This window comes from Haliotis asinina, chromosome 15 (genome assembly GCF_037392515.1).
Source record: "Haliotis asinina isolate JCU_RB_2024 chromosome 15, JCU_Hal_asi_v2, whole genome shotgun sequence".
Taxonomy (NCBI): Eukaryota; Metazoa; Mollusca; class Gastropoda; order Lepetellida; family Haliotidae; genus Haliotis; species Haliotis asinina.
In genome coordinates this window covers 34,500,402-34,568,393 of record NC_090294.1, presented here as the reverse complement: position 1 = coordinate 34,568,393, position 67,992 = coordinate 34,500,402, and the positions used below count along the sequence as shown (strand labels likewise).

The window sequence follows — 67,992 nt, the reverse complement described above, 5'->3', positions numbered from 1 at the left end:
CAAAGTTAAACTTTTGCGGAAAAAGGGGAAAGGTAAGTGAAGTAATTTCATCAAACAAAATGTACCTTTAGAAAATAATTAAAGACAATGTTATAAGCAAATTGAATGCAGTTTACACACTGATGTGAAGATACATATCGTGAATTCCGATGAAAGTTTTTGGAAACGGCTAGGTCTATACACGGCAAGTGCAACCTCGATGAACCATGGGTAGGGGTGTACAATAATGATATAAATGGAAAAACAAAGTCGTCATTGGTATGTTTCATTACACGTGTCTGAAAAGGCACCAAGAAGACCTAATGGTGTTCTCAACCGGTATTGGTAAATGTTCCCTTGTGTAGAGGCATCATTACTTCACTGTTTCACTTCTGTCGCGGAATGTTCATCCTTGGTTCTGTAAAAATCGAACAATGCTTGTCCCAAAATGGTGATTTGAGTGATACGCCATATCGCGTGTATGAATTCACAATACAAAGTATTTCAGGGTGTATTACCGATCATGTGTCATGATATGCTCTAATGAAAGTAAGTGCGTGGAGCCCAAAAGGAGTCAGGAAAGGATCTAGAGACTGCAGAAAACGATCATTGAAGAGGCAAAAAAGTGCTCTCGTAATCACTCAATGAGTTCGACAGGCTTTAAGAAACTCCCAGCATTCTAAACCTCACGAGTTGATTTTGAGGTCACCAGAACGTATTGACTACCCAGATCGATTACTTGTTTTACTGTAACCACTGCTGGCAAACTCAGCTTGAGGCGGTGACCTTAGGGTCCTTTCCCATTAGAAGAGGAATATTTCAGGGCTAGTCTTTTTGTTGGTACTTTCGTACTTATTACAAACTTCGTTAAACTTTCCGTTTACCAAAGTTGATGATTATCACACAGGACTTCCTTCCTCAGCATAGATTAATTACAACTTTTCCTGCACTTCATGGCACTTCAGACTAGACACTCTTCTTTTTTCCATGACATTAGGGTGTCCTTCGAGAGCGACAAATCCAACACTCCTCATCTTACTTTGTCGATACAAAAAGAAACAAGATCGGAACGATTACTTCGGTTACTGACCATTTCGGGGAAGGCCAGATCTATACGTTTGGATGGAAGCAGGTTAAAGACACGCTGAATGGTGGCCCGTACATTCTCTTTCGTGATAAATGTACGTGAAAGCATGGTTAGAGACACACTCGGAATGCCGATATAGAGGATAAGCTTCCCATCAGACTGAAAACGTGGCTTTAAGAAATCTGGAGCTGAACGCTCGTATTAAAGTCAGACTACAAATACGTATGATGTGTCTGTTGTTTCATATTCTTTTGCCGTTGGTAATTGGATGAAACCAGAAGTTCAAAGTCTTGACACCTTACACGAAGAATCATGACAAACAATAGAGCAGCAGGGCCCTCCACTCTTCCTTCAACCGATGTACCCAAGTCAGTACACCAGACCTAATCGTGTTCTATACAAGCAGTAAAAGTATCATAGAGAATTCATGTCCCTTTTGACAGCAGTAACTGACAAGACACAGGAAAACATGGAAAATATTCGGACACCGATTATGAAGTTTCACGCTTGCTTTCCAAATACCAAGTTGTTCATATTCTCAATTATTCTTGGTGTCTATGAATCGGTACCTTTCAATCTCTTAAATGACAACGCAAGAGTACCCTTAATTGCCGTCAGTAATATCAGTAAAACCTGACGTCCATCATCTTAGTGAATATATCCCTGTTTCACAAGTAAAGTGTCGATGACGCATACTGTCCAGTTTATCGGGTTTAGGCGTGAAAAGGTAAGTGTTGGTTAGAACGTTGTTAGTAGTTAGACAACAGAAAGTAATTACGTTAGTACACCTCATGCGATACACGTCGCAATCTCTTACACAACAAACGTTGTGGAAATTGATTCGAAGAGAGGAAGTCCGCACATACGTCGGTGTAAGAATATTTTCAATGGTAATAAAAATACGTAATGTAAACGAATTGATACACGTAGGAAATGAATGTAAAATGAATTGGTATATCTGTTTCGTGTCATGTTTGGTTACAGAGGTCGCGTAGTTTAAGGTTGAAAGGATGCGTGCGTTTTGAAAAATACCGACACACGTTTCATATTCCTGGCATTGTTGTAATGCAGACAGAAGTGGAAACAATCCTTTCGTTAAGAGATATAATGCACACTGACGGGTATGAGGACAAATGCAGCGTTAAGAGCTATCGGAGCTAACTATAGGTAATAAGAATATGGGTTAATTTTCTATTGCACTGAAGGAAATTTTCGCCTTGGTGAACTTTGGTGAGGGTATAGTTACACCATCCTTTCTTTTCTGAGAACGCATATAGCATTACTATTCCTGTGTACGTCATAAATATTTTCCTCAGCAAATTGCAAAATAATATCAGAGATTGTGCCCATACGTACAAGTGTATATATACATCAGACTATGTATTTGGACATGTAAGATAGGATACACAGGTCCATTTAATCTTATCAACATATTTACTCTCCTTCTTTGTCATCAATACAGATGTCGCGTTTTTGTTTGCTTATATCCTCTGTTTCAGCATGGTTTCAGCACGGAGAAAATGTATGTTTCATGTGTGTAAATGCAACCTTCATGTCTTCCTTCCTTCCCTTATTTTACATCTATATTACACTTGTAATAAATATATTTTCTATTCCGTCTGCATATTCGATGGTGCTCAATGCAACATACAGATAATGTAAATACTTAATAATTATAGATAAAGTCAAATGAACTATAATACACCGCACAGGCTCCGTACGAATGGGAAAATAAAATAAAACGGATGCATCCAATATATCACTGATTTTATTTCATTGTCGACTTTAAAACACAACTTTGTCCCAACATGAATTAGAAAGTCTCCTGGGGACCAAAGGAAATAAAAGCCTCAATGAGTATACGCCAAATATGTTTGCCGTGCTCAAGTCAAATACTCAAATTGCTGTCAACGGCAATTAAGAAGTTTTTAATTCCCCTAATTCCCAACAATTTTCTCGTCACAATCGCGTGCAACTTGACAAACTTTTAATCAGAACAAACAATCTCAGTTCCGCAGTGAAGAAAACTCGATACGGCCGCAGCAAATATGATAGCTCCGGAGTAAACTTGATAGCTCCGCAGCAAATATAATAGTCCATTGGGATTGGTCCATTTCGGTCCAAGTCACAATAAGTGCTGGTGCGATGTGTCTTCCGGCAAACTATCACAGCGTAACCTCAATTAATTTGAACTTAGCGAATCGTGAACACAGTTCAGCCCCTCTGGGGAAGCATCAGATTTGAAAAGGGCGAACAATGCTTCGCCTGATGCGACAAGGTTCAAAAAGAGATCGAGCGAATCAAATTCGATATTAGATTTCCAATTTGAATCAAACGATGCATATTCTGTGCATCTCCTCTGTGCGATAATGCGTTGAATATCTTAATGATGCCGAGCGGATGCCGTGCCCGCCCCTCTCTAATAGCTTAAATGAGACCTAATCTTGAACATGATTCTTATTTCGTTTGAGGAAATATCCCCCTCATTTGCCATGTCATTGTAGAAATGGGCTAAGGGCATTAAGGAGCATAAATTGATAAAGGAAACCCTAAATACCCACGTACATTACTTGACATAAAATGTTTGGCATTTCATAGTAACGGCGAAGCACGGCAAACATGCAAATACCGAGTCTCATAAACCGTTAGCATATTGACTAAATATTCACACGTGAATGATCGTATGGACGGGTCGCCAGATCGGAATTGGTTGATTGTAAGTATTTTACGAGCAACTGTCATTTGTCAAGAATTCAGCAATAGAGAGGCTTCTAAACATGAAATGCGAGTGACGCTATAGCTTATGGCACTGGGAATACTTAATGAATCTCCATTTACATAGATTCACAGTCCAACAACGACATGACTGACAGATGACAGCTCCTGATCCATGGTACTACAGGATAACACAGGGATTCGGGATCGTCCACTGGCGCACATCCTGGGGCCATTTCACCACTCGCATACCTAACCTCACACACAAAGCTAGCAGATGCACATGATCTTTTAATCCGTTTAAAAGTCAACACCAATTCCAAGATTTCATGTCTTTTAGAATAGGACTTTAAAACCTTGTAGGGGACTGTCGTTTTCGATGGCCAATCTTCATTAACTTAGCCCACGGTTTGTGAATCTTCCGCCGGTGGGAATCTTTCGCTGTGCAAGCTTTGCAGTGAAACCTTATCCAGTCGCCAATGCCTTTAATCAACCCGGCGTTGAAAAGAAAGGATATGAAATTAAACAAATTAATTGGCCCCGCACTGAGCGAGAGGACTGCGTGTCCTCTAATGTAATTATAGCGATTGTCGCCCGCGCTTGGCGACACTGAAAGTAATGACATATCGTCTTTCACATTTATCGATACCAACGTGAATTCGATTATCGCCGGAGGGAGGAAGATTTAGAAACTGAATCTAAAGAAATGAGGATACATCAAAACAGCTACACATACTTAGAACCCTGACTCACCTTTTTAAAAAGGGCATGCATGCAAAGACATATATCAGTTAAAGTGTTTTTGTTTGCTTTTAAAATCTTAGCGCGATTTAATTTTCATTCTGTCTTGATATGACCGCCAATGACAATGATTGATGTCACGAAATACGATATCTTGACTGAGGTTTTGCGCTAATTTAACTTCTAAGCGTTTTTAGCTACACGAATGGCGGTTTTTGGATCTTCTCAAAGTCGTTTTCAAATTTAACCAGATTTCGATTTTTGCAATTTCGGAAATTGAATGAGAAAAACGGAAAAGAAGTCACAATTAAGTATAAAGAGAAACTTAAAATCTTTATCCTTTTGACGTTTTTTTAAGTCTAGGAAAGAAATTGAATTGGAAACTGGAAATATGGCACGAACGATTCTTGACTTGCTACTTCTGTAAGTGATAGTGATATAGACTGGTTGGAGAGTGACGGTTTGTCTTCCAGGTTGGTTTAAGACTAACGCTGCAAATCCCCACTTGACTATGTCTTGAAAGGTTTACTATACCCGGCTTTGACTTAATCATACATGCATACATGCATCCATCCATCCATCCATGCATACATACATACATACATACATACATACATACATACATACATACATACATACATACATACATACATACATACATACATACATACATACATACATACATACAAGAAGAAGCTAAATATTGTATTGCTAAATGTAGTCGCTAATAGTGTCAAAATTGGTGTAGGTATGAACTTAATAAAAGCGACAAAGCTGTTTGGGTTCTATTCGTTGTAGAAGTCTCTTATAACCTAACGGGTGTTTTCTATACTTTCAAATTTCACCAAGATGTTTGAATCGTATGACGATGTACAGAATGTGAGACTTAAATAATGTTTTCAAGATTTTAATTAACCTGATTCTCTATTCACAGTTAATACGTCACGACATAGCTGATGTCAAGAACGTGACTAAATAGAATCACTATCTACAATTAGTCACGACATAGCTGATGTTAAGAACGTGACTGAATAGAATCACTATCTACACTACGTCACGACAAAGCTGATGTTAAGAACGTGACTTAATAGAATCACTATCTACACTACGTCACGACACAGCTGATGTTAAGAACGTGACTAAATAGAATCACTATCTACAATTAGTCACGACAAAGCTGATGTTAAGAACGTGACTAAATAGAATCACTATCTACAATTAGTCACGACACAGCTGATGTTAAGAACGTGACTAAATAGAATCACTATCTACAATTAGTCACGACACAGCTGATGTTAAGAACGTGACTGAATAGAATCACTATCTACACTACGTCACGACACAGCTGATGTTAAGAACGTGACTTAATAGAATCACTATCTACCCTACGTCACGACACAGCTGATGTTAAGAACGTGACTGAATAGAATCACTATCTACACTACATCACGACATTGTGGACTACATGATGTAGTTACGTGTTAATACAAGTTTACCATTAGATTAATAGTAAACGCCACATCACGGCGTATGGACGGACGCCTGAGGGGGAATTAAGTAATGGCTAAAGACTCTAATCTCGAAGCAATAACAAATCACCGGAAAATGTAAAACACGAGTTCCTTGCTCATTTGGCGCATTGCCATGACCGGATATTCCATATCAGGATAAAAGAATGCATTCATTAATCCAATCGTCATATTAACATTTTGTGCTTTATTTATCTTTCTGTAATCCACAATAAATGCTGCACTCTCTAATCATTTTATTCAGACATGCGCATCACAACAACATGTACAGTTCTTGTCCACTGAATATGTTTCACGCGATAACACATGAACATTCAGCATTCAATACTGTGTACTTATATATATATATATATATATATATATATATATATATATATATATATATATATATATATATATATATATATATATATATATATATATATATATATATTACCTTATTTTGTAATGGGTAAACGAAATGTTACTCTTTTCTCCTGTTTGTACAAAGAAAACAATAGCGTTTTTGGTTGATAGATCATGGGAAAATATGTATGCCGTCAAAAATAAGATTGTTCTCTTGCACATTGTCCTGCCTCCTATGACTTCCACTTAGACACAAAATAGTCTTAAGGAGTTTATTACAGCTGTGTCTGCCTATACTGTTCTCAAACGAGTGGCGAGGGAAATATATCGTCTGTAAAAGTACAGACGCGCTTAGCTAGTAATTCCCAGCTACACTGCCACAACACCTATCACGAAAAGCCCGAGATAATAGTGGTTAAGGTTGACACTCCAACCCCCGCTTCATACAACATCTTCTAAACCCGTTAACGATGTCCCCAAATTTGGGTGTACGCATCCTTGGATATAATCTAATACCCTGATATAGAAAACCTCTTTATCCAACGAATTACTGTATGATTTATTAGCCGAGCCATCTACACAAGACCAGGTGAGGTCGGCTTATCGCTTTGATCTCAGTATGGAAAGGTGAGACATGAATACTAACACGGCACACTTGACTTTTGTCTCTAGATATGGGGGGACGAGCGTGGGTAATTAAGGGTTATACATGTACATTATTCCAGAAGAAGAGTGGGGTAGCGATCGAGATGGGGTTAGGGGGAGGTGTGGAGACAGTCCACGTGCCAGTAATGCTGGGTTTTGGGTAGTGATAACGAGGAGGGGGTGAGACGGGGTGGCGATATCGGACTATTGTTGTGTGTACACAGAGAACTGCAGATCGTCTTACACGCGCTGTTCTACTGGCGACCTGATCGATCTCGCGACAACGGCATCGTATCGATCAGATATTAGGAAAGGTATATACAATATGTTAGGCTATTATGTACACTCGCGACATATTATACAGATTGCTATCAGGACGCGTATATGCAAGGCCTTTAGCCTCTTCGCAATTATTGGGTAATTCGTGGGTATATCTTTGCCCACAAAGGTCAGTTCGTCTTTCAAATATGGCCATTAGATGTATGTTTTTAAGACGTGTCACAGACGTGATACAACGATGTCTCCGTATGGCGACATTGCCACACCCTTTCATGCTCAGAGAGTTTAAATTAGTAAGTCGCTTATCGGTGAAATATCATGAGAGGAATCATGATGTATTTCATCAAGTATGAAGTTGTGCAAGTGAGTTAAGTGTTGTTGTTAGGAATTAAATCACAAAAGAAAATAATGCTCAGCAAACTCTGAAGTATCCTGTATATATTTTATTAGATGAGAAACATGAAAATGTACATCGCTGCATGTACATGTATTGTAAGATTTTTTTTGAAAAGACATAATTAGAAACAATTTATGCAGTTGATAATTATTTTTGTTAAAAAAGCTCAGTTCTCTTTCTACTCAATCCTGTGAAATTGTAAAACTTAAAAATGCATAGTAGTTAAAAATACAACGGATACATCGCCTACACATGTGCGTTTATACGGAGAATTTCATCAATCACTACGACATAGAGATTCCATGGATATGTGTTTCTGTAATATGAGTCAGACCAAAATAACATTTACATTACCCTGTTTCTGAGTTACCAAGACTTGGAAACACGAATAGAGGCAAAACACCTTTTTAGTTATATGCAAAATGTGTTGTAAATTTGAGGGTTTGGGCTGGTACTGCAGGATATAGCCAGATATGAGTTGGGAAATAATCGTCTGGCAACTGCATCGACTCACAGCAATCACATATCTTTACTTTACACGGAGTTAAGCACAGTTCCTCGCACACATATGACAATTAAGCGTTGTAAAATATATCCACACTAAAATATCATAGCCACATCTTATTACTTCAATGCCTAGTTAGCCCAAAGCGTTCCATGTATTATCACATTAATTGTTCGGCAAAAACGCACTGGCATGATATTGTATTGACACATCCAATACATGACGTTGTAGAGACATTTTGCATCAAACGAATATAGAACTAGATCCATTGTCGAAACACTCAGTTTGAACGGTAGATACTCACATGTAAATATAGCATGTACAACCATTAATAATTAATCATCAGATTAACACTGTTACAATAATTGGAATCAGAAAAAATCCTCTATGCTGTGTGTAATGCTGCGCTGTAAGAAACAACCCATTCTCCCATCACATGCGACATCAAACAAAGGCAATTGGAGCAATCGGAAAAGAAATTCGGCAAAGCTAATTTTTCAATACTCTGTTACTTTTCAATGAGTTGGTTAGCTTAGATTAGTGCAAAAAGTGGCAACAGTCATATGCCTTTCACAAACATGTACATATATTTACCATGTCTCAAAGGCTAAACAAAATGTAAACACCCACAAAACTGGTATTACGAAAAACATCGCGTCAGTGTTGTGATATTATTGTAAAGAGCTATTGAGGTACGCGTGCTCAATAATGAGTCACAACAAATTCTTTAAAATAAACAAAACCTCCTTACTGCTGTTACACATGAAAATAATTGATTTATCGGCCTAAACATTTGGAATGCTTGTAGTGTGAACAGGTAAAACTGACGTCGTTTTTCAATTCTGATGTTTATTAATTATTTAATTAGGCAAGTGATAATAATATTTGAACAGCGAAAAAACACTTGTTAATGAATGAACTTACATTTATGTTTTTATTAGACTGTTCAAGATGGTTCAGGGACAGTAATTAAATAATTAACGAATCAGAATAGATGGTGGAAGCACAATGATCCATTTTCATTATACATATATATATATATATATATATATATGGCACTGGTTGCTACATCCGTGATACGCTGACGTGTACAACGTCATGCAGGCAAGCACGCTCGTTACTTTGCAAACAGGTGCATAAACACTGTTTTCCCCGATTGAACCTTCTGTATATTATCCATGAACAGCTGACAGTTCAAGAAGTTTCATCCATGTATCTCTCCCCTTGGATCTCGTATGAAAATAAAGCTCATGTCACTCCTTAGTTGAGGTCACAAAGAGCATTGATGGTGATTCGACCAAAGAGTAAAGTGAAAATAATGATTTCAATCCTCATTTTCACATTTCGTACAGATCCATGGACATTCTGACATATATAACGTTACCACCGTCTTGCATAGTTCAGACGGCTACAGTGCTATTTATTATGTCTTATTATATGTGTTTATTGTAACCATTAAATTCACTCCAAAGATGTGCAATCGTATTGTACAACAAAATAATAAATGACTGAACGGATTAAGTATAATTTTTATATTGAATGTATATTTTTTGTGTACGAGTGCTTGTGGAACACGAACAAGCGGTATACAGTGGATACTTTTCGTGAGTAATTTGACCCTGACATACCTCGTGGACAGATGCTTGTTGAGGAGGTCATTAACAGGATCGGCTGGTTAGGCTCGATGACTTGGTTGATGAATGTTATCGTATCCCAAATGCGACGATCGATGCTCATGATATGAATCACTGGATAGTGTGATTCAGATTACCTGATTTAAAGAGCGCCGTCATGCAGGTTTTACAGCCATAAACAAGCAAGAAAACATTACTCACATACGTGTATATCATTGTCCACAGTTACATGATGCGTTCGCAATTGAAGGAATAAATAGTGTCCGTTCTATGTCAACAATCATCTTCTTTGCATGTGAAATATACTTACTTCCATCTCCGATTCATCACATCATACGAATTACAGTGTGATGTCATCATTATAAAATATAGTTATTTGTCTGGCATGGTCCAGACTGACGTATATATTTGAACATACACTTTGAAGGTAGTTGAAATATGAGATACATAATATGAAATATACTCTTAAACACAAAACAACGTACCTGTGAAAATATTATCGCAGAAGTAAATTGGGGTTATTACAGCTATTGTGAAATGAACAAATAGTGTCGTACCACTACAGGATCTGCGACAATGACCGAGCGTGTAATGACTTGGCTTTTTGTGCGCCTCGGCGGAGAGTAAACAAACCGTAAAAATATTGTATAGGGATTTTCCCATGTCTGCTTGTCCCCGTAACCGAAGACTCTAAATCCCGTGTCACAGCCGCACCCCCGGGGTCTAGACACCCCCTCCTTCTGTGGTCCGACAGTGGTAGGCGGACAAGCTCCAGAATTACATAGATAAGTTCTTATAAGTGCAATGATAAGCTCATCCTAATTGACTCGTATACAAAGAACGTCATGCAATTATATTAACACTGCTATGATTGCTTTCGTGCCAAGAAACAGCCGAAGACACTTTCATAAACATGTAAAATAACAATGCTTAATTCGTATGAAATGAGGTACGTGTTAACAAAGTGTGTATGAAAAATAACCAGCTTCAGAATCATAGCAACAGTGTTTGGGTTTTTTTAAAATAAAAAGCAATTTAAAATTTCCTGGCATAGTAAAGATGTCGGCAAAGGCTGACGTAATAATGTTGCCACCTGTTTATGAAACAAATCTTTAAAATGTTTTATCAGATCTGAGCGTTTTAAATTATACGATAAATCCAAATAAAATCTGATATCCATACATACAAAAGAGAAAAAAAACTGATTTCTGAATAATGTAATTTCACTCAAATCAAACTTGGTATCGACGGGCAAAACACCTTTACGCCGCGTCATATCTGAACATTGCCTTCAGCTTTAGGTAGTTTGTACAATGCTCTTTTCTCGTGTTTCCTGCCAGTTTATGAACACATATGAGCGCGTGTCATTTAGGCACATTACACGGTGTATCGCATTTACTAATGCGGGCTTTTCACAAGGGAAAGTGGGTTAAGTCAAGCAGAAAGTGATATAGGGACAGACAGGCAAATTTCCCTCTGTCTCATCAAGTTGCTCTTGCAAACATGACGTCCTTATTCCTGCTACTCTAATTGATCTCAACTACCCGAGTCTCGCAGCGTAGCCAATCCCCGATGCCTATCTGGCTAATCTTCTACCCCTCTTGAGTTTATCTCCTAAAGAAAACTGCTATTGTTGACAGGGATCACATACTGTTTTCTTCACTGAAGCGAATCTTGACGTTTAACTCTATTGTTATACACCGCCATATTGGAAACCTTCGCTCCTCCGTGTTATTCTAATTGTCCCGATTTGTGCCGACCAATGAGAGACTCGCTTCTATCGCATACACGATCGACGATGATTGGAGAGGCGTGGTGTACTAGAGAATTCCTCTTTCATTAATCCGATTAGCTTTTGTGTTTGGCCAATCAGTGATTTTGCTTGAAGTTGTCACTCGTTTAATCCAGGGACACTTATTATTTTGTGATTATCACCGCAAATGGTAGATGAAGTCAGCCATTGACGAAACCACTAAGGTGCGCTCATGTTGATTTAGATACACACCTTTCATCCTGCATCGAGCACACTCTCGAATTTCACGTGGCTCGCCATTAGTTTGTGTCACCCATTTTGAAGAAAGGACGTGAGTTTAGAGAGTACTGACCAGCATATATTTATCCTCTCTACTGCATTCTTTGCTAGTCGTTTGTCCGCTGGGAAACAGAACAATCGACATTAAGCAGACGACACTTAATATAACAACTATACATTTGAAATATTTTTTTCAATGAAATTATTTCATTGAAAGTTCTCCTGGTGTCGGGGAGGCCTTCTTGGAATTCCTAGTGTGAAACAAGAAAACTTCAAACATGTCCGAGGAACAGCCAAGGCCAAAAAGTCCAGTGTCTGTTCCGCCAAAGTCATCATTTTCTATCAGCAGTATCCTCGGGAATGATAGCGACAAAAAAGAGGACAAGCCATTGGAAGCAGAAGACAAAACCAAAGAAACAAAGGATGCTGTGATTTCTAGTATATCCGACATTTATGCCAAATATCAAGCTTATTCGGACGCCGCCCTCACTGCACGTGCAAGTTCCTTCAACTTCTGGTATCCGTGGTATTCGTCATTCGTCCATTCACAAGCAGACGTCAATGGTACGTATAATAAATAACATCTTAAATATCACTAACCGGTGAATTGGAATAATGTACTTGCCTAAATATGTGTTGTTGTGTACGTACAAACCGTGTTCAGGTTTATTATGAGGTCTGTCTAAATCATGAATAACAGTTTGATTGGAGACAAAAAGCAGTTGATCAATTAATTTCCAAGATGAGAGGGTTTTCACCCAGTGTATTTCCCCACTGATGGTAGAAGCAGTCGGAGGTCTTCACCTGAACTCAAGACCTTTAATATCATAAAATCTATTTACACTAACACCATCAGAAAAACTTCCATGAATATAGTTTTGAACAATGTGTATTTTGTCAAGGTTTCCTCACATTTTAAAATAAATAAATAAATAAATAAATAAATAAATAAATAAATAAATAAATAAATAAATAAATAAATAAATAAATAAATAAATAAATAAATAAATGCAATTGTCGCGGTAAAAATTAGTGAAAAATTGATAAAATTTTGATCTAAAACTTGCATCAGTTTATAAATCTCAACATAACATTTTTTCAGTAAGACGAGCATGTACACTTATTCTTTTCAGTAGCAAAATACTTATAAAAATGTTTTTGAAATGACTTACATTTTGAAAACCTTAGCATTTCCTAATATAAAAACGAGATAAGATAAAAGGTATGTCAACTGAACGAAAGAGAACCTAATATATTCAATGACTATAATATGAACTTTTTGGAATGTAATTCCCGATGCTAATTGTATTTGTACTGGGTAAATCTTCATGGGGCTATGGTTAAATTGATTGATAATTATCACTTTTTCTGTAATAATATATACCACTGTCGACACTCGATCAAAATAGAAATATCAAAAAATTATTATTTTGTTTAAAACTGGTATATGTTCAGCTATTCATAAAACTATTATATCAAAACTATTTAATTATAGTAATCACTCCGCAATAAATGTTTGTGGCTATGTCAACGTGATTTTAGTCCCAGGTTTAAAGTAATGTACCGGTAGATTTTGTCCAAAGTGCTCTGAAGAAACAGCGTCTTGTCCTAAAAAGACGATATACTTGTCACGTTAAATCATGCTGATGCTAGTTTCTTCGCGCAATATTCACTCCTAAACTAACACCTGAGGCTTCCGTTCTGAAAGGCCAAACGAGCCTTGAAAAAATATCAGGAATGTTTTAGTTAGATTTTTAAAAATAAAAACGGCCTTGTGTTTTCGAACCTTTTTCTCGAAAAAAGCTGAATAATAAATAGTAAAAGAGACACGAAGCCCGTGATGATCGCTAGATAAATCTACAAACACAATGAAGAGGGAAACTGAAAACAGGACGGGTGTAAAACTTGTCAAATAATGTAAACAGTTATATATCATTTATGTAAGCCTTTTCTGTGATCATAATCTTGAACTCAAAAAAGGTTGCATGAGGCAATGCAAAATATTATTTTACGATACGCAATAAGTAAATATTTAAAACATATTTGTCACACAAAATACCCCATCTAAAACATAGACGTTCACCCCACAAAATTTTATAAGTAGTATTACCACTAGTTTTTCCTTTGAAATTCGTCAAGTACACATTAAAATGAAATTTACACATAGTTCCCTATATTCCTTATTTTATTTTATGCGAATATATCTGTTTTGTTCATATTGTCTAACCACATATAACTGAATGATAAATAAAAAACCCGATGTATCATGAAAAATAGAATTATTCCAATAAATAATCAGCAGTGTAAATTAGCCTTTCTAACTAATTTTAATTTGTGTTCGTGTAGAAAAACGAGATATGTTCGCGACTGACCACGTGTTCTGGTGATAAATAATGATTCACGACAAGCTTATAATGCGATTAATCAATATTATGTGGGTATGAAATTATGAGATCTTTAACGGAAACTTTCATTTCGTTAACAAAATCTTGCTTTAGTTGAAACACCTCGCCTACTTCTGTCGCTTGACTTTTTTCAGTTTGAGGGTTAAATAAAATCAGTTTAATTTTCTCTTTTCACCATGATATGATTTTACGCACAGATCATTAATTATGTGTGGAATAGTTGGGTAAATATTTTATAATCTCCTGAAATCGGGATATCTATACCTTTACAACACAAATGTTCTGTCTATAATAAATATCAACTCCTAGTTCACAGTCTTGACGAGCAGGCTGTCTTAGAGTGAGAAGTGGGGAAAAAATGCGAATCGTATGAATTATTCCAAATTTAAAAAATTCTAAAGACTCAATAATCATAGAAAAATTGAATTCAGAAATTTGGCCAATTAAATCAAATTTGAAAAAAAGATTTTAAGTATCATGTGATGCAATGAATCGATCTTAAATAGATTTTACGAGTTTCAGTTTAAAAAAAGATCTTTTCCATGACTCATTTCAGTTTGGGAAAAGGTTGGAAGGTGTTGTTAATATCCCTGACTTTTCAGCTTGAATGGAAATAGAACATAAAACAACACATACTTGGGCGTCATTGATATATTGAAAAAGCAACACTTTAATCAGTGACGTTGAAGGGAAAAACTATAAATGTATGCTAAAATTCTTAGATAGTACTATCTCATATAAAAGTGAATTTAAACAACGAAATAATCAGTTATAACACATTTATTGTTGGGGTTATTAAACCCAACACTTAAACATTTCTTGTAGTGTGATCACTGTTTAAAATGTAATGAAAACAATGGGTGATTGATAAGAAAATGCTACAGTGTAGCTCATGAAAATTAAACCAAAATTTTTGCTTTTGAAATCATTGATGTATTTAAACGCAGATGCTATTTTCTGACAACAAATGGTGATAGTAAGGGTCGCTGCACGGTGTGCGATACTTGGTGTGATATAACACTAAGTAAGTGGTGACACAGGATCCGGCATGTAGGCAGTATACGCATCGGATCAGAGTATCGAACTCGTTTCGGTTTTATTCCCATATTTGATGAAAGATACTATGGCGCACCTGTTCATTTGCTCATTGTCTTTTTTTTTATTAATGACGAATTAGACCACACGGGTAATAAAGTATGTATCAAAATTAATTGTTATTCTCATCAAGAGTCAGTGTCCCTGGTGATGAGTTTATCTGATTCTTGAGGTAGATCGGGAAGTTCGATGTGTTCTTATTAGTTCACAAGAAGATTGATTGATTCAGTGTGTTGGTAGTATTAAATGATAGGGGAGATTGTGGATGATATACAACACGAATTCAGTAATAAGTACTTCCTGATTAATGCTATTTGGTGCATATGTTCAACGTTTATCGACAGTGAGATACCTGTCCCAGGAAAGGCTCGGTAGTCATAGTGACACCACGAACCTTCAAACTTCCAAATCTGCACACCCAAAAATAACCTAAATTAGATTCTCACTAGACTAAAGAGGGTATTTCACGATACAGTTCGTAACAATGTACCTTACATAATTTTGCGATATCACCATTTTACTTACCATTTAGTGAATGATCGAATCTTCAAGAATTCATTTTATTTCTTAAATTCAATTTGCAGCTAGTGCCGCAGCTAAACTGAGAGCAGCTTCCCCTAGATGTCGCTCTCCCTTGCCCTCCCCAACAGGGATGAAACCACTGCCCCTCAGGAAGAGTAGTGAGGGGTGTCCATCAGAGGACCCACCTTCTCCGGGACGGACATTGAAAGATGATGATTCTGAGGACGACGACGAAGAGAGGCCTATGAAAGAAGGTGAAAGTCAAAACAGCGAGGATGACGAAAAACGAAAACAGAGGAAGAAGAAAACAAGGACTGTTTTTTCTCGCAGCCAGGTTTTTCAATTGGAATCAACATTTGACATGAAACGTTATCTCTCAAGTTCAGAGCGTGCTGGCCTAGCCGCATCGCTACATTTAACTGAAACCCAGGTGAAAATATGGTTCCAGAATAGGAGGAATAAGTGGAAACGGCAACTGGCAGCGGAAATGGAAGCAGCGAACATATCCCAGCGTGCCTCTCACCGGATGGTGCGTGTGCCAGTGCTCTATCATGACAGTAACTTCTCAGGGAGTAGGGCGGACAGTCTGCATAGTGGCTCACCCCCTCTATCCTCCTCCCTGAATCCTTTGTGCTACCCCCACCCATATCCCTCAATCTCATCTCTCCGCTCTCTACACAGCGCGGTATGAAATCAGCATGCCTGATCCTCTATCCCCTTACGTCACGTGACGAAAGTGCTGGACGTTAAATGACGCCAGGGTCAATCTTCAATTTGATGGAGATTTTACGCAATTAACAAATTTATGACCAAAATACACCTTGACTTTGAACTCAGGCGCCCGCGCTGCATGACTACATCTGAAACATGGTTGCAAGTGAGGAAACGGATGGTCACCATAGGAAATTATTTACAGTTTATCGTGGGTGAAAATAACAAACTGTTAATCTGTTTTAAACCCCGCATAACGTCCCCCGTCGGTAGCTTCTGTGAACTGAAATCGGAAGCTTAATTGAAACCTTGGTGACACAATGCGGTAACGCAATACACGGTTGTAGTATACGACATTTATTTATTGTATTAGTACCCAGACACGTGTCTGTCTTCACCCGATGGAGGCTACCACACAGGCTCACTTGAAGCTCATGGTGTGTTGCAAACACGGAGACGTTAGGGAAACAGTGTCTGTATGATGAAATTATTCGTAAGGAAAGTACTGTTGTTGTAAATTTTCATGGGATTGTTGTATATTAAATGTCAAAGTATAATAAAACATGCTTTGTACAATGAATGGTGCTTGTAGCTTTGATTTTGTGTCTAATTTCTGTCTGTCTCCCAGGTGTATGCAAGTTGTGATTTGAATCCTCGAATTGAAAAGTTATTTCACATTCATGTTCACAAACACATATCGAAAAGCACACCTTCCCCATCTCTAATCCGCCTGAGTACTATACCTCCATTACTGAAGTAATTTTCTCAACATCTTGATCGCGATTTATGACCAAGAATATCAGGATGGACATATGATGTGAGTGCGTACGTACGTGCGTGTGCACGTGCGTGTGCATGTGCGTGTGCGTGTGCGTGTGCGTGTGCTAGTGCGTGTGCGTTGGGAATGTGTGTATGTGCAAGTGCTAAGAGTGTGTACACGTTGGGACGTTCTACATACTTTCACAGGTATATGGACATTGGGTGTTAGCACTGCACGGAAAGAAATGTAAAGACAATCCTGTGTGGTACATTTAGTACTTTACATACGTGTACATGGTTGTAAGGACAATTGTTTGTGGTGTATGTATGTTATTTCATAATTCTTGGCTATAAAGCTCAAAAAAATCCGCACAAAGACAGATATGGAGCTGTGTCCAGAAAATGTGAAACCAAATATTATCAGCAACCTTAAAGCAACAACTAGAGAGTAGAAACTGTATTAAACAAGTGGAATTAGGGTTTTGTCGAATCTACAAAATTCCAAGAATGTCCTGGAATGTATGAATGGGTTGTCATTCACATGGTTACGTGTCTTCTCCCCGTTCTGCAGGTCAATTACGTATTATGCTCGGATTGAAAAAAAACCCATATCTTTACATGCCACATTACCTAGAATACTAGTTGGTTCGACCTTTGGTTTCCAAAATGGTATATGATCAGATATATCTAGAGATAACAAATACTGCAATTCTTCACCACTGATTTGTCCACCAGATCAGTTTTAAATCAGAACAAATTATAACACACAAGACTGACACAGAAGACGATGTCAATATTTTAATTTGCTAACAATATTACATGGGTAACAATACCTGCAGCCACATTTCACATGTTTGGAGTTTCAGTCGAACATATGCTGAGAGATGAAATAGAATCTCGGAGTAGCCTTATGGCTAACCATTCATCTCGTCAGTAGAAGACCAGTGTTCTGTTGCCGAAACAGGTATATTGCTTTAGGCCCACCGTCCCCGTCATGATATTTCTGAATATTGCTAAAATACATGCTCACTCGCTCTCTTTCTCAAACAGCAACATTCAACATTGATCAGATTACAACATTCAGTGACTCAGCAGAACTTTAAAAAAGGTTTTGGGAAGACGTAGCGAGTATACTGTGTTAGCGTTTCTTATATGAATTTATACCATGTGTTCAGGTGAACAGTTCACATCCTACTGCAACTGCTTGTGACGGATGCCTCCAGTGATGCAGGTTATGACCCGCTATCATCTCTATTCCATATTGATTCCGAAACACAATCTATGATGTAGCGAATCGTACAATAGACAGTGCCTCAAGCACAGGTAGGTAGCTAGGTAGGTATTACCTGTTCGTAAAGTCCGTGTGGCCATAGAGTTGTTTTATATGTAGGATTTCCTCGAAGTAAACACAAAAGGTAATTTCATAGTAACTTGGTTATTTAGTGCTGCTGTACATTCCAGAAGACAGTTTTGACCACGGGTGGACAATTTTGCTAACAATATTACATGGGTCATATGTTGCTAACATAGCGACAAGTGATAGCTGTAGGCACTCCCAATGCGTCCATTATTCATAAGAACTGAACAATATTGATATATGATCCACTATTACCGTCAGTATGACGGACAACACGTCCTTTGCGCCAGACTTATCTGTTTTTAGCAAAGGCAGTATTAAACAAAGGTAATAAACTGGCAGATCTTTTGCTACGTGAAATAAACCTAAACATGTTTGTGTAATCTGTGAATTAAATACATTAGTTGGAAAAGGCGGCGTCCTCCCAAACAAACCCATAAGTACTATACTGTGAGAAATGATTCAATTCGATGTCGTTACTATAAAGTTTTAAATGTTTCTTCTGTTCGAAACCATTACAAAACTGTCACAGTATACATCTTTAAAATCTATTCGAAAGGATTCCATATGAAAGAAAACGGAGAAACATTATTTCTAAACATTTGTTGAGTTATATCGATCGATTATGCAGGTTTCTGACATGACACCAGCTCGGACGAAGACGACGTTGCACGGGGAGAAACACCACAAAACCAGTGTAATACACAACTTGTAGAACACGAAGCAGTGCTCCAAGATTCAAACTGAAACTTTCCCCTACGTATTGCACATGAATTCTCGGGTAACATTTAGATTTGTTTAATAGCTGTTATACGGTAGTCCAAGCCACAGGGTGAATGAGTTCAAATATATGACCTGTACTAAGACAGACATTATTGATAGGTCTAACCATGAACGTATGACCTGTATAACCATGACCTGTCCCAGTCAGAGAATGGCCAGCCAAGTACATGTCCTGTAGGACGTTATCTCAGTCTGCAATAATATGACTCTGAAATCATTCTGTTTGTCCCGAAAGCGCTAGACCCACAGATGACCTCTTCTCAGTGATGTTAACCCACCCCAAAGATGATTTGTCCAATTTGACTTTATGTGACGCCGAAATATATGGCCTGTGGGACATTATTTCACCCTGCACTATGAACTTGTAGGATGTTATCTCACTCTGCACTGACATGACCTATTGGACGTTATCTCAGTCTGCACTGACATGACCTGTTCTACACTATCTCACTCTGCACTGACATGACCTGTTGGACGTTATCCCACTCTGCACTGACAAGACCTGTCATGTTATCTCAGTCTGTACTGACATGACCTGTTAGACACTATCTCAGTCTGTACTGACATGGCCTATTGGACGTTATCTCAGTCTGCACTGTTATGTTATCTCACTCTGTACTCACATGACCTGTTGGACACTATCTCAGTCTGCACTGACATGACCTGTTGGACACTATCTCATTCTGCACTGACATGACCTGCAATGTTATCTCACTCTGTACTTACATGACCTATTGGACACTATCTCCCTCTGCATTGCCATGACCTGTTATGTTATCTCACTCCGTACTGCAATAATATGACTCTGAAATCATTCTGTTTGTCCCGAAAGCGCTAGACCCACAAATGACCTCTTCTCAGTGATGTTAACCCACCCCAAAGATGATTTGTCCAATTTGACTTTATGTGACGCCGAAAAAATATGGCCTGTGGGACATTATTTCACCCTGCACTATAAACTTGTAGGATGTTATCTCACTCTGCATTGACATGACCTGTTGGACGTTATCTCAGTCTGCACTGACATGACCTCTTGGACATTATCTCAGTCTGCACTGACATGATCTATTGGACACTGTCTCACTCTGCATTGACATGCCCTGTTGGACGTTATGTCAGTCTACACAGACATGACCTGTTATGTTATCTCACTCTGTACTGACATGACCTGTTGGACACTATCTCAGTCTGCACTGACATGACCTGTTGGACATTATCTCAGTCTGCAATGACATGACTTTTTGGACATTATCTCACTCTGCACTGACATGACCTGTTGGACACTATCTCAGTCTGCACTGACATGACCTATTGGACACTGTCTCACTCTGCATTGACATGACCTGTTGGACGTTATCTCACTCTGCACTGACATGACCTGTTATGTTATCTCAGTCTGCACTGACATGGGCTGTTGGACACTATCTCAATCTGCACTGACATGACCTGTTGGACGTTATCTCACTCTGCACTGACATGACCTATCTCACCCTGCACCGACATGACCTATCTCAGTCTGCACTGACATGACCTATTTGACATTATCTCAGTCTGCACTGACATGACCTATCTCACCCTGCACTGACATGATCTATCTCACCCTGCACTGACATGACCTATCTCACCCTGCACTGACATGACCTGTTTGACACTATCTCAGTTTGCACTGACATGACATTTTGGACATTATCTCAGTCTGCACTGACATAACCTGTTTGACAATATCTAACTCTGCATTGACGTAGATACAGTATTGCGTTTTGTTAGAGAGTATGGAGTTCAAGAAGAGACCATGTCGTTTGTTGCAAATAAGTGAAAAGTGTCAGATCAAGCCAAGTACAACAATGTCATGATAGAGAACGTGTATCGTGATCGATTCATTGTGAGGACATTGCCAAATTCATCATGTGCATGTATATGTAGTCCCATTATCAGTCTGGATCATTCTGTTACGACTGGTTCGGGCGGGCGTTTTCGGTTCTCTGTTTATGTAAAAACCTTTGTTTGATGTTTTTCTACCAAATGCCAGATATCTAACTTCCTGACGTCACACAGGCGTAAGAAACAGCTGACAATAGCTACACCTTTCACGCTTTTAACATTTTACAATATCATTTTCACATCAAGTCGAAGTTGTGTGTTGTTTTAAACAGTTACATAACCACACAGTCTGTCTGAGATGAACAAGGGTCACTTGTACTTGATCTATCATTACGGAGAAACATGATGTTCACACACATGAGAGACATACAAATACGCATCTGAGAAAAACACTATTTACTGAACTCAAATCGAAAGGTGTCGGATCGTCAATGCCTGAAAAGGCTTCAATATCAGTGTTTTAGAATTTACAGTTATAGTCTGCATATCAGAGGCTGTTAGGTAATATAGTCAGCAAAATATGATTGATCTATTTAGCCTGTGATAAATAAAGGCACTATTTCCATAATTCCAACACAGTTCTTCTTAATGTATTCTTGCGGAATAAGTCAATTTGTATGCAGCCATACAGGCAACCATTTAAATTTAAATCAAAAGTCATGCACATCAATTGTTTATAACTGCTTTTGTGGTGGTCATTTGTGTTGCATGACCACAATACATGTTTCCCACAAACACGTAATTAATACAGACGCACTAATATGTCTCACTAGCATACAGTTATCTTTGCCATCAGGATGTGATCTGGTTTCACAGCCTCAGGTAATCACAGGTTGTGAAATAGTCTCTCTCTTCACAGCCTCAAGTAACAACAGGATGTGATCTGGACTCTCCCTTTGCAGCCCCAAGTAGCCACAGGATGTGATCTTGACTCTCCCTTTGCAGCCCCAAGTAGCCACAGGATGTGATCTGGACTCTCCCTTGACAGCTTCAAGTAACCACAGGATGTGATCTGGACTCTCCCTTAACACCTCAGGTAACCACAGGATATGATCTGGTCTCTCAGTCTCATGTAACCACAGGATGTGACCTGGTCTCTCCCTTCATAGGATCAGGTAACCATAGGATGTGATCTGGACTCTCCCTTAACACCTCAGGTAACCACAGGATATGATCTGGTCTCTCAGTCTCATGTAACCACGGGATGTGACCTGGTCTCTCCCTTCATAGGATCAGGTAACCACAGGGTGTGATCTGGACTATTTCTTCACAGCCTCACGTAACCACAGGATGTGACCTGGCCTCTCCTCACAGTCTCGGATCACTACAGGATGTGATCTCATGTCCTACTTCACAGTCTCGGGTAACCACAGGGTAGTGTCTAGTGTTTCTGCGTGTCCTTTTCATGCTTTTCGTGTGACATAACTGTCATTATTAATTGTGACATGTTGAGGTTTCATGGTTGTGACCTCCCTCGTGCCACATCTGACAGATTATTATTAGTCCTTTGGTTGTGGAAGTATTCTAGGTGTCGCCCCGAGGCCCTACTTGCTGTTGGCGGCGACATGTAACCGACTGACCTATCGTCTCCACCAGTAGCACATTGTGGTTGAGCAACTTCTCACGACAACATACGCAGATTCGTTACTGGGAATGTAATAAACCGCACCCCTCGTTCCTGAAGAAGACGACAAGAGAACAGATGTTAGCAAGTACAAATCATAACAGTAAATCGCTTGGTGGCATATTTGTTACAAAAGGATTATGCAATTGGTTCACACACGTTTCGTTTACAAATTTATCATTTTCCATCCATATCGATATTACGTATCCGGTTTATTCATTGCTCCATTCAGTGGTATTCCTTTCTTCTTGGCTTCATTTTGTCCAAAGCAACAAGGGCAGCAGGTGCATCACCGCCAGCAGAGGAAGCATTGGTGATGAGTTGTTGATGAGTTCCTTCACCCTAACACAAATGGGGACGGTGTGTGCGTGCGTATCTCTGTGCGTGTGTATATGTATGTGCGCGTGTGTATGTGTGCGGGCGTGTGTGTGCTTGCGTGAGTGCGTGTGTGTGTGCGAGCGCTTGCGTGTGTCCTAACGTCTTGTGCGGGGGATATAGTCACCGCCCTAAAAACGAAAAGGAAAGCGAACAGAGTGATGGTGTTCAAAAACGAGTTCTGAACACTCGTTTGCTGACTGCACACTGCATAAGTCAATACACAAACAATTCATTTTATCATTTAGACAATAGCCTAGTTTCTAGTTCATGATTTTGCTGAGGGGGCAGGACAGTACATTCAGTTGTATCACGTTACTGTTAAGTATGTATATAAGTCTTCATGCTCATGTAGACTGCCGCTCTACACGCCACTCACCGGCCGAATGACAATTATTTGTGCAACTTTAGCATTATAATCAGTTAGCTGATATTTGCCAACTGCGGATTTAATTGTAGGTAAACTTTCCTAACCTGACTATATGAGGTGTTACTCCTTCGTAAATTACGGTATTACAGCATCTGCGTTGATAACACTTTCCTATCACGAAGTGATTGACAAAGTGAAGGTGGTTACAATACGTCTTGTAGGGTGTGTTATGACTAATGTGAGGCCTATGTTTTTGTACATATCTTCATAGAGTTGGTGAATGAAACTGTCCTATTCACATAGATCACCTTCATGTACGTGCGGGTATCATCTGACAAAACGGGTGACAAGACTGACAGGGCATCACTGATGTGGAGATATGAACCAACTGACTGATCCTGACAAGGTATATGTCACTCACATGTACATTACGCTTTAATGAGTGCTGATTGCTTTCAATGCGGGTTGTATTTCATGTGAAATAGACGCTTCAACAAATCAAAATATGAATCTGACAACCTGAAATGAGAAATTGGAAACAAGATGGGTATTTTTATATCTCATGATTTACGGCAACCGCTTTTAATCGACGCAAACCATATAAAAGATGATGCCAATTTCAAATACCCATTGTTGTACGTTTATCACCTTCAGGTAGCAGTGAGTAAGGGAGAAAGCAAACATTACCTGTATTACTTTCAGGATGACGACATAATCACATGAAAAACATGTACGAAGTCATTCAAATGCAGTGACTGTTCATTTCATGATGGCTGATTCGAAAGGATAGCATCATCATCAAACAGGAAAATATCATCTTGTTATGTTCAGTTTAACAACTAATATTTTTTTGTCCACCCATACGTATACACCCTGTTGCCTTGTATATTATGCAGCATGTGTCTTGTATATCATGTAGTGTATGCCTTGTTGCCTTGTGTTTTCTGTATTATATACCTTATTGCCGTGTATACCATGTACTATGTACCTTTTCGCCTTGTATCACATGTAGTATATACCTTCTTGCCGTGTGTATCGTGTAGTATATATCTTGTTGCCTTCTATACCATGTACTATGTACCTTGTTGCCTTTCATTTCATGTAATACTTGTAAATCATTTAGTATATGCAATGCTGTATATATCTTGCTGGCTCTTGTATTTTGCCGTGTGTGGCGTATTGTCGTGTATGTCGTGTAGTATAAGACGTGTTGCGTCGCATATGATGTTGTATATGCCCTCTTGCCTTGTATATCATGTTTTATATGTCCTGTTGCCTTGCATATCGTATTGTATGTTCCCCGTTGCCTTGTATATCATGTTTTCTATGTCCTGTCCCCTTGTATATCATGTTTTATATGTCCTGTTGCCTTGTATATCGTATTGTATGTTCCCTGTTGCCTTGTATATCATATTGTATGTTCCCTCTTGCCATATATATCATGTTTTATATGCCCTTTAGCCTTGTATATCATGTTTTATATGTCCTGTTGCCTTGTATATCATATTGTATGTGCCCTGTTGCCTTGTATATTATGTTTTGTATGTCCAGTCCCCTTGTATATCATGTTGTGTATATCCTGTTGCCTTGTATATCATGTTTATATGTCCTGTTGCCTTGTATATCATGTTGTGTATATCCTGTTGCCTTGTATATCATGTTGTATATGCCCTCTTGCCTTGTATATCATATTTTATATGTCCTGTTGCCTTGTATATCGTATTGTATGTTCCCTGTTGTCTTGTATATCATGTTTTGTATGTCCTGTCCCCTTGTATATCATGTTTTATATGTCCTGTTGCCTTGTATATCATATTGTATGTGCCCTGTTGCCTTGTATATCATGTTTCGTATGTCCTGTCCCCTTGTATATCATGTTGTGTATATCCTGTTGCCTTGTATATCATGTGTATATGTCCTGTTGCCTTGTATATCATGTTGTGTATATCCTCTTGCCTTGTATATCATATTTTATATGTCCTGTTGCCTTGTATATCATATTGTATGTGCCTTGTTGCCTTGTATATCATGTTTCGTATGTCTTGTCCCCTTGTATATCATGTTGTGTATATCCTGTTGCCTTGTATATCATGTTTATATGTCCTGTTGCCTTGTATATCATGTTGTGTATATCCTCTTGCCTTGTATATCATATTTTATATGTCCTGTTGCCTTGTATATCATATTGTATGTTCCCTGTTGTCTTGTATATCATGTTTTATATGTCCTGATGCCTTGTATATCATATTGGATGTGCCCTGTTGCATTGTATATCATGTTGTATATGCCCTCTTGCCTTGTATATCATATTTTATATGTCCTGTTGCCTTGTATATCGTATTGTATGTTCCCTGTTGTCTTGTATATCATGTTTTATATGTCCTGATGCCTTGTGTATCATGTTTTATATGTCCTGTTGCCTTGTATATCATATTTTATATGTCCTGTTGCCGTGTATATCGTATTGTATGTTCCCTGTTGTCTTGTATATCATGTTTTATATGTCCTGGGATATGGGCCGTCAGACACAGTTTTCGATACACTTAAAACCATCGACTTAATGCATGCGCACTTTAAACACAAAGTAAAACATTTTACATGTTCTGATGTACGTTACGTCAACTTAGTTATTAAACATAGTTGTTAACTCTCTGTAACTGTAAATTAAAAACTTAGGGCTTTTCTCTTAATCTGAATAGAAAGTAAACGAATTATGTTTCTTCGAAAGATACATAACGATACAAACACAATCTACCCCCCTCTCGCCTTGCCCCTTCCCCACATCGGTGTACAAATATTAGAAAGACTATGAGGCGGATTGCATTTTGCAAGTGCATTTCAATAAAACAATTACACAGAGAGAATACACATATAACATGATAAATCTCTTATCAAAATGTCCCGAAACAACTCAATACCACTACCACTCCTTTGGCTCTACTACAACACTTCTTAAATCCTTGTGCTTTTGCTTTTAGGTGTATATGATATATCTTTACAAAGTAATGACCGTGTAAAAGTGTCAACAGAGACCTTGAGTAATTATCTATTTTTGTGAAACATGCACATCTATTCAGTGAGAAGGAAAACTTCATCGTTATGTCTCTGGGAGGTATCCAGTATCATCAATATGTCTTAGGAAATTAAAATCGAACACAAAACATGGTGTCACGTTCTATCACGTCAGTATTTTCCGACTGTACATCAGCTCCTTAAATCCCCTTGTTATTCCGACTGTGATATGAAATTGTAGCATGACAGGCAGTTTGGAGAGTCGTGCAGTCTCTTATTGGCCCCTATCTTCTAAAATCATCAAAGAAATCAGGAAATTCAAACGAGAGCAATAGCAATTAAAGTGAATGCTTTTTTCTAATTATGATCATGTGAGAATCTGGATTTAGACTTTTTTTTATAGCCATGCGAGTCGGGCATTCAGAAGCATTTGTAAGCGTGGCAAAATGAATGAGAGAGATAATTAATCATCTGATAGCTTTGTAAGTTAAGTAGTTTTTCATCTCAAAACTCTCCGTTGTTTTGCGAGTCCAGTTGCAGCACCTGCGGTAACCCCTCCAATGCTAACACATGTATAACAGAAGTGATCACTGATTTTAATAGTTTCCTTCCCTACTGTACAGCATGTAAAGGAATATATCCTAAAACTGATCAGCTTACAAATTTAACGGGTGGTCGTCAAAATTGTTGCGCGCGAGTTATATTTCCCTTTGGGCAAGAAAATCATTATTATTTATGTTGATAACCTATTGTCTTCATAGTTAGCATGCTTTTCCTGAATCTTCCAATCTCCTTGCTGCCAAAAGGGACGAAAAATTCAATGATACATAAATTCATTAGCCTAAGGACAAGAAAAGGTTTATTGACTGGAATTCTTCTGAGGGGGTATGTGGACCTGTTCCAAAGCAGCAGTGTGAAAGCAGCATTTTCCATGCCGCCGTGGACACGTTGAGGGTTCTACCATGATGGATGGACCCCAGAGTCAAAGCAATAGGCATGGTGGAAACGGTAGTAAATGAAGAGTACCATGTCACCATATCGCTTGAAGTATGCTGTTTGTGCCAAAGAAGGGCATCCGCTGACAAGGTGTTCGACAGTCTTTGAAAATTCACTGCAAAGTCAACAGTTCATATTTGATATTTTCTTTAAGAATCATATTTTGGAGACTGCGAGTGGGAAGTGCGCAGCAAAAAGAAAGCCCTCTGTTTCACATTTAAGAACGGTCTACTTCATCCAGACGAAGTCGGCGAATTGTTATCTTTTTCTACACACAGCATATACACGATGCAGTGGTTTCTCAGGACTTCTGACTAACTCTAGGTAGACTTGGTGAAGGACTTCACCTGCTTTACTCTCATCGACATGCCTTCCAACAGTCAATATCACCAACAACAATATCAACCTCAAATTTCAGCTTCTGCCCATCAACCTTGGCACCAACAACATCAACAATGAAATGAATGCAAGTGTTTTAGGTTATATTTTTCTACATCTGTCAACATCAAGCAAAATTCCAGCCTCACGATCCATATTTTGTGTTACTACTTCAGGGAACAAAGTATGCAAGACACATCGTGTGTGTTTGAGACACGGAGAAGTCCACTAGAACCAAACTTCAATATTTAAGTGCATAAAAAGCAATTTGAAAGTAAGGTCGCTTGTTAAAGTTATGCTCCCCTTCTACATTTACTGAAAGAGATTGTTTTGGAGACACTACCACCCCCACACCTCCCCACCCCCCTCCCCACCCCCCTCCAAAGGTAACAAATGACACATCGTTTTTTTCTGCAATTATTCTACAAGTATTATACCAAAATGTGTTGTGATACTACCACCCCCACACCTCCCCACCCCCCTCCCCACCCCCCTCCAAAGGTAACAAATGACACATCGTTTTTTTCTGCAATTATTCTACAAGTATTATACCAAAATGTGTTGTGATGTCTCATATCTCGTGAACCACATTACCCACATATGAAAAACTTTGAAAGAAGCTTTGCTAATGATCCCTTCAAAATAAAATGAAAGTTTACATGCATAGAACATCGAGAAAATAGCTAAGCTCACTACTTTTTGATATCCCCTCTTAACTGTGGAACCCCTTGCTTTCATCGTGAGTCTTGACATGCATCGCCAGAAGTTCATCCGATAAATAAATATGAGCAAAAGTACACAATAAACTGACGGTGGTGGGCTCTGTTATCAGACATGATCCGTCTGGTCAGGCGGTCAAGACTCTGGATGTCTTGTTTAGTCCAACTACTCAAATAAAAGGAACAGGGGAGTTTTGTACTCGGACCGACGTTTTTCTTGAATCAGGGCATTCTGGAACTTGCATTCCAAGATAGGTGTAGGCCTGATCTTTCCAAGATGCACAATAACCCCTTTCCCCTGAACCTTGACCGATCTATCATTGGTTGACCTGCCATGTATCAAATGAAGAGTATTACATTTGTCGAGTCCAAATGCCATGCCAATTTCATTAGAAAAGGACTCGAGAGGGAGAACTTGTTCTATAAATTGGAATTTCCTTTGACAAGGAGCTCGATGTCATTCATGTATAAAAGATGAGCATGCGGTGTTGGGGATCTGTGCTGAGGTGGTTCTGGAGGGTAACCCTCCTATTTATTGAGCAGAAAGCTCAAAGGATTTAAAGACAAGTGAAAAAGCAAAGGACTGAATCAGTCCCTTAAACTGTTCTCATTCTGATTGGACTAGCTTCTGTGGTCAGCACCTGTTTTTGTGAGTACATTGAGTCGACCAACAACTCATTAAAGACGAGTTATTCAAGTAGTCAATCAGGGAGGTCAATACAATAAAGAAATCAGAATCGATTCATGAGGGACAGCCATTTGCTTTTTTGTAGTCTATCCAGCACATATAGAGGTTGTGGTGTTGTGTTTTAGCCTCTTGTGGAAGAAGTTGATCCTTGCACCCCAACAGCCCTTTCAGGTCCCCTTCTGCTCTTTATAAGTTGGGCCATAAGAAGAGCAGCACCATGACGTGAGATTTGTCAAATACCATGCGAATATTTTATATTGAGCATTAGGACATAAAGGACTTATTTTAAAAGGGCAGGATGTATGCCGATTTGAGCAATAGTCCAGAATTTCAAGCAAGTATGTTAGACGTGACTTTTCACCAGTCTCCATGAACACAAGCGGCGTGACAAACCAACATATTTGTTGTTGAAACATCAAAATGTTATTGACGGGAATACCCGAAAATATTTACACGAATCTGATACATGACATGTTTATAAATAAAAGCCTCTGATAGTTTACGTTTGGATTAACTGAAGAAAAGGTTTGAATTTATAGGAATCGACTTGGCAAACAAAGTACAAATTTGAAATAATTTTAAGGCATCTGAATTTTGAATTGGTAACTCACTGTTATGTCGGCAAAAGAGTTAATCCCCTTCCCATATCGATTACAAAGCACATGTTTCTTTGCGCATGCCAAAAATAAAAATTACACGTCTCTTTCCAGTTTCCCAGACAAAATGGACTTTAGTCTGGCCTTAAAACAAGCAGTAGTCTGAAATGGTAATGATTAAATTGTTCTCTAATAGACCATTAGCGAGCCCTGCAAATGTCACTACCGTTGAATTTTAACGAAAATACTTTGTGGAGGTTTAAACGTGTTTATGATTATGTTGAAAAAGATTAAACTATAATTTTCCTCCATCCAAATAATTTGTTTCTTTAAAAGCAAATGGCATTTCTCGGTGGGTGTTAATTGGTGGAGTAAGATTTGAATTATTCATATAGCAGCGTTTATTTGTTTTGTCGAGACGGTATATTTGTTGAATCTTGTTCACGAGCTGGTGCAAGATACAGACAGCAGTCTCGGACAACAACAGCCAACCATGACAGGCATCCAAACCTCCGCTGTGGAAGTAATAGTGTAATAACATTAGTGATGTGCAACAACAAAGTCTAGCTTTTATTAGAACACATACAAACAAACAAATGATATTCAGTATCTGCACTATATTCAACAAACATGACACCAAGACAGCTCACAAAATGTCATCGAAAATGTCCAGCAATTAAAACAGTATTTCATTTAAATTGAAGACGCCTTTTAACTCCAAAACAAAGGTCCTAATAAAAGCCCTGTTGGTCGTGTAAAGGTGCGTTTATTCATAGAATGTTCATTAGAAAAATCGCCTGCTCGACCGTTAATCAAAGACATTTCAGATTCATTGTGTTCTTTTGATGGAAGTGAAAGTAGTCGGGACAACTCCCAGACTAGGAGACTTTTCTATGGAACACACGCCAGGGCAGAGAAAGATGGATTCGATCTCGTGCAATTAGATCTGACTTGGTTTTAGGTTACCAATTAAGAAGCGTGGCAGACACATCGCGATTTTTGATTTAATGCTGGAAATATGAAGACTTTCACTTCTGTCCGGTAACTAACTGACCTATGTGAATCGTAGTGATTGCCGATTATTGATCAAAAGATCGATAACCTTGATAGCTGATCTGGGTATGAGAATATAGGATGACCAGTTTACCACGGGAAGGGGAGGGGCTTGAGGGGTCGCGACACCGCAGTGAGATGAGTAGAGTGTGAATGAGCCGGCAGCAACTGACGACGGTATTGTGTTAACTGTGGCGACATCGTCTACAACCAATGTGTGCTCAGTGTCCATGCGCCGTCAAGAAACTTACAGCAGCACACATTCTGTAGAACCGTTATCATTTGAGCGCTTTACAAAAGTATTGGCGTTCGCGTTTTTCTCCTCTCGCAATGAAACTTAATTTAATACCCACAAGAAATCTTCAATTTCAAGACAAAACATGGGCATCACCAGACACATTTATAGTTCAATCATACGTAGAAAAATATCAGCATAACATTACACGTTCAAGTTAAAATGATATTGCAATGTGAAAAGTATTATGTTAATATACAGAAAGGTCACACGGCAACATAACAACAGGAGAAAAGACATTTTGCTTGATGACGTCCCCACTGAATGGGGTAGAAAGGGTAGGCATTAATCATCTCGCTACGAAGTCTTCATTCATTATACACAGATTGACTTTCTGAGTGACATCAAGTGTTTGGGATACGGGATACATGTTTGAAAGATCGCGTTTCTTAATTAATTGTTGTGGAAAATGAGGGAAATCTCGTTTATCAAAAATAGTTGATGTGTCATACACACTATCCAAGAAACAAATCTCTATACGTACGTACACTTTCCTCTTCTTGCAGAAATAGTCAGTATTTTGTATAAGTCAAGATCAGGCATGTCATACTGTAACAATAGAATGATTAAATCACGTGACTTAATAAAACTATAATAAAAGGAAAACTTTACGGAAAATCTGTACATCTGTATTTCTGAACGTGTTTGGTACGTGAGTTCAGCAATGGTGGCTGTCGCCTTGCGCATGTGATACGGCTTTGTTCACCTGAGACTGCCGGTTGCAGTGCCAATCTCTCATTTATGCATTTCATTACAAATTAAGTCTGTGTGGATTTACAAATGGACAGAGCCGGACTCTCTCCTGAAATGCAGGGTTTCCGGACCGGAAGCTTATGACACTCGACATTTTATACTCCTCCTTTAAGCCCCGGTTTCAAAGGACAGGCAAATCCGTGTAAGATCTCAATTAAGCAATATTAATAATGATGTAGATTGAAGGAGAATATCTTCATTAGAAGTCTTTATGGGATTTATACCCTGGGGTGAAATTGCAAGAATTTTGGTCAGTGATCTTTCAGTTGATGTTGTCCCGCTGACGGCTATGGAAGGGCTGGCGTCTTTTAGTGCGCTGCAGAGAGCTTTTAACGCAATTTGCGAGTCGTAGAGTCATTAAACACCCTGTACCCTGCTTCCGAACAGGAAACGTCCGCCATCAATACACGGAGCAACACATGGTTGATTGGCGTTTTAGATTTCCTACTGCACGATTCCTTGGCGTTAGCAAATGCCGGAGAAAAACATCAATACGTGGAAGCCGTTGCTCTCTCAGACGACTGGAGGGCTTTTAAAGAGGCATTCAAACAAAATGAAGTGATGCTATAAGCGACCTTTGCTCGGTGAATAATGATCGTCTGCTCTCACCAGAAGTCATTAGCAGCCGTCGCGCATGCGCAACGAAGCCCGTAACGACTTCCTCGCGCTTAATGAAGACCGGTGTTTCGCCTCGCGGACCACGATTGGCGCTGACTTGGTTGACACTGTTAATTTTGGCGAGCCAACACTTCGCGATGCTGTCGTTAATGGTTGGCTATTAGCTGCCTCTGAACCTAAAGCTCCCATGAGACGACAAAGCATCATGGGAATGGCCCTCGTGTTTTCTTCAATTTCGCACAATTTCCCGCCACTTTCCCCAATATAACCAACGCGAGCCTTTCCGCGCTAACCTTTAATAGGTTTGTCGCATTTGCCATTTTCCTCCTACAAATAATGATGAATAGTGAGCGATGTGACGTTTTATCTCATTAGTCAAGTTGATAAAAGGGTGGTGATAGTTTCATGCGATAGCGCCGCTAACTACCACCTCCTTAGCGGCACAGTTAAGTGGATTGCAGAAGAGCGATCTAAACGCCCAGACGAAATTTTTCACTTGAATGTTTTTTCTTGACCTGAAACTGCTAGACGAGTTCCTCAGACATAATGGGACAAAACCAAATGATTGGAAACTTCGCTTTAGAGTTGCTTCCCCAGTGTTGAGTTACAACAAAGGATGGAGGTTGTTTCAACTGTACTTCCTTACAGAATGTAGGCAAGAGTTTATCAACGTCCTCGGTGCTACAAAAGACACCCACTTCGCTCCGCATGTGTTAGACGTGATTGTTTACGTCTCGAAGACCTCTCGAAATGAGAGCCGTGAACAGGTACCCATATAACTTACAGTTACAAATGGTTACACCTCTCACTGTCTTAAAACGGACATCTACAATGAAAAAGGAAAAAGATACCACAAACGAGAGGTCGAGACAAGCACAGGCGAGACGTCGAGACTACCATAAACGAGAGGTCGAGACAAGTACAGACGAGGCGTCGAGACTACCATAAACGAGAGGTCAAGATTAACGCAAACGAGAGGTCGAGACAAGTACAGACGAGACGTCGAGACTACCATAAACGAGAGGTCAAGATTAACGCAAACGAGACGTCGAGACTACCATAAACGAGAGGTTGAAACTAACACAGAATCTAACTAACAGAATCAGGAGGTCGAGACTCAGTAGACCTGCAGTAGTGTAGCTATGATGCACTCAGTAGACTATGAGCAGTGTGGCTATGTGTGCACTCAGTAGACCTGCAGCAATGTAGCGATGGGTGTACTTAGTAGACCTGGAGTAGTGTAGCTATGTGTGTACTCAGTAGACCTGCAGCAATGTAGCGATGGGTGTACTTAGTAGACCTGGAGTAGTGTAGCTATGTGTGTACTCAGTAGACCTGCAGCAATGTAGCGATGGGTGTACTTAGTAGACCTGGAGTAGTGTAGCTATGTGTGTACTCAGTAGACCTGCAGCAATGTAGCGATGGGTGTACTTAGTAGACCTGGAGTAGTGTAGCTATGTGTGTACTCAGAAGACCTGCAGCAATGTAGCGATGGGTGTACTTAGTAGACCTGGAGTAGTGTAGCTATGTGTGTACTCAGAAGACCAGCAGCAATGTAGCGATGGGTGTACTTAGTAGACCTGGAGTAGTGTAGCTATGTGTGTACTCAGAAGACCAGCAGTAATGTAGCGATGGGTGTACTTAGTAGACCTGGAGTAGTGTAGCTATGTGTGTACTCAGAAGACCAGCAGTAATGTAGCGATGGGTGTACTTAGTAGACCTGGAGTAGTGTAGCTATGTGTGTACTCAGAAGACCAGCAGTAATGTAGCTATGTGTATACTCAGCGATGGGAGTTCTGTACTGAGGTAGATATTTGTTTACCCAGTAGCCTGGTTGTAATGAAACTGTGAGTACACGGGAGTCCAGTGATGTGGTGTATGTGAAGCTTCAGGTGAACGGTAACACCGATGTGAAAGAGGTATGGCGTGACTGAAAGTGAGACATTCTGTTTCAACATCAAGAAGTGAAGTAATTATGGGGTAGAATGACGTCAGAGTGAAATAAATATCTGATCGGGAGATATTCCTGTCGGAAACCATGGAAACTATATATATATATGACCTAACTCTTGATTAAATAATGAGTCTAATCGCCTCGATGCCATGTTTTGAGGATGCATGATCCTCCATTCAGACGTCTCAGATAATAATCGCGTTCTTGTCAGTGAAGTTCGAAGATGGTGCACAAACAAAGCCCGCTTCAAATTTACTTGAGCATGTCCGCGAGGGATTGACTGTATGTCGTCCTTCCTGTCAACACGCATATTTTACACAACGAACGGTCAGTTTGCTGTCTTCTTTTGTCATATAATGGGTTGTTTCCCAAGCAATATAAGACCAACCATATGTGGATTATTTTGCCATAGTACACTTTACCCAACAGGCTACACGTCATCCGAAATTTCTTTCCCAGATTCAAAAGTAAGGCTTGAAAAACGCAGTTAATACAGCGGCGATTTGTAAGCAGCCTATGTTCTAAACACCTCCTTCATGCCACCTTTTACAACACAGACGTACACAACCACTTCGTACATACACCTGAATATTCACAACCATCTCACACATACATGTAGACACAACACACATTCACAACGACTTGGTACACGCAGCTATTTACAACACAAGCGTTCAGTACCTCTTTGTACATACACTTGGCTGTTTACAACACAGACGTTCACAACAGTTTTGTACAGACACGTAAATGTTTAAAATACAGATGTTCACAATCACGTTATGTATACATTTTGCTGTTTACAGCAGAGGGTTCAAAACCTCTTTGTACACACACTTGGCTGTTTACATCACAGATGTTCACAGTCACTTCGTTCATACACTCAGTTGTTCACAAACAGTTGCTCACAACCACTTCGTACATTCATTTAGCTGTTCACAAAACAGATGTTCACAGCCTCTTCGTACATGCACTTGGCTGTTCACAAAACAGATGTTCACAGCCTCTTCGTACATTCATTTAGCTGTTCACAAAACAGATGTTCACAGCCACTTCGTACATACGTATACACTTGGCTGTTCACTATCACTTCGTAAAACACAGATATTAACAACCACGTCCATGACAGCAGCTCATTGCCAATGCGTTACAACTGACTACAGTGCGTGTACGTTGTGTTCACTAAAACGCCTGTCAAGCCAATATACACTGGCAACATTGCTTGATGGAGCCTGTAAACGTACTCTTTATTAAAATCAACAGACAGGTCGAGGGTATTGCATCAGCAAGGTTGGTACCATGACAGAGATGAAGTTAGTGAGCGAGCCAGGTGTTCTGTTATCCACAATAGTCGAGCATGTCCAAAGTAAGCATTAGAAATGAACCTGGCTCGAGGTGATGTGTCAAACTGAGCCTGTGCTCTAAGCATGACGTGCGAGCACTTTAACCACTAGGCTACCCCAACACCCTTAGGTGAGTAGAGCACATTGCCGAGGGTACAGAGGGCGATTCAGTGTAGCACTCACAACCGTAGGTCAACATTTGATAATATATCTAATTGGAATTGATGCAGGGCTTCTTGAGGATAAAGGGAGCATCTCCGGGGTCACTCCAACAACTCGTTTGTCAGTAAATTCAACTGATGACTAGTTCGCGTGAGTTGCTTGGATTGTGGCCTTTGTTCCACACTTAGCCTCTGTAATAGATTCAATTAAATTGCAATTCCTAGGTCAATTCCTCCCCTGTTGTCCTTCTGATCCGATCATATAAAGTAGATCCGCTCAGCAATTATTGCCAGGATGAGCCTGAGTTTATTTGAACATTGACAAAATCTTTAAGGCTCTCCGGTATTAATTGTATCCTGATTTAATTAGCAGTCAATCAATTATTTTGCTCCCTCCCCTTTCCGTGATCAACATATGCAATCAATATCATATTTCAGATGCAATTTAGGATTGGCCCCTCTTTCATCGTGTTCTCCGACACTCGCAATCCCGGAGCAATTCCACAAGCAATTGCCCTGTCATTCACTTGAAATATAGAATTTCACCCCCTTAAATCAACGGCCCCACTCTTCAGTTTCCCAAACAAAGATGAAATATATAAATATGACATAGATGTACGCGTTTCTGCGACATTTCTGAAACAGCATATCTGTAATAATACATCACCAAAACAAGCAATCACTCCCCAGCTCGCGTGAGTAGCTCCGAGTGTTCATGTAAGCGGGGTGGTGTTGCAGTGGTGTTAAATGTAGTAGCCTGACTGTATATGCAACATGATCAAAGCTGTTAGTGTGTACCAATTCCTTACCATTAGGTCACCTTTGTGAATTTATGATTACGTTAGTGTTTCCCGAAAGGAGACTCTGGTGCCAGTTGTCGTTAGATGCATCCGACACACGAAATATTTAGCATATTCTGCTTCTTGTTATTTATGGATGTCCACTTATAGTGTAGATATTATTACTTAAGACTACGTCTTGTTCAGATGAAAAATAATCTGTATTACCACGGGAGTGGGTATCTCATTGTGGACTACTTGAGACAGATTGATCTGTATCATAAATTCGTAATCTGAACGGCGGGCTACATTCAAATTGTGTACCATGACTTTTTCCATTTGTAAATAGTAATGTGATAAGTAAATGTCCATGTATGTGATTGAGACACTTCTGGTGCTACGTAAAACTCAACTCAGCTCAACAATGTGAACACCCTCATACTCTTCCTCATGTTATCACGTTTTGACGGGACCGGTGAAACGCTGGAATCGAAAAGAACGATAATATAGTTTACTGTAGGCATGTAGATGTAAGTGCTAGATTAAAGCAATGCATGCTTGTGGTTTGTTACACGTGGTGGACAGACATGGAAGAGGAAGCGAGAAGACAGTGGTTCTTATGTAAATATATGTGAAACCATGTTGATCGTAACACGTACACACGTATTTCTGCCCTTGAACGTCCCGAGCAAACCGTTCAGGCCTTTGACTGATGTAAACTGACAGGCATGAGTGCCACATTTTCACACCCTGGTTACATGATGAAATCCGACATTATGCTAATGTGGCAGCGCTTCGCTGGGCAGGGCTTGCAGGAGCGTCTCTGCTTAATCTGGGCTTATAATTATGTCTTTGTGTGAATGTCACAGTTTCCGTGAAGCCAAGCGCATTTTTCTATCCACCTTTCACCAGGACACAGACAGTTCAATAAACGATATTTTGAATACACAATGCCTTTCAGGAAGTGGCCCAAAACAATATATGTTTTGGATTACAGCTTCTAGCACTTCACTTGGTCTTCCCATCTTGGATTCGAATCCCCACTCACAGAGTAAGGCACTTAACCGATAGTACACAGTCTCACCCACTCAGCCACCGCTGGCTGACATTGTGTTCAGATTATAAGGTACCTTACTCTGAGATTGTGGTTTGAATCCCGGATTGGACTTATCACTGCTTGCAGTGACCACAAGTGTGTTTGTATCAATCCTATTAATTGCTATTCATGACCCGTAAAATATAGCGCTGACTGTTGCAAAAGATGAACTTGCAGGAGCAAAGATATTTGTTGTGTGTGCAACTGTTAGTTTTAATGCATATTGTATATCATTAATTCATGACAGTGCTAGACAGACTGTTAAAACATCTTTAAAACAACAAATTTCAATGCTTAAAATACTTAGTCAGAATACAGAAATTCTGCAAATTTTCCCTGTTGGCTGCAGACTTGCCACAAAGCTCATTTCAATGGTATGGACAAAGTCTTAACTAAAGATGTCAGAAAACAACGTGATGTTAATGCTGGGGTGCAACTGAGCAGGCATTGACTGAGGTAAGACAATCGTTGAAGCAGATGTGTAGTTGAGAAAAATGTTACAGGAGAACGTCATCGAGGTATATTCTGCTGCAAGAGTTTCTTGTAATAGATGTTAATGATAGATGTAGTTGTCGCGGATGCTAATGAAGAGCTTTGTTGTGATAGATGCTCCTGATAGATGCTCCTGATAGATGTGGTTGTCGAAGATGTTAATGAAGAACTTTCTTGTGATAGATGCTGAAGGATAACATCTCCATAGTTGTGGTGGATACTGCAGATGCAGTTGTTCAGGTGACGTAGTTGTAGTAGATGGTGTTGGATGGTATGGTTGTAGTAGATGCTGCTGGATGGCGGATGTAGCGTGTTTTAGATGCTGCTGGATGATGTAGTTGTCGTAGGTACTGCTGGATGACGTATTTCTGGTAGTTGGTGCTGGATGACGTCGTCGTAGTAGATGCTGCTGGTTGGCGGGTGTAGCTGTGAGATGCTGCTGAATCACGTAGAAGTGATAGAAAGTGCTGGATGACGTAGTTGTGGTAGATGGTACTGGATAACGTCGTTGTTGTAGAGGTTGCTGCATGACGTAGTTGTGGTAGATGGTACTGGATAACGTCGTTGTTGTAGAGGTTGCTGGATGACGTAGTTGTGGTAGATGGTACTGGATAACGTCGTTGTTGTAGAGGTTGCTGCATGACATAGTTGTGGTAGATGGTACTGGATAACGTCGTTGTTGTAGAGGTTGCTGCATGACGTAGTTTTGGTAGATGGTACTGGATAACGTCGCTGTTGTAGAGGTTGCTGCATGACGTAGTTGTGGTAGATGGTACTGGATAACGTTGTTGTTGTAGAGGTTTCTGGATCACGTAGCAATGGTAGATGGTACTGGATAACGTTGTTGTTGTAGAGGTTGCTTTATGCCGTAGTTGTGGTAGATGGTACTGGATAACGTCGTTGTTGTAGAGGTTGCTGCATGACGTAGTTGTGGTAGATGGTACTGGATAACGTTGTTGTTGTAGAGGTTGCTTTATGCCGTAGTTGTGGTAGATGGTACTGGATAACGTCGTTGTTGTAGAGGTTGCTTTATGCCGTTGTTGTGGTAGATGGTACTGGATAACGTTGTTGTTGTAGAGGTTTCTGGATCACGTAGCAATGGTAGATGGTACTGGATAACGTCGTTGTTGTAGAGGTTGCTGGATGACGTAGCAGTGGTAGATGGTGAAGGATGACGTGATTGTGACAGATGATGCTGCATGACGTAGTTGTGGTAGATGGTACTGGATAACGTCGTTGTTGTAGAGGTTGCTGCATGACGTAGTTGTGGTAGATGGTACTGGATAACCTCGTTGTTGTAGAGGTTGCTGCATGACGTAGTTGTGGTAGATGGTACTGGATAACGTCGTTGTTGTAGAAGTTGCTGGATGACGTAGTTGTGGTAGATGGTACTGGATAACGTCGTTGTTGTAGAGGTTGCTGGATGATGTAGCAGTGGTAGATGGTGAAGGATGACGTGATTGTGACAGATGGTGCTGGATGACGTAGTTGTGGTAGTTGGTGCAGGATGATGTATTTGTGCTAGATGCTGCTGGGTGACGAGTGTAGCAACGGGAGATGCTCCTGGATGATGTAGTTGTGCTAGATAGTGTTGGAGGAGTTACTTGTGCTTGATGACGTCGCTGTGATAGATGCTACTAAATGACGTAGTTGTGGTAGAGGCTGCAGGATGGCTGGTGTGGCTGTAGGAGATACTCCTGGATCATGTAGTTGATGGTGCTGGATGACGTAGCCGTACTAGATGGCGTCATTGTGCTGGATGCTGCTAAATGTACTTGTGGTAGATAGTGCTAGATGGCGCCGGTGATGCTGGACAACGCAGTTGTGTTAGATGCTGGATGACGATAGATCCTAATGAGAGATGTAGCTGTCAAAAAAGCTAATGGTGGATACATTTGAAATGATTGAGGATGGTGTAGACTACGGCTGAGGATATCTGTTGCGGGAGATGATGCTTGGGACGTTGTTGAGATGGATCATACTGGGGATGCTGCTGAGGTGGATCATGCTAAAATGTAGTTGATTTGAATGCTACTGGGGATGCTGTTGAGGTAGATGCTGCTGGGGATGTTGTTCAAACGGATGCTACTATGGATGTTGTTGAAGTGGATGCCACTGGGGATGTTGTTGAATTGGATGCTACTGGGGATGTTGTTGAAGTGGATGCTATTGGGTATGTTGTTGAAGTGGACGCCACTGGGGATGTTGTTGAAGTGGATGCTACTGAGGATGTTGTTGAAGTGGATGCTACTGGGGATGTTGTTGAAGTAGATGCCACTGGGTATGTTGTTGAAGTGGATGCTACTGGGGATGTTGTTGAAGTGGACGCCACTGGGGATGTAGTTGACGTGGGTGCTACTGGGTATGTTGTTGAAGTGGATGCCACTGGGGATGTTGTTGAAGTGGATGCTACTGGGTATGTTGTTGAAGTGGATGCCACTGGGTATGTTGTTGAAGTGGATGCCACTGGGTATGTTGTTGAAGTGGATGCCACTGGGTATGTTGTTGAAGAGGATGCCACTGGGTTTGTTGTTGAAGTGGATGCCACTGAGTATGTTGTTGAAGTGGATGCTACTGGGTATGTTGTTGAAGTGGATGCTACTGGGTATGTTGTTGAAGTGGATGTCACTGGATATGTTGTTGAAGTGGATGCCACTGGGGATGTTGTTGAAGTGGACGCCACTGGGGATGTAGTTGACGTGGGTGCTACTGGGTATGTTTTTGAAGTGGATGCCACTGGGGATGTTGTTGAAGTGGATGCTACTGGGTATGTAGTTGAAGTGGATGCCACTGGGTATGTTGTTGAAGTGGATTCCACTGGGTATGTTGTTGAAGTGGATACCACTGGGTATGTTGTTGAAGAGGATGCCACTGGGTTTGTTGTTGAAGTGGATGCCACTGAGTATGTTGTTGAAGTGGATGCTACTGGGTATGTTGTTGAAGTGGATGCCACTGGGTATGTTGTTGAAGTGGATGCCACTGGGTATGTTGTTGAAGTGGATGTCACTGGATATGTTGTTGAAGTGGACGCCACTGGGTATGTTGTTGAAGTGGATGCCACTGGGTATGTTGTTGAAGTGGATGCCACTGAGTATGTTGTTGAAGTGGATGCCACTGGGTATGTTGTTGAAGTGGATGCCACTGGGTATGTTGTTGAAGTGGATCCCACTGGGTATGTTGTTGAAGTGGATGCTACTGGGGATGTTGTTGAAGTGGATGCTACTAAAAATGGATGTTTTTGAAGTGGATGCTACTAAAAATGGATGTTGTTGAAGTGGATGCCACTGGGTATGTTGTTGAAGTTGATGCCACTGGGTATGTTGTTGAAGAGGATGCCACTTGGGATGTTGTTGAAGTGGATGCTACTGGGGATGTTGTTGAAGTGGATGCTACTAAAAATGGATGTTTTTGAAGTGGATTCTACTAAAAATGGATGTTGTTGAAGTGGATGCCACTGGGTATGTTGTTGAAGTGGATGCCACTGGGTATGTTGTTGAAGTGGATGCCACTGGGTATGTTGTTGAAGTGGATGCCACTGGGTATGTTGTTGAAGAGGATGCCACTGGGTATGTTGTTGAAGTGGATGCCACTGGGTATGTTGTTGAAGAGGGTGCCACTGGGTATGTTGTTGAAGTGGATGCTACTGGGGATGTTGTTGAAGTGGATGCTACTAAAAATGGATGTTGTTGAAGTGGATTCTACTAAAAATGGATGTTGTTGAAGTGGATGCCACTGGGTATGTTGTTGAAGTGGATGCCACTGGGTATGTTGTTGAAGTGGATGCTACTGGGGATGTTGAAGTGGATGCTACTGGGGATGCTGTTGAAGTGGATGCTACTAAAAATGGATGTTGTTGAAGTGGATGCTACTAAAAATGGATGTTTTTGAAGTGGATGCTACTAAAAATGGATGTTGTTGAAGTGGATGCCACTGGGGATGTTGTTGAAGTGGATGCCACTGGGTATGTTGTTGAAGTGGATGCTACTGGGGATGCTGTTGAAGTGGATGCTACTAAAAATGGATGTTGTTGAAGTGGATGCTACTAAAAATGGATGTTGTTGAAGTGGATGCCACTGGGTATGTTGTTGAAGTGGATGCCACTGGGTATGTTGTTCAAGTGGATTCCACTGGGTATGTTGTTGAAGTGGATACCACTGGGTATGTTGTTGAAGAGGATGCCACTGGGTTTGTTGTTGAAGTGGATGCCACTGAGTATGTTGTTGAAGTGGATGCTACTGGGTATGTTGTTGAAGTGGATGCCACTGGGTATGTTGTTGAAGTGGATGCCACTGGGTATGTTGTTGAAGTGGATGTCACTGGATATGTTGTTGAAGTTGACGCCACTGGGTATGTTGTTGAAGTGGATGCTACTGGGTATGTTGTTGAAGTGGATGCCACTGAGTATGTTGTTGAAGTGGATGCCACTGGGTATGTTGTTGAAGTGGATGCCACTGGGTATGTTGTTGAAGTGGATCCCACTGGGTATGTTGTTGAAGTGGATGCTACTGGGGATGTTGTTGAAGTGGATGCTACTAAAAATGGATGTTTTTGAAGTGGATGCTACTAAAAATGGATGTTGTTGAAGTGGATGCCACTGGGTATGTTGTTGAAGTTGATGCCACTGGGTATGTTGTTGAAGAGGATGCCACTTGGGATGTTGTTGAAGTGGATGCTACTGGGGATGTTGTTGAAGTGGATGCTACTAAAAATGGATGTTTTTGAAGTGGATGCTACTAAAAATGGATGTTGTTGAAGTGGATGCCACTGGGTATGTTGTTGAAGTGGATGCCACTGGGTATGTTGTTGAAGTGGATGCTACTGGGGATGTTGAAGTGGATGCTACTGGGGATGCTGTTGAAGTGGATGCTACTAAAAATGGATGTTGTTGAAGTGGATGCTACTAAAAATGGATGTTTTTGAAGTGGATGCTACTAAAAATGGATGTTGTTGAAGTGGATGCCACTGGGGATGTTGTTGAAGTGGATGCCACTGGGTATGTTGTTGAAGTGGATGCTACTGGGGATGCTGTTGAAGTGGATGCTACTAAAAATGGATGTTGTTGAAGTGGATGCTACTAAAAATGGATGTTGTTGAAGTGGATGCCACTGGGTATGTTGTTGAAGTGGATGCCACTGGGTATGTTGTTGAAGTGGATGCCACTGGGTATGTTGTTGAAGTGGATGCCACTGGGTATGTTGTTGAAGAGGATGCCACTGGGTATGTTGTTGAAGTGGATGCCACTGGGTATGTTGTTGAAGAGGGTGCCACTGGGTATGTTGTTGAAGTGGATGCTACTGGGGATGTTGTTGAAGTGGATGCTACTAAAAATGGATGTTGTTGAAGTGGATGCCACTGGGTATGTTGTTGAAGTGGATGCCACTGGGTATGTTGTTGAAGTGGATGCTACTAAAAATGGATGTTGTTGAAGTGGATGCCACTGGGGATGTAGTTGAGGTGAATGCGACTGGGGATGTTGTTGAAGTGGATGCTACTGAGGATGTTGTTGAAGTGGATGCTACTGGGGATGTTGTTGAAGTAGATGCCACTGGGTATGTTGTTGAAGTGGATGCTACTGGGGATGTTGTTGAAGTGGATGCCACTGGGGATGTAGTTGACGTGGGTGCTACTGGGTATGTTGTTGAAGTGGATGCCACTGGGGATGTAGTTGACGTGGGTGCTACTGGGTATGTTGTTGAAGTGGATGCTACTGGGTATGTTGTTGAAGTGGATGCCACTGAGTATGTTGTTGAAGTGGATGCCACTGGGTATGTTGTTGAAGTGGATGCCACTGGGTATGTTGTTGAAGTGGATCCCACTGGGTATGTTGTTGAAGTGGATGCTACTGGGGATGTTGTTGAAGTGGATGCTACTAAAAATGGATGTTTTTGAAGTGGATGCTACTAAAAATGGATGCTGTTGAAGTGGATGCCACTGGGTATGTTGTTGAAGTTGATGCCACTGGGTATGTTGTTGAAGAGGATGCCACTTGGGATGTTGTTGAAGTGGATGCTACTGGGGATGTTGTTGAAGTGGATGCTACTAAAAATGGATGTTTTTGAAGTGGATGCTACTAAAAATGGATGTTGTTGAAGTGGATGCCACTGGGTATGTTGTTGAAGTGGATGCCACTGGGTATGTTGTTGAAGTGGATGCTACTGGGGATGTTGAAGTGGATGCTACTGGGGATGTTGAAGTGGATGCTACTAAAAATGGATGTTGTTGAAGTGGATGCCACTGGGTATGTTGTTGAAGTGGATGCCACTGGGTATGTTGTTGAAGTGGATGCTACTGGGGATGTTGTTGAAGTGGATGCTACTAAAATGGATGTTGTTGAAGTGGATGCCACTGGGGATGTTGTTGAAGTGGATGCCACTGGGTATGTTGTTGAAGTGGATGCTATTGGGTATGTAGTTGAAGTGGATGCTACTAAAAATGGATGTTGTTGAAGTGGATGCCACTGGGTATGTTGTTGATGTGGATGCTACTGGGGATGTTGTTGAAGTGGATGCTACTGAGGGTGTTGTTGAAGTGGATGCTACTAAAAATGGATGTTGTTGAAGTGGATGCCACTGGGTATGTTGTTGAAGTGGATGCTACTGGGGATGTTGTTGAAGTGGATACCACTGGGGATGTTGTTGAAGCGGATGCTACTAAAAATGGATGTTGTTGAAGTGGATGTCACTGGGGATGTTGTTGAAATGGATGCTACTAAAAATGGATGTTGTTGAAGTGGATGCTGGGAATGTTGTTGAAGTGGATTCTCGAGGTTTTTGTTTCTTGGGATGTAGATAATTTAAATGATATTGGGGTTGTGGTGAAGGTGATGCATGATGCCATGGTGGCTGCTGAATGCGTCTGGCAGATGCTTTGGTGGTAGATACTGGGGGTGTTGTGGTGACAGGTGTTGCCTCCGTGAGAGTGTAAGTGGTCTCTCCAAAGAGTATTTGTGGTGCAGATTCAACTGAACTGCATCTATGCATATTTTCCCGTCATGACATGATGAAACTACAGTGTATGCTTGTTGAATTCAAACATGGAAGGGTAGTGAGTAAACCAGCCCATGAGTGGTTCTGCAGCGTAAATAAATTTAAGGGTCGAAAATGACCGTGCCAGGTTCATCAGTTTGTAATATTAGAGGCATGTTATGAAAACATTGAGAACTTTAATGATATACGAATTTTACCCTTTTTAAAGAAAGACGTGTCCGGTATTGGGCAAAGTGTATTCAGGGAGACGTCTCTATATTAGTTAGGATATAATTTGGGAAGACTAACAATTGTAAGAGGCTGTAAGTAATGTCGATATCCTAAATAAGAAATAAACGACGTTTCATAGTTGTTAAGTTTACAATAATAAAGTACATTATAGTAGAAGTGGCGTTTTCTCCCTACTGTCCCATTGTACAACTCTCCATCGCCATGCATTTCTTAAATAATACCATATTCAGGAAACCTTGCTTTAACCTGTATCCACCCATTGACTTGAAAACCTGGGTTGGGATTCCCTGTGTGTCTTCCTGGTTTCTGTAAACGCCATTCCGCCAGGCAAATAATCGAATACAGCCATTAACTGTGCTGCATGATCGGCAATGGGCACATGGCATTATGACCCTACATTGACAATGTGTTAAATGGGAGCTCTTAAACCATTTCGTAAAAATGTGTCAAATGAGAATTCATAACTCTAACCTGATATTGTGTCAAATGAGACTTGAAAACCTCGCTTGACATTGTGGCAAATGTGATGTCATAAACCCGACTTGATAGTTTGTCAAATGTGACTTTATCACTCGACTTTGGCGTGATAATCGTACCTTTACACTTTGTTCAACTTCAAATGTTTCTCCACGAATGCTTCTCTGTTGTGTTTTGAAATTCGCTCCAAATTAGAAAAAGAAATGCATGCATAACCTGCCTGGCCTAAGTATGGAAAGATTCGTGTTTGCTTGTGTCTAAGTGAGTCACAAGTCAAAATGTCCAGGACATCACGTTCTCAGTGTCTCGGTCACAGATTCCAGACAAGTAGCGTTTTCACACAAGGCTTCGACACATATGTTTCATTTTTCAAAAGTAGGACACATGACCTCTTTATAAATCTCATTGTTTCCATGAATAATTGTGGTCTATACTGACATTTAGGCTCATATTCGATTCTCAGGACTTGTGGATATGTCTCACCGAATAAAACGCAGATTTATTTGTTCACTTATGTATTCATCTGAACCAAATATATCCCAGATGCCCTTATTATTTACAAATGAAAGACAACTGACACTCCTAACATGGGACGTCAGTAGCCGCTATGACATTCACCTGAACACCCTAAGTTCCAACCGTGTTCATTCCCAGAATGTGTGTTATCTGTGATTCATAGCCCTGTCCTAAACCTCTACTTTAGATTGCTCATCCGCTTCTCGTGCAGTTGTCAGCAGCTCGCGGCCTACAAAAGACTCCATCTCCAGTGGGACAAAAAATTCCCCCAACAACTAATCAGCCTTTAAAAGGGACCGATATTAAAAGTCAATAGCATAATAATTCACAAAGAAAACAATAGCGTCACGACTGATGCCCAGTACACGGCACGCATAAGACGCTTCATAAAAGGTATAAATCTCGTCGGTAATTGAAATCTTGCGAAAAATATCAGCGGGCTAAAAAGGTCCTCAAACGGATCTCCTGCCGACGTGTTCAATCCAGCGGCAATCGATACTAAAACATCCCTGCAAGAACACCTGCTTACCTGTCACGTTGCCATTGTTTCGGCACATCACAGGTAATTTCCAATCTGATTGTCGTACCACTTAATCATTAATTTCACCGTAGAGTCCCTTCCCCGCCGCTTTTCTCATAACGCATTCCCCAGGGAAGCGTATTTGAGTCGCCCTTAAGTCTCTGCGCTCATACAGCAGCATTGTCGGTGTTCCCGCACCTGGGGTAAAGTATATAAGCCGCGTTCCGATTACCTGAGTTGATTGGAACTTCAGTAGCTCCGGCTCTTATCGCATAGATTAATCAATATATTACGGTGATTTACATTGTCTATTACCATGTGTAGTTTTGTATACTGATAACCTTAGTCCTAAACTCTCCGTATCATACTAACAAGGCAATTACGTTTTGTGCTCCTTGACACGAGACATTTTCCTTCGCTTCATGTTTCTGGAAGGTAGATTCTTAATGTGTCAGCTGCGTCAGGTACACATTCATGATCACAAGCGAACTTCTTTTTTCCTGTGTGATCGTAGCTTCACGTGTTGAAAAGTTAAATTAATATAATTGAATTTACTTACCAGTGGTGCTTTGATTGATCCAGAATTAATTTCAAAAAATTGTACTCTTGATATGCTAAACAATATTCTTCATACAAATGCTTTATCACTCAAACTGCAACACTATCATAAACCATACAAATAATGTCATGCAATCTCATAACATCTCGTATCATTGTGTTTAAAATTAAAAATAAATGAAAATGCGACTGTTTCAGTGTGTAGGTGTGAAGCGATATTGTACACCTGTTTTTCTTTATGGATGACGTTGGACCGCCAAAAGTTATCTTAGGTTTATCTCACACCTGCGGTAACTTTCTATAACCTTGATGACTTGGAACAGTCTAGACCAATAGGCCTTTGTGTGTTTTCAAACAGAGAACCATTCCACGAGGCGCTTGAGAATCGCAGATGATATACAAATGCAGCAGAAATCTCTCAGTCATTTGAAAACCATTTATTTGTCCGTGTATATGTCGATGCAGTATATGTTTGAGGAAGGATAATTCAACTGACAGAACACAATGTTGTGTACAATATTTATCTGTCACATGGCTTCATGAACCAGTGAGGTGACATCTTGTCAACCGTCTTACATTTAGCAACCAAAGTCTGTCGTCATATATGACTATTATTTTTTAACAAATATAGTATTGTCGCTTCCAAAGAATAACCAGTTGATTTGAATTAAAACGATGTGGCACCTTCTGAAACCATACACTGTTGGACTGCACAGCTGGAAGCCCTACTTGTACGACAGAGTATGAGACTTCACTAAATTCAATTCAAATCCACGTTCCGTAATTAATATGGTTCCGGTTTTTGTCACATATGATCACTGCCTTTGCTAAATTGTTGCATTTCGTCTTTCAAAATCAATTTGCTATATTTTTTGTGTATCACATGATTGACGAATAATTCAACGAGGAGTGTTGGGGAATCAGATCTAATCATGAATTATAGACAGGTAGTTATGTGTGTGGCTTCTTCTCATCAATACATGACCTGTTTAAATCTTTCTGCTTCGAGCTCAGATAGCAGTTGTATATGGAATTGTCCTTATAATGATGAATTAAACTTATTTAATTACATCATTTATTTTTTTTATAGTGAATGGTGATGTAATCACGTTCTAGTTTCATCTGCTGGAGTCTGTGAGAATTGATATTGTAATGTTTCGTTGTATATGAATACGAATTCGTATGAACTCATTTCATTGCTTCTATATTTTAATCACGTATGTTGTTTTACAATATCAGCTTTTCACATTGCAGCTTCAGAAACACCGGGCATTTAATTCACGTTACACTGTTATGTGTTGTTAACAGTTTTTAGATAGCCAAATGGTAGATTTTCAGTCGTCTGTATTTTTCTTTAAAATTATTTGTCAAGAATGTGTTTTATAACTATTGACAAATGAAAGCATGAAGATTGGATCGTCTTTCACGGCCGGGAATGTAACACCAGTGTCACTGCAACAATATACCTAGATGCGGATGCATGTAACAAGCGTAATCGGAGAAATAACTGTTTTGTTTAAATGTCATGTTGAATACAATTTAATATTACGTTTAACAGATGAAAAACGGAATTCTAAAGATAAAAAGTGAGTTCAAAATACACGACGCTAGATGTTTCAAGCATGATATATGATAAATAGATAGTAGAGAACAATCATCCGTCGCGGTTTTCGTCAGAACGATTCCACTGGGGTTAACGCCCACAGAAATAATGACATGATAATAAACAACACATTTGCTAAATTTTGAATTATAATACAATACAAATAATGTAAAAATGCTACCAAAGTATTGCCCATATTATTTTGTAAGTAAAAAAGGTCCTGAAAATTATGTTGACTACTGATCTTGAAACTTGAATATTGTCATGCATAATTAATACACCACCATTGCAATATTAAACACTGATGCTGTGTAATCCCCTCGCTCCCCAGCGGTGTACTGCTCATCTCCACTACAGCTTACCTGCCTCTCTAAGTACCTCAGCACACACAGGTCTAATTTAACCGAGAGGGAGCTCAATCTCCAATCAAGGAAATTACACTCATTTGACATGACGAGCAAACACATACATCTGGCCTAAGAATCTAACAATGATATCGTAAAAATATGAAACATAAAATCATCCTAATGATAAATAGTATCTGTGGTTTGGAAAAATCAAAGATTAGTTCACATTGATACCGTATGTCTGGGCCGTGATCAAAATTATTGACAAGCGCCTTGAAATAGATGAAAATTGCTGTTCGCTTGACTTGTATTGATCTTGGGCTTTGTACTTGATGGAAAAGATGATTAAGGTGGAATATTGCCATACGGGTCTGGACTGCTCTTTTCTAATCTATCGGCTGCGATTTGGATGATATTTTGTTGGAAGTAGGAGTGCTGGTCAATGATTGAAACTACTTTAATCAACGTTTATTCCTAGCTGAGGTAATATGCCTTCCGCAGATGAAGATCCCGGTAAGCTTCAAGTGTAATCCCCACACTGAAGAAAATCCAATCCGATCACAATGTTATGCATTGTGAACTCTGCCTGGAGGTAGAAACCTTTGATTTTATAGGTGACAACCGCCGCTTGAGGTTTGGCTTGACATCACGGAGTCGGCGATCTACTAGTAGATGTGACTAACAGAAGGGACGATGACATGTGATGGGTTGACAGAAGCTTTCACTAGCTCGCCTGTTTGCGTGTAGGAACATATGTCAAACATTATACATATTGATGTTTTCACCTGAACATAAATCCTTGCTGTAATTATATGGTACAATTTCTAAAATGTGCAACGCAAGAAAACGAACAAAACAAAGCAGTTTGCCTGATGAATGTATTAATATAAAGTCATTTATTTCCTGTTATGTTGATAGGTAAAATCTTTCAAGTAACAAGATTATCTGAAGAAGTAGCGGTCAGCAATCACCAACAGTTGATGTTTCATTATGTGGGTGGCCAGTGTTGCCTGGCTTGCTCGCCCTTTCACTGGGACTTGATGACGTTCCATTCAGGAGAAACTATCTTGGTCGTGTTCTATTAAGAACAAAAACAAAACAAATTTCAGTTTCTAACTTTAATGATATCGACTATATGAGTCACACTAAATATCTGTTCGGCCTTGAACTGGTCATTAACCAGTATTCTTAAAAGATCGGGGCTCGGTTTAATGTGCGCGAGTGAAAAGACAGGTCCTGGCATCTTGCTTTTCCTTCAAAGTGGCCAACAGTACTGCAAAGAAAGGGTCTTCTCAAAACAATGCATATAGAGACAGAAATGTGCAAAGCTACATTTACTGTATGTATATGCTTGTCTGTGTGACTGAATGTTTTCCTTTAATCTATTTAATGTGATAGTTTGCAAAGAGGATGGTTCGGGAAGTGATTTAAGTGATAATTACTGATGTCTTACGTTTAATTTAGCCTCCTAAACCCCACCAAAGGACGGCTGTGGTTCTTCTCTCCCCAACTGATAGTTGACATCGATCGCACTAAATATCCAGTCGCATCGTATTAGCAGCTCGCGACAGATAATTAATTACCAGGGACACTCTCTCACTCGCTGGCTTCTCCAGATTAAACAGGCACACACATTAAAGGGCATTGTTCGCCACCATCATCGCTCGCGTCGTCTCCTCATTCGCTAACAACAACGACACAAAGTTTTTCTCTCAGCTTTGGGAATTCCTCTTCTGTGACTGGGGGCTTTCCCGTGGTTGGGTCTCTCTCTCAAATCCTATTTAAAACCCGCTTGATGGATTGCCAATCTGTTCACATCATAGCACTGATAGATAGCTCATTCCGGCATAGGCTTGAAGTGCCTTTACGAAACCTCAAGAAAACACGTCTCTTATCCCTTCGGGAAAGTACTAGTCGTATCTTCAAAGGGAGGTAACTACTCTCGAGTGTGAAAGGCCATGGTTGTCTAATTCTTGATCAAAATCATTTTTACGAAATGAGCAATCCAGTGAAATGATCATTTTGCTTTTTTATCCTATGGCTCTTTCAATTATGGTTAAAAATGCCCAGATTCGCGAGATCAATCTTACGCGAGAAATACCGCTGAGATTTGACCGATTCGGATACATATTTGATAGGAATTCAAAAAAACCTCTTTGATGGTTTTTCACTATGAAACTCTGTCAAAGTCAACAATATCGTTTACTAGCATTATCGATATCGCGACAGAAGTGCGAAAGACGGTCTTTGTTAGACTTCGGAAACTTTTAAGCCAAAAAAGTCTTCTTGTCAAGGATTTCAATTTACCATAATTAGAAGACAGCAAATGCCCAAGAACCGTTGGCAGTCTTTTCAGATTGAGTAAAAACATTTTAATGATTACAAGAGAAGATTGTAAACTGTACTTTATCCACACGGGAAATTTGGTGCATGCGCTGTCAATTGAATAACATGAAAGTAAACAGTGTTTAAGCAGATGTAACTACGCTGGAATTATTTCACGTTTTAGAATCACGCAGAAATTACAGGCCGTTCGAACCCACCAAACTATTTACAAAGAATTACAAGTGAGCCATGTAAAATCACGTTTTAATGTGCTGAATGTTTCAATGAATTTTAGCTATCGAAACAAGACCTCTTGAACCTTGAGAATGTTACTTGGTATTTTGGTATGAATTTTTCCCAAAATAGAAAATATTTTACATATTGCTAAAAGCCGAGTTGTTGTTTAACATAGCCTTTGTTCGAACAAAATCTTTGGAACATTCTTGTCTTCAGAGATAAAAAAACAACTCGTGTTTTATTTATGACCGGTAAAGAGCTTCATGTAAGCTTGTGAAACGATTGGACTATCTCTCTCTGGAATCTCATGCCTTCTGTGATTTCCGACAGTGAACGTGATGCATATAAAACAAGAATGGTTCAGTGAATGGAGATGCAAATGTGTTGATTCTGAACCTTCAACTGTACGTGTCTTTTATTTCATTTATTAAAATATCGTGTTATAAGACAGCATCAACTTCTTTTACGAAAGCGAGTAAACCTTTAACAAAACTTCGGCTGCGTAGACAACATATTCAGTAAAACCATGGGCAGGGGAACGTATGAGGTTTTGTTAGCCAGGCACCAATTTCTGGAAACAAACTTTTGTCTGAGATTTGACTTAACTCAGTTTGCGATTTGAGTAATGCGAGAAATCGGGGCCAGATCAGTTACATAATCACAGGGATTGTTTGTTGTTTTGAAACCTCATATTTGTTATTAAACATTGAAATTAGCGAAATCGTTGTTAAATCCATTGTACAAAATATGTCTTCTTAAAACAATCCACTGTGTGATTATAAAACACATAAGATACTTGTTATTAGTTCACTGAACACAGTCAGGATATTAAACACAGAAACACAGACACGGGTGGCCAGATGGCTAAGGTGCCCAATTAGTTGTGGTCTATTCGTCCAGGTTATATTGGTAGGTTTGCCATCATATGGGAGATTTCTCTTACATCAAGCCATTGTGCAGCTATCTATTGTCAATCCCTATCTCACCACACAGTGGCTAAGGAACCACGTTTGTGTTCTCTGTCTCAGTGACGCTGTTACCCGTGTATAGTGAAACGCTGGATACAAGCGCAGATCTCGAGTGCAATCACAGTCAATTACCAAGTGTAACTCAATAGTACCCGTCACAACTCCAAACAATGATCATTAAAACTTTCCAAATTGTTTTAACATTTAGTTAATTCAGCAGGAATTGAATCACAGGCTATGCGGACACCTCGTTTCCAATTTGTTATTATGTACATTAATCATTCTGAAATACATAGGGGCTGACGCAGTGAACGTAATAAAGCTTCATATCCAGTACACTGCAGTCGCAACATATATGATATGGGTTTTTAATGTTGCTGCATGGCTATACAATCGCTGTATATGACAGTTTCCGGAATTAGAAAGCGTTTGAGATCCGATATCTATTCATTAAGATGTAAAGTGATATTTCATGAAATAATTCCAATAAGTTGCTGTTAAACGGTTATTCTCTTGATTATCTTATGGATATTGTGTATTTGAAGTTTTCTTAATAGACCCTCTCTTCCACGAGTGGGTCTGATTCCTTGGAATCGTTTATCTTGGAGTCGAGATGAAGGAAAGTAGTGAAACGTGTCAATTTGCAATATAGTTCTGGCACATATAGCGATATGTTCATTTTCCGTGCTGCTACAATGATCATCATCCGCATCGGCGTCAACTCATAGGTGTTACAACGATCACGGAAAAACACGATTTGGTGTTATTTATATCGGGTGAATACGTCCTTTGTTCTGAAAGTATGCTAAGGCACACTGTCACGACAACTGTATATGTAATAGTAGTTTTCTTACCAGATACCTCGTTTACCTTTTAAAGGTAATTCTACAATGGCTTCAGTAAATGCTGGATTGTTAATCAAAGTAAGTCAAAAGTATATAATCACGTTATATACCTGTGATTTTCCTAAAGAATATGCATTGTTTTAAACTCTTAATAACGCGCTTATGGTAGAATGGAGACAAACGTACCGTGTTAGAAGATCAGCGGTATATAAGGAAATTATAATAGCTCTAAATTTCTCATTTAAATCCGCACGCTAGTCAGGGCGACATACCTCTGATGTTCCAACACAATATGTTTATCTGCTTATTGTATACTTGTACATATTGCTGAGTCTTTATGGAAGCCGAAAAATATATTGCTATTGACAGAAAGATCGGATGGGCGGGAAAACGGGATTCTACGCTGAGAATCAGCAATACGTACTGTATGTGATATAGTGTACAGTGGCCGTGCTATTAGTACCGGGAACTACATACACACCTGCTTGTAACAGTTTTTGGGTGGTGTTTAAGTAATAATATTATTTATTAGCGTCAGTGGTGTCGTAGTTATAATATCAGTGTGCGCAGTGTCAGTAACAACCTCAGTTACATTGATTGTGGTAGTGAAACTAGTAGCACCAGTAGCAGTAATCATGACATACAGTTCTACTATTGCAACTCCTGCAATAAAGGTACTTAAAGGACATTGTGGCCTGCACAGGCTTCTACTATAGTCGTGTATGCCTGTTCATATACCGATCAGCAAGTCTTTAAAATGAAAGGGAATAGCAACTTGAGTGAACTCCTGTAAATTCACCTCGTTCTAAACAATTCTACAGCTGCCATAAATGAGATATTATTTTCTGTTTTTAATGAACTTTCACCCCTGTGATAAAAAGGGTATGTCCGGTCATATTGAGCTGCACACAGCACAATCTGTTCAAAGAACTCTCAAACACACAGCCACAGATCGTGCATGGGATAATTGACCCGAAACTCACGGGCCCTCTATCATTACAGTTATTTACAGCTAATAATGTATTAATGCCTTTTAAAGGACAATTTAGGCCTAAAACAGCAGCTAGGGACTCTTTAATAAACCCTGTAAGCACTGCGAGTGTTCCAATAATGGGGTTTACCGTTTCAGAACAATGACCTTATTATCAGCAAGAATTACTGGTAATTCCCTCGGCGAACACCAGATGGCGAAACATAAATCGCTATACTCTGTCCTCCACCTCGTTGTCTCAATCGTTGGGGTATTCATAAAATTAAATCAAAATCGTTCTTGAAATATTGTAAATATTCTAAGCTGGTACGGAAAGGGATGTAATACCCTATGTCAAAGAAGCAGAGATGATTCTTCGAAGTCCAAAACGCCAACGCCATAGTATAAATAACCTTGCTGTATAACTCAAACATTCTCCACTGGGCGTAAATGGCAAGACAGTGGTGTAAATTACATGAATGGGCCACTGAAAGTCAGTAATGACACCAGGTGTTCGGGGAAAGAACAGGTATGGCCCAATCCTACTGGTTACACATAATTAGTGTATAAAGTAGTTGTGAGACACAGACGTGCTCCAATCATGATAGAACGGTTTGTTAGTAAATCAGACTGTCAAGTGATGGACCAGACAATCCGGTGAAAGCATACAAACCATTTTTAAACAAATGTTTGTTTGAAACACTGTACGTAGGACTTTTGTCTCCGTCCAAACACAGTTTCAACAAAATTAACAAAATCTTCTAAGCTTATGACGGAAGCAAAGTTTTGTGTAGAGTATGGGATATAAACATTGGTGAAACTTGATAGTGGAAGATGAAATAGCAAATGAATTACTTGATAAAGTCGTGCGGGAGTGTTCTAGTAAACCTGCAAGAACATCACACTGACAGATCAAGCAGCAACGTTCTGGAGGCCGCCGTGACTTAACAGCATCGATTAAATGTGTCAAAAGTCAAACAGCTTAGGTTAAACACATGTCGACACACAAATAACAAGGGCAAACAATTGACGGATCTCCAAATATTCAAATCAGGAAGTCAAATAAAATAGGAATCGCAGTTACACTTCATCAAAAGCAGGCCATGTTAAGTGAAGTTGTTCTCGCTAGGTGATCTCTCACTTCAGAAGGTGGCCAAATGCTAACAGCAAACAGATTTGTAATACCTGTTTGTTGAGTAAAACGATCCTTGTTGAGGCTACCGTTGTCTTCCGTTGCTGACTAGCCAGGCATGCGATTTGAACTCGAACCTGAATGAGCTCTCGTTGTTGAGATGAAATACGGGTATGATCACTATCTTGAGAATTAACAATGCTGAAAATCACGCGTAAATTTGCTTTGAAAAAATTGTCAAAACCGACAGAAAGGATTACAGTTTATTGCCCTGCCTCGTTGGCCTCGTCCTGAAATGAGCAGAAGCGGAACGTGTTGGCTTTTGCTTTCATGGTACTCTCGGCTGTTGTTCGTGACAAACTATGAAGACATGCATTGGGAGATAACTGATCTGCTTCATGAGGCCATGAATCTGATCATAGCAGGTAGTATTATTTCTGAGGTTGTTTTATTTTCCAGATATTAAATACAGCAAAAGGCGTGACATATTGACATATTGCTCCATGTTTACTGCCCACATAAACAGATTAACATGTTAACTGAAAAGAGAGAAATTGATGACGAGAACTTTGATGTTTCAGCATATTATTATGAAACCAGTGACCGATTCTAAGTCTCTAGGTATGGAGAGATATTGTTGAGAAAATAACTTGACATGAAGCTTACTTTAAAGTACAGCATCTAACCTTGTCGTATTTGGCTTCTTCAGCATCATTGGTACCACAATCCTGACTTGAACTATATATATCCTCATCAATATTCACAGAGCTTAGTTGAAATGACCAGTATACGTTATACATGTTTGTTTCACATAGGTCATGCCACCATTGTTTTTCTCATAGAACAAGACGTATCATAATAACACGCATTATTTTTTGCAATGTGAAAATATAACATACAGTCATGCATCTATCTATCTATCTATCATCTAGATGTATGCACACACAGAGATATATATATATATATATATACACGCACACACACACACACACACACACACACACACACACACACACACACACACGCGCGCGCGCGCGCGCGCGCACACACACACACACACACATATATATACTTGGCATTAAAAGTAGTCTCAGGTACATGTATATTCAACTTTGTATGGAATCCAAGTAGAGAAAATACTTTTCATAACATCTAACATAACATAACATGTTATGAAGCGGTCTCAGTTCAGTTTATAGTAAAGTATATAAGAGTAACATACAGTGAATTTTATGTTAGCGAATGAGGGTTTTGAAGCGGTCTGTCTTCGAAGGTTACGAATGCTTGTCTGTGTTTTGTGGATAAAGCACCTAAAGACCTAGTGCGATTCCTAGTCAGCTCGGAGTGAAAGACAACACAGTGGCATGCAGAAATATCTATTGGACAAATGCATCCGACAATTTCATAGCATAAGAAATCTCTAAATTAAATACACATTCGTTTCACTCGGAACTAAATTACAGTAAGGAAATACTGTTTGTTATTTGTACAAACTGCAAACTACTAAAGTACAGGTACACGCATATGCCCAAATACACATTAAAATTATAAAGCCATGTCCATTTCATGAATATACTTAGTGTTTTCCTTGTTAGAAATGTTCTTTTGGATATCTACCATATCAGTTTCAGTTTTAACGTATGTATGTGAACCAGGTGATAACGGTACAGTTTGAAAGCTAGACATTTCGAACTGTTTGGGTTTTCTAGCATTTACTTGTACGGCGTGATATAGCTGAACATAAAATCATGTCACATCCCTACTTTGTCAGAAATTGACACCAGTATCAAACGTCTTCGGTTTCTGTGGCACTATAGACTGGATGATATAAAAAAGATATTCTCCCAGACAGATGACAGAACTTCTGCCAATTCTCTAATTCCATGTGACTGGTCAGCATAATTTCCAGACAGTAAATAAGAATTCATATGTACGGCATCTTCACAAATGCAAAGGCTATCTAGAGCAAACGTTACACTAACTCAGTTACTGCTCCGTGAGTTATGAAATAACGAGAACTGACTGACTGTACAATGTGCTGTCAACAAATTTCTTTTTGTCATTTTGGTTGAAATCTGTGATCCATAACCCACGATGTCTCAACGATAACTTTCACAGAGTAACACCCGAACCGTCGTTCTTTGTTTTGCTGCTAATGGCCTATAACAAGGCTAGGTTAGAAAGAGTCAAGATGGCGCCTAGCTTTGTGCGCATGTCAGAGCCTATTTATGTCAGGCTTATGTCGTAATTGCCAGAGCCCCTTAGCTGCTTACAACTGACGGCAATCGAAGAAATTGCAATCGTTTAATCACAGGACTTTAATGCTGCCCGCATTTCTGAATTCTGAGAGCTGTAAGCAGATTATTTATAAAATTATCTGAGTGTAATCTCCAGGAAAGACAGACGGCTCCATTGCTGAAATCGATGCATGTCCTTGCCAAAAATAATGTTGTTTCTGTACTCTTATTGACCATTAGGAGAACTTAGCAAAGCTCTGATAATCCGTGGAATGTAGTGTTGAGTGTGTATGTTATTATCAACTAACGACAGCAACAGAACATATTACAGTACTGAACCAGGACACTCAGTCGTTAGTCGACTGTGCTAAATTAGGATACATATCTAACGGTCAGTAATTATTTTGTTTCAACATTTGAAAGTCCCCAAAATGCAGGCAGAGACCAAACATTCTAGAAATAAACTCAGGCAATTAAGTGATGTGTTGATGGCATCCTTATTGCATTATAGATTATATGAAGTTTGGTATCTGCTACTGGATGTGCGTGGAATCTGTACAAAACACCCACTGGTTATGTTGCGGATGGACTTGAGGCCAGCAAACTGTTAATGACGACACGTATCCTATAAAAACAGGTCTGGAAGTTAGGTCAGTATGGTAGCCCTACGTTCACGATCGGTGGCACACAATTACATAAATCTTTAATCAACCAAGTCGAAATCGGGCATTACATTTGTATAGACTTGGTGACACTAATAGCTTTGAAAAATATATGTGACAAATGATCACTGGCTTGAACTACCACCGCTTCATTTGATGCTTTATGTTGCGGCATTACCGGGAGACAAATGGTTGACACTAGGGGTCGTTATCGTGAATTATCTTGATGGTAGACTACGATATATTGGAATCCGGTCTGGCATGGTCTTAAGAGCTGTCTCAGACTGGTAAGTAGGGATAAGCAATACGCATCAGTGTGTATTTCATCACAGAAATAAGTGTTTTCTTTGATGTAATAGGCGCTGTTTCATTTGGGAAAGTGAAATGAATGTGATGCAGTCTTACCATGTGTTATATCAACTGTAAACACACTTGAGTAACACCGTAATTACCTGTCGGGATGAAGTGGGAGCGTGGGCCCATTTCCTCATCTGTACAATATAATTGGTCTGGTACAACTACACAAAGAAATATATTTTATTGTATGAACTTTAGCTGAAAGTTGGTCTGAAGTGGCTGGCGGTATATATGATTATATGAACTTGTACTAAGGTGTTTGTTCAACGTTTGGTAGAACCGTCGACAGAATGTAGTATTCGCTGGAAATCTAATCTCTGACATGCTTATCTCAATGATATCGCTCCTAATATAACCGTTTCAAAAGCAAATATCGGTTTGTCTTCATTTGTTTATTGTAAATTTTGAGTTTTGGATATTTCCTACAGTAACCACGGTGAATGATTGGTTAATTGGCAAACAATATAATTATAGGCACACATGTAAAGGCGATTATGATACGTAGGTGATGTTGGGACAAGGGGCTTTATTTTGTGTGGCTTATTACATTTAATCACGCAGATGTTATGTTATTCATGATGAAATCTGATGGGAAAACTCTTTCTTCCACGGGATTCAACCTCCTGGCTAGTTGTCCAACTATGTCCCTGGTTTGTGTGTTTACAGTTAGAATCCGCCGTCAGTGTGCTATAGTACCCCGCACGGGACTGTTGTGCATGCTATCATCCACTGGTTTGTCATGTCAAGGTCCTATGTTTGACGTCGGTCCTCTATGCCATATAGAATGTTGTCAGTACTATTCACAAGAAAAGTCCACTCATTTAGACGATTTCTTTTAGGACATGGCAAATTGGAGCAATATGATGTAATCAGTGTGTTATATTGAGGCTTCTTGCACCGTGCATTACCCACTACCCCAGTGTGCAAGCGGTGGTTAAATCGACCGTTTCTCTCTTAAATTACGTCGTTTCCACTTTTACCGTTTAAACAAAACATTATGTTTTTCGGAAACCCAACCGGAAACCTTTCGCACACAAAAACACATAATTTCACTCACAAAGAGACAAAAGTAGCATGAAATCGACCAATCACGACCGGTTATCTTAGTTGTCACTGGATCTCTTCTTACAACCAATCAAATCGATTGTTACATGGCTGAGCGGTTTCTGCTGACAGTTATGTGATTAGTGTCTACAGTAAACGCGCCACCGAGGCAAATTGAGCAGAATAAATACATTTGTAGGTTGGCTCCTAACCTGGGCTTGGGGCGAATCGGATTAAAAGTAGGGCGCCGTCAGATCACTTGATTTTATCGGGAAAATGCTCAAGAGATTTTTCATGATTCACTGATGTTGAGGACAGACTGATCTCAGAAAGCTTAATCGTCGGAACTAGGATTTTAACGGCTTTGTTATTTCCTACTTAGCCGAGGCTTACTCATGTGCTTAATCAAGCGATTTCCCTACTCTATCATTTAATTGCGCAAATTGCCGGAGGATCAACTACGGGCGACGAACAAGGGATGAACACTTCTTAATCCTCTGTAAAATATAGTCCCATTAAGACCAAGCTTTTGTGTACCGAGTGGCATGTCCTGATTTGAGTGACAGATACGTTTTCAATGAACTACAGATAACATCAAACTGTTGTAACATGAAAAACTACCTTCGCTTTCGAGCAAAGTGATAATATTTAGTTCTACTTCAAATTGAAAAGAAGGAATTTGGGTGCGAAGGAAGGAGCTTCGTGTCGTCAGGAGACATGAATCACTGGGTAGTTCTGGGATACATTCTGAAACAATCGGTGTTATAGTGACCTTAGAGTTATATCTTGAAGCGAGGATTCACCCCTCCCTTGGCATGGACTCGCGGACTGAACTGATATTCCACGAGTATTAAAGTCACACCGATTTCTCGAAACGAATGTCTGTATTTTTTTCACTTTACCATGAGATGAAATAGGACACGACTATTGCCTGTTATAACGATTATCAGGTCGAGAAGTTAACAATATCGGCATGATTTCAACAATGAAACACAACCGCGTCATTAGCATTATCACATTTGCTCGCACGTGAAGTGTGGTATCGACTGACTTATGTTGAACCAGATATTTATTGACCATATGTTTTAATAGGTTATCGAACCTTGTGGAAAGCCCCGAGTAGTGTAAATCTAATGTGTAACAGTAATTATTGGTGCCAGGTGACTTTACTATTGACGCCCCATATGTAGTAGCTCCTGTCCCTACGAACCGACACAACAAATGAGTCCAGGAGTCCTTCTACGTCCAGTGCTCGTGTTGTTGATTATGAGCAAATCTTCAGCTTGTAATCATCATTTAACAATCCGCTAGAAAAAAGTGTCTAGCTAATTGATGTACAACAAGCAGACCGGATATATTGATCAATGTAATAATTACTTCTCGCTATCTGTCTTTGTTGTCACGAGTTAACACGTGTTGTAGATGAATGCAGTGCGGACGTATCGAACCGTGTACAAGGCAGGAGGAACCTGGTGAACGGTTAGATCACGCGAGTCTTGTGTATACATGATATTAACAATTGAGTATGTGTCGTCACTTTGCTTCCTGTAAACACATTTGTAGTCTGATCGGTTAAACTCAAGAATTTCATCCAGGGATATTTTAACTCACTGTGCACGCAGACTTGCCTTGCTTTTATGCTGTAACCTTTCACTAAGGTGTTTTTAAATGCCAGGGAGCTGTTTTGCCCGTTTAGATACCTCATGTCATTTGGAATTTTTATTTATTGCATGCGTCGCTTGTATATTACTTCCTGAGCTGTAGTAACTTTCTGAAGTAACCGTCCCTGGCCTCTACGTGAAAATACTGCGCTGCGCAATATTCGCTTACAGTCTTAAAAAAGACCCCTTATGCCAGCCTTTCCACATAAGTTACAACACCGTCTAACAGTTGTCAGTATGTGACTATCGTATCTGCTATATTTAGAGGCAGCAGCAACCTCGTGTTTGTTTCGTGCACATGTTCATACTGCTATCTGTGTAAACCATGTAACCTTCTCAGGCGTACATACTTCCAAAGATCTCGTGGGTAATTAGTAAGCGTGTTGAGATACATCTACAGTGGACGTGCTGTCAGTGGAAGATATTCTGCTTCAATTAAAGTTGGAATAAAAAATGTCATAATGCCATCCGCTACAATGCAGTGCAAACAGGGTTCATTTAACTTCCCCATCAATACAACAGTTGAGACTTATTAGTAGTATTTTCGAACTAATATATGAACCGAAAAAGGACATAAAAATGGTTGACGTTTCATTTCGAATAATACCAATAATGTATGGAGATGTTATGTGCTGTTCAAGGCATCGAGTCTCACTGATATACTAGTAATCCTGCCCATAGAAAATGACGTTTTCTTTTTGCACAATTCAGCAATATTCCAAATTGTTTGGTGTTGTCATGTTCCCTTCAGTTGGATACGACTGAAGTTGGATTTCAAAGAGCCTGTTGGTCAAACGCTGTGCGATTACTCGATGAGAATTACAAGGCTTCAGTGAGGATTTGAAAACCCAGGGCCAAACCTTTTAACAGTTTAAAGACTTGTCAGTATCAGTTTACATTTGTCTGAGTATGTTTGTGTCTGCGTATGTCTATGTGTCTGAGTGTGCATCTATGTGTGTGTTTGTGTATGTGTGTCTATATATCTGTCTATGTGTGTGTCTGTGCGTGCCTGTGGGTTTTATATGTCTTTGTGTATGCCAGTGTGTGTTTTTCTGCCTGTGTTTGTGTGTGTGTGTGAGTGTAAGTAAGCGTCCTAGTGTATGTAGCCTTAGCCTGCCACCTGGTGACAGAGAGAGACACAGGACAACCCCTGTCAGTGTAATTGCAGAGATCACGTGATGTTAAGTGAGAATCGAATCGTTAGTAATCACATGTACATAAAGATTCACCCAAAGTTAATGATCACTCGCATTGGTTAGGTCGTAGATAACACACTGATTATGATCTCAACGCGACGCTCCTAAAGATAATATCATTTTACCTGCCTGAAATGACTTGACACCTGCTCCAGGTAATAAGCTTTGTTGTGAGGACCAGGTATCGCCATGTCTCTGCAGATGCTCATTAGCACTAGTCAGTAGCTGGACAGCGGCGATCACAGCCACCTGCAGACACCTAAACCACGCGTGAAGGTTAATTAGAAATGGAAGATTGCACATAAGCACAGACTTGCTTTGAGTTATACGTTCCTCTCTCTCTGGTCGTTGGAATAATAAAGCTGATTACATAACTATTGTCTCATTAAATATACGGCAGATGATTTCGTGCTCTTAAAAAACAAAACAAAACCCACAAACACAAACAATACCAAACAAAAAGAGACAATCAAAAACATCCCAAAACAAACACAAACTAAAACCTTACATTTTTATACAATGGGTTCGTTGTGACTGTCAGTATTCTTGCCATACCTTTAAATATAACTCTTTGGTAACTAATTCTTTAGCACCAAACTAGCATAAGTGGTTGTTTTAGTAGTTACATCGGGGCTCACTTATTTGATGTCGACAAAAGTGGTAATTGTAAACATGTTTATTAACAATTAATTCTCTCTCTGGTCTCTCAACATTTTGCGTGAGTTTAGAAGACACTAGGACAGTGTACCTTTTGTTTCCGACGAGACGGACGAGTTCTGAAGACAAAGAAGACTGAAAGGCGAGCATTTAAAACGACATTTAACAGGAGTATCGTGGCAATCGACAAAGTCAGTCTATCGAAAGTAATGTATCTTCAGCAGGTATTAATTGGAATGGGACACAACGGTAGAAAATTGCATAGAGGGGAAATTGAAGAGCCTGGAAGGAAAGGACTTCTCTGGCGGAGACTGGAGCTAAGCGTCTTTGTGGAAGCGCCCGTGTCGTCTCATTTAGCCAGAAATAAATAGGCGTGATCGAGTGACAGAGAACGTGGTCTCAAAAAGAAAAAGGATTTTCAAATACAATAATTACGTCTAAATACTCTTATTGTCAGGTTGTTAAATAGCATCGTGTTCCTTCGACTCTAGGCGTATGATCTCAGATGGTTATGTGATACTAATGCGAACTGTGGAAGAAATTTGACGCCAGATTCTAGTTGTAGAGGACAGAGCTTGGAGTGCTTCTAATCTGTGATTGATAGCTGGAACACAACTGGGAGGTTGATCACACCAAGCTTTGAAGTCACATTTACAGGGTTTGGTCTCATAGACGCCTGACCAGGTACACAAAAAGCGTAATTGTTTTTTCTTAATTTTTTTCCCAAGTCACGCGATTATTTGACATTTGGAGGCGTATTGCTTGAATCAGCTTTGCAGAATTAGTCAAATGGTATTTGGATGGGCGAAGGTAGAAACACGACAGTATTACAGCGCCTATCATTAGGTTTAGTGCCGACATCGCTGTGTTGAAAACTGTGTTTTCCAACACACCATTTGTTTGGAACTTCTTACCAGTTTTATACATTATGTGGTTTTGTATAAGTTTTCTTTTCGTTTTACCTCATTCCAATATGAAGGTATGGTTGGTGAGCCAGGGACACCTTTACAGACAGATGAAAACAAACATCAGAATCCACAACAGTTTTACGAATCTGGTAAATACAGTTTTACTTCAGTATGTTATAAATGCTACGCAGACGCTACAAAAATCACTGAAAATGTAAAGTTTACCAACCATCCTTACTAGAATGCCACCCACTACCCATCAGTCCTGTATGTCGTCCTGAGAAGTATTTCCCCACCCATCAGTCCTGTATGTCGTCCTGAGAAGTATTTCCCCACCCATCAGTCCTGTAAGTCGTCCTCAGAAGTATTCACCACCCAACAGTCCTGTAAGTCGTCCTCAGAAGTATTCACCACCCAACAGTCCTGTATGTCGTCCTCAGAAGTATTTCACCACCCATGAGGCCTGTAAGTCGTCCTCACAAGTATTTCACCACCCATCAGTCCTGTATGTCGTCCTCAGAAGTATTCACCACCCATCAGGCCTGTATGTCGTCCTCAGAAGTATTCACCACCCATCAGTCCTGTATGTCGTCCTCAGAAGTATTTCCCCACCCATCAGTCCTGTAAGTCGTCCTCAGAAGTATTCACCACCCAACAGTCCTGTAAGTCGTCCTCAGAAGTATTCACCACCCAACAGTCCTGTATGTCGTCCTCAGAAGTATTTCACCACCCATGAGGCCTGTAAGTCGTCCTCAGAAGTATTTCACCACCCATCAGTCCTGTATGTCGTCCTCAGAAGTATTCACCACCCAACAGTCCTGTATGTCGTCCGCAGAAGTATTTCACCGCCCACGAGGCCTGTAAGTCGTCCTCAGAAGTATTTCCCCACCCATCAGTCCTGTATGTTGTCCTCAGAAGTATTCACCACCCATCAGGCCTGTATGTCGTCCTCAGAAGTATTTCCCTACCCATCAGTCCTGTATGTCGTCCTCAGAAGTATTTCACCACCCATCAGTCCTGTAAGTCGTCCTCAGAAGTATTCACCACCCAACAGTCCTGTATGTCGTCCTCAGAAGTATTCACCACCCAACAGTCCTGTATGTCGTCCTCAGAAGTATTTCACCACCCATCAGTCCTGTATGTCGTCCTCAGAAGTATTTCCCCACCCATCAGTCCTGTATGTCGTCCTGAGAAGTATTTCCCCACCCATCAGTCCTGTATGTCGTCCTCAGAAGTATTCACCACCCATCAGTCCTGTATGTCGTCCTCAGAAGTATTCACCACCCATTAGTCCTGTATGTCGTCCTCAGAAGTATTTCCCCACCCATCAGTCCTATATGTCGTCCTCAGAAGTATTCACCACCCATCAGTCCTGTATGTCGTTCTCTGAAGTAACCAACACCCATCAGTCCCGTATATCGTCCTCTGAAGTATTCACCACCCAACAGTCCTGTAAGTCGTCCTCAGAAGTATTCACCACCCAACAGTCCTGTATGTCGTCCTCAGAAGTATTTCACCACCCATGAGGCCTGTAAGTCGTCCTCACAAGTATTTCACCACCCATCAGTCCTGTATGTCGTCCTCAGAAGTATTCACCACCCATCAGGCCTGTATGTCGTCCTCAGAAGTATTCACCACCCATCAGTCCTGTATGTCGTCCTCAGAAGTATTTCCCCACCCATCAGTCCTGTAAGTCGTCCTCAGAAGTATTCACCACCCAACAGTCCTGTAAGTCGTCCTCAGAAGTATTCACCACCCAACAGTCCTGTATGTCGTCCTCAGAAGTATTTCACCACCCATGAGGCCTGTAAGTCGTCCTCAGAAGTATTTCACCACCCATCAGTCCTGTATGTCGTCCTCAGAAGTATTCACCACCCAACAGTCCTGTATGTCGTCCGCAGAAGTATTTCACCACCCATGAGGCCTGTAAGTCGTCCTCAGAAGTATTTCCCCACCCATCAGTCCTGTATGTCGTCCTCAGAAGTATTCACCACCCATCAGGCCTGTATGTCGTCCTCAGAAGTATTTCCCCACACATCAGTCCTGTATGTCGTCCTCAGAAGTATTTCACCACCCATCAGTCCTGTAAGTCGTCCTCAGAAGTATTCACCACCCAACAGTCCTGTAAGTCGTCCTCAGAAGTATTCACCACCCAACAGTCCTGTATGTCGTCCTCAGAAGTATTTCTCCACCCATGAGGCCTGTAAGTCGTCCTCAGAAGTATTTCCCCACCCATCAGTCCTGTATGTCGTCCTGAGAAGTATTTCCCCACCCATCAGTCCTGTATGTCGTCCTCAGAAGTATTCACCACCCATTAGTCCTGTATGTCGTCCTCAGAAGTATTTCCCCACCCATCAGTCCTATATGTCGTCCTCAGAAGTATTCACCACCCATCAGTCCTGTATGTCGTTCTCTGAAGTAACCAACACCCATCAGCCCCGTATATCGTCCTCTGAAGTATTCGAAACCCATCAGTCCTGCATGGTACACTACCCATGAGTCTTGTATGTCACCCTCGGAAGTATCCACTACCAAAGCTGTGGTGCAAATACCAACGATGGACAAAATCTAATCAGAGTTCAGTCAGGTGATAGGAGAAACGCACACCGGTATAAACTCTTTGAAAAAGAAACGCATAGGACAGAAATACGGAAATGTTTTATACGTATTTTTAAGAAATGTATACATCCATCGCATCATCATGTCGTAGCAGGAGGAAATGCGATTCATCTCTGAACCCTCGTTCCATATCTGTACCCTGTTGCATCATTGGACACGTCTAGTCGTCCAACATTTGATCGATATGTCCGATTTCCCACATCTCTCGCGATTTCTTTAAAGACCAGGCACCTCTC

The 67,992-nt window shown here is 40.1% G+C and overlaps 5 protein-coding genes across 5 annotated transcripts; 4 read left to right on the top strand and 1 right to left on the bottom strand.

Moving 5' to 3' along the window:
• The first annotated feature begins 11,783 nt into the window (after positions 1 to 11,783).
• LOC137265626 (homeobox protein HMX3-like) lies at positions 11,784 to 17,201 on the top strand. The gene is made up of 2 exons (XM_067801059.1): positions 11,784 to 12,452; positions 15,973 to 17,201. Exons 1-2 carry the CDS (start codon positions 12,167 to 12,169, stop codon positions 16,599 to 16,601), a joined length of 915 nt encoding a protein of 304 aa, XP_067657160.1. The 5' UTR covers positions 11,784 to 12,166; the 3' UTR covers positions 16,602 to 17,201.
• A 21,735-nt stretch (positions 17,202 to 38,936) lies between these two features.
• On the bottom strand, positions 38,937 to 40,451 carry LOC137264984 (rac guanine nucleotide exchange factor JJ-like). The gene is made up of 3 exons (XM_067800322.1): positions 40,396 to 40,451; positions 39,925 to 40,263; positions 38,937 to 39,783 (listed from the first exon to the last, which is right to left on the bottom strand). The coding sequence occupies exons 1-3, from the start codon at positions 40,449 to 40,451 to the stop codon at positions 38,937 to 38,939; spliced, it is 1,242 nt and encodes a 413-aa protein (XP_067656423.1).
• Positions 40,452 to 40,790: 339 nt separating this feature from the next.
• LOC137264983 (chondroitin proteoglycan 1-like) lies at positions 40,791 to 42,112 on the top strand. The gene is made up of 2 exons (XM_067800321.1): positions 40,791 to 41,777; positions 41,945 to 42,112. Exons 1-2 carry the CDS (start codon positions 40,791 to 40,793, stop codon positions 42,110 to 42,112), a joined length of 1,155 nt encoding a protein of 384 aa, XP_067656422.1.
• A 295-nt stretch (positions 42,113 to 42,407) lies between these two features.
• On the top strand, positions 42,408 to 43,422 carry LOC137264981 (chondroitin proteoglycan 1-like). The gene is made up of 3 exons (XM_067800320.1): positions 42,408 to 42,549; positions 42,765 to 43,114; positions 43,255 to 43,422. Exons 1-3 carry the CDS (start codon positions 42,408 to 42,410, stop codon positions 43,420 to 43,422), a joined length of 660 nt encoding a protein of 219 aa, XP_067656421.1.
• Positions 43,423 to 44,909: 1,487 nt separating this feature from the next.
• Positions 44,910 to 67,636, top strand: LOC137264980 (uncharacterized). The gene is made up of 3 exons (XM_067800319.1): positions 44,910 to 45,103; positions 65,481 to 66,589; positions 66,744 to 67,636. Exons 1-3 carry the CDS (start codon positions 44,910 to 44,912, stop codon positions 67,634 to 67,636), a joined length of 2,196 nt encoding a protein of 731 aa, XP_067656420.1.
• Positions 67,637 to 67,992: the final 356 nt, after the last annotated feature.

Coding starts and splice junctions, on each gene's coding strand:
- LOC137265626 (XM_067801059.1), top strand. CDS start 12,167: ATGTCCGAGGAACAGCCAAGGCCAAAAAGTCCAGTGTCTGTTCCGCCA. Junction 12,453..15,972: donor TTCACAAGCAGACGTCAATG/GTACGTATAATA, acceptor TTCAATTTGCAG/CTAGTGCCGCAGCTAAACTG.
- LOC137264984 (XM_067800322.1), bottom strand. CDS start 40,451: ATGACGCCATCTAGTACGGCTACGTCATCCAGCACCATCAACTACATG. Junction 40,264..40,395: donor ATCAACTACATGATCCAGGA/GTATCTCCTACA, acceptor TACATCATCCAG/GAGCATCTCCCGTTGCTACA. Junction 39,784..39,924: donor TACAACAACGACGTTATCCA/GTACCATCTACC, acceptor TACGTGATCCAG/AAACCTCTACAACAACAACG.
- LOC137264983 (XM_067800321.1), top strand. CDS start 40,791: ATGGATGTTGTTGAAGTGGATGCCACTGGGGATGTTGTTGAATTGGAT. Junction 41,778..41,944: donor CCACTGGGTATGTTGTTGAA/GTGGATGCCACT, acceptor ATGTTTTTGAAG/TGGATGCTACTAAAAATGGA.
- LOC137264981 (XM_067800320.1), top strand. CDS start 42,408: ATGGATGTTGTTGAAGTGGATGCCACTGGGTATGTTGTTGAAGTGGAT. Junction 42,550..42,764: donor GGATGCTACTAAAAATGGAT/GTTGTTGAAGTG, acceptor ATGTTGTTGAAG/TGGATGCCACTGGGTATGTT. Junction 43,115..43,254: donor CCACTGAGTATGTTGTTGAA/GTGGATGCCACT, acceptor ATGTTTTTGAAG/TGGATGCTACTAAAAATGGA.
- LOC137264980 (XM_067800319.1), top strand. CDS start 44,910: ATGGATGTTGTTGAAGTGGATGCCACTGGGTATGTTGTTGAAGTGGAT. Junction 45,104..65,480: donor GTTGAAGTGGATGCTATTGG/GTATGTAGTTGA, acceptor CCCACCCATCAG/TCCTGTAAGTCGTCCTCAGA. Junction 66,590..66,743: donor ATTCACCACCCAACAGTCCT/GTAAGTCGTCCT, acceptor ACCACCCATCAG/GCCTGTATGTCGTCCTCAGA.